General features: G+C 51.6%; 11 protein-coding genes across 11 annotated transcripts; 7 read left to right on the top strand and 4 right to left on the bottom strand.

Moving 5' to 3' along the window:
- Nucleotides 1-35,337: 35,337 nt before the first annotated feature.
- On the top strand, nt 35,338-35,994 carry LOC309564729 (histone H1B-like; the record flags this gene model as incomplete). The annotated part of the gene is made up of 1 exon (XM_082269412.1): nt 35,338-35,994. The coding sequence occupies one exon, from the start codon at nt 35,338-35,340 to the stop codon at nt 35,992-35,994; it is 657 nt and encodes a 218-aa protein (XP_082125538.1).
- A 1,149-nt stretch (nt 35,995-37,143) lies between these two features.
- Nucleotides 37,144-37,554, bottom strand: LOC309564764 (histone H3.2; the record flags this gene model as incomplete). The annotated part of the gene is made up of 1 exon (XM_082269446.1): nt 37,144-37,554. The coding sequence occupies one exon, from the start codon at nt 37,552-37,554 to the stop codon at nt 37,144-37,146; it is 411 nt and encodes a 136-aa protein (XP_082125572.1).
- A 3,032-nt stretch (nt 37,555-40,586) lies between these two features.
- On the bottom strand, nt 40,587-40,967 carry LOC309564803 (histone H2B 1.1; the record flags this gene model as incomplete). Its single annotated transcript, XM_082269485.1, has 1 exon — nt 40,587-40,967. One exon carries the CDS (start codon nt 40,965-40,967, stop codon nt 40,587-40,589), a length of 381 nt encoding a protein of 126 aa, XP_082125611.1.
- Nucleotides 40,968-41,285: 318 nt separating this feature from the next.
- On the top strand, nt 41,286-41,678 carry LOC309564767 (histone H2A type 1-like; the record flags this gene model as incomplete). The annotated part of the gene is made up of 1 exon (XM_082269449.1): nt 41,286-41,678. One exon carries the CDS (start codon nt 41,286-41,288, stop codon nt 41,676-41,678), a length of 393 nt encoding a protein of 130 aa, XP_082125575.1.
- Nucleotides 41,679-43,731: 2,053 nt separating this feature from the next.
- On the top strand, nt 43,732-44,043 carry LOC309564826 (histone H4; the record flags this gene model as incomplete). Its single annotated transcript, XM_082269509.1, has 1 exon — nt 43,732-44,043. The coding sequence occupies one exon, from the start codon at nt 43,732-43,734 to the stop codon at nt 44,041-44,043; it is 312 nt and encodes a 103-aa protein (XP_082125635.1).
- A 1,546-nt stretch (nt 44,044-45,589) lies between these two features.
- Nucleotides 45,590-45,901, top strand: LOC309564842 (histone H4; the record flags this gene model as incomplete). The annotated part of the gene is made up of 1 exon (XM_082269527.1): nt 45,590-45,901. The coding sequence occupies one exon, from the start codon at nt 45,590-45,592 to the stop codon at nt 45,899-45,901; it is 312 nt and encodes a 103-aa protein (XP_082125653.1).
- Nucleotides 45,902-47,299: 1,398 nt separating this feature from the next.
- On the bottom strand, nt 47,300-47,692 carry LOC309564775 (histone H2A type 1-like; the record flags this gene model as incomplete). Its single annotated transcript, XM_082269457.1, has 1 exon — nt 47,300-47,692. One exon carries the CDS (start codon nt 47,690-47,692, stop codon nt 47,300-47,302), a length of 393 nt encoding a protein of 130 aa, XP_082125583.1.
- Nucleotides 47,693-48,016: 324 nt separating this feature from the next.
- Nucleotides 48,017-48,397, top strand: LOC309564802 (histone H2B 1.1; the record flags this gene model as incomplete). The annotated part of the gene is made up of 1 exon (XM_082269484.1): nt 48,017-48,397. The coding sequence occupies one exon, from the start codon at nt 48,017-48,019 to the stop codon at nt 48,395-48,397; it is 381 nt and encodes a 126-aa protein (XP_082125610.1).
- Nucleotides 48,398-61,250: 12,853 nt separating this feature from the next.
- Nucleotides 61,251-61,562, top strand: LOC309564822 (histone H4; the record flags this gene model as incomplete). Its single annotated transcript, XM_082269505.1, has 1 exon — nt 61,251-61,562. The coding sequence occupies one exon, from the start codon at nt 61,251-61,253 to the stop codon at nt 61,560-61,562; it is 312 nt and encodes a 103-aa protein (XP_082125631.1).
- Nucleotides 61,563-63,062: 1,500 nt separating this feature from the next.
- LOC309564784 (histone H2A type 1-like) lies at nt 63,063-63,455 on the bottom strand (the record flags this gene model as incomplete). Its single annotated transcript, XM_082269466.1, has 1 exon — nt 63,063-63,455. The coding sequence occupies one exon, from the start codon at nt 63,453-63,455 to the stop codon at nt 63,063-63,065; it is 393 nt and encodes a 130-aa protein (XP_082125592.1).
- A 324-nt stretch (nt 63,456-63,779) lies between these two features.
- LOC309564809 (histone H2B 1.1) lies at nt 63,780-64,160 on the top strand (the record flags this gene model as incomplete). The annotated part of the gene is made up of 1 exon (XM_082269491.1): nt 63,780-64,160. The coding sequence occupies one exon, from the start codon at nt 63,780-63,782 to the stop codon at nt 64,158-64,160; it is 381 nt and encodes a 126-aa protein (XP_082125617.1).
- Nucleotides 64,161-70,581: the final 6,421 nt, after the last annotated feature.

The following is a 70,581-nucleotide window of genomic DNA, read 5'->3' as shown; positions in this document are numbered from 1 at the left end:
TGAAAGGGCTGGGAGGGATCGGATCAGTGACAGGGCTGGGAGGGGAGGGATCGGATCAGTGACAGGGCTGGGAGGGATCGGATCAGGGACAGGGCTGGGGGGGATTGGATCAGTGACAGGGCTGGGAGGGATTGGATCAGTGACAGGGCTGGGGGGGAAATCAAATCAGTGACAGGGCTGGGAGGGAGGGATCAGATCAGTGACAGGGCTGGGAGGGGATTGGATCAGTGACAGGGCTGGGAGGGGATCGGATCAGTGACAGGGCTGGGAGGGGATCGGATCAGTGACAGGGCTGGGGTAGGGGGATCGGATCAGGGACAGGGCTGGGGGGGGAATCGGATCAGGGACAGGGCTGGGGGGATTGGATCAGGGACAGGGCTGTGGGGGGGTGGGGGATTGGATCAGGGACAGGGCTGGGGGTGGGGTCGGAACAGTGACAGGGCTGGGGAGGGGATCGGATCAGTGACAGGGCTGGGAGGGGATCGGATCAGTGACAGGGCTGGGGAGGGGGGTCGGATCAGTGACAGGGCTGGGGGGAATCGGATCAGTGACAGGGCTGGGGGGAATCGGATCAGTGACAGGGCTGGGGGGGGGGGTCAGATCAGTGACAGGGCTGGGGGGGGGGTCAGATCAGTGACAGGGCTGGGAGGGATCGGATCAGTGACAAGGCTGGGAGGGATCGGATCAGTGACAGGGCTGGGAGGGAGGGGATCGGATCAGTGACAGGGCTGGGAGGGAATCGGATCAGTGACTGGGCTGGGAGGGGATTGGATCAGTGACTGGGCTGGGAGGGGATTGGATCAGTGACAGGGCTGGGAGGGGATTGGATCAGTGACAGGGCTGGGAGGGGATTGGATCAGTGACAGGGCTGGGGGGGGAAATCAAATCAGTGACAGGTCTGGGAGGGAGGGGATCGGATCAGTGACAGGGCTGGGAGGGAATCGGATCAGTGACTGGGCTGGGAGGGGATTGGATCAGTGACAGGGCTGGGAGGGGATTGGATCAGTGACAGGGCTGGGAGGGGATTGGATCAGTGACAGGGCTGGGAGGGGATTGGATCAGTGACAGGGCTGGGAGGGATCAGATCAGTGACAGGGCTGGGGGGGGGGGAATCAAATCAGTGACAGGGCTGGGAGGGATCGGATCAGTGACAGGGCTGGGGGGGGGAATCAAATCAGTGACAGGGCTGGGAGGGATCGGATCAGTGACAGGGCTGGGAGGGGATTGGATCAGTGACAGGGCTGGGGGGGAAATCAAATCAGTGACAGGTCTGGGAGGGAGGGGATCGGATCAGTGACAGGGCTGGGAGGGAATCGGATCAGTGACTGGGCTGGGAGGGGATTGGATCAGTGACAGGGCTGGGAGGGGATTGGATCAGTGACAGGGCTGGGAGGGGATTGGATCAGTGACAGGGCTGGGAGGGGATCGGATCAGTGACAGGGCTGGGGGGGGGAATCAAATCAGTGACAGGGCTGGGAGGGATCGGATCAGTGACAGGGCTGGGGGGGGGAATCAAATCAGTGACTGGGCTGGGAGGGGATTGGATCAGTGACAGGGCTGGGAGGGGATTGGATCAGTGACAGGGCTGGGAGGGGATTGGATCAGTGACAGGGCTGGGAGGGATCAGATCAGTGACAGGGCTGGGGGGGGGAATCAAATCAGTGACAGGGCTGGGAGGGATCGGATCAGTGACAGGGCTGGGAGAGGGTTCGGATCAGTGACAGGGCTGGGGGGGGGAATCAAATCAGTGACAGGGCTGGGAGGGATCGGATCAGTGACAGGGCTGGGAGGGGAGGGATCGGATCAGTGACAGGGCTGGGAGGGGAGGGATCGGATCAGTGACAGGGCTGGGAGGGATCGGATCAGGGACAGGGCTGGGAGGGATTGGATCAGTGACAGGGCTGGGAGGGATTGGATCAGTGACAGGGCTGGGAGGGATCGGATCAGTGACAGGGCTGGGAGGGGATTGGATCAGTGACAGGGCTGGGAGGGGATCGGATCAGTGACAGGGCTGGGAGGGGATCGGATCAGTGACAGGGCTGGGAGGGGATCGGATCAGTGACAGGGCTGGGAGGGGATCGGATCAGTGACAGGGCTGGGAGGGGATCGGATCAGTGACAGGGCTGGGAGGGGATCGGATCAGTGACAGGGCTGGGGTAGGGGGATCGGATCAGGGACAGGGCTGGGGGGGGGAATCGGATCAGGGACAGGGCTGGGGGGATTGGATCAGGGACAGGGCTGTGGGGGGGGTGGGGGATTGGATCAGGGACAGGGCTGGGGGTGGGGTCGGAACAGTGACAGGGCTGGGGAGGGGATCGGATCAGTGACAGGGCTGGGAGGGGATCGGATCAGTGACAGGGCTGGGGAGGGGGGTCGGATCAGTGACAGGGCTGGGGGGAATCGGATCAGTGACAGGGCTGGGGGGAATCGGATCAGTGACAGGGCTGGGGGGGGGGTCAGATCAGTGACAAGGCTGGGAGGGATCGGATCAGTGACAGGGCTGGGAGGGAGGGGATCGGATCAGTGACAGGGCTGGGAGGGAATCGGATCAGTGACTGGGCTGGGAGGGGATTGGATCAGTGACTGGGCTGGGAGGGGATTGGATCAGTGACAGGGCTGGGAGGGGATTGGATCAGTGACAGGGCTGGGAGGGATCAGATCAGTGACAGGGCTGGGGGGGGGAATCAAATCAGTGACAGGGCTGGGAGGGATCGGATCAGTGACAGGGCTGGGAGAGGGTTCGGATCAGTGACAGGGCTGGGGGGGGGGGGGAATCAAATCAGTGACAGGGCTGGGAGGGATCGGATCAGTGACAGGGCTGGGAGGGGAGGGATCGGATCAGTGACAGGGCTGGGAGGGATCGGATCAGGGACAGGGCTGGGAGGGATCGGATCAGGGACAGGGCTGGGAGGGATCGGATCAGGGACAGGGCTGGGGGGGATTGGATCAGTGACAGGGCTGGGGGGGATTGGATCAGTGACAGGGCTGGGAGGGGATCGGATCAGTGACAGGGCTGGGGTAGGGGGATCGGATCAGGGACAGGGCTGGGGGGGGAATCGGATCAGGGACAGGGCTGTGGGGATTGGATCAGGGACAGGGCTGTGGGGGGGGGGGGTTCGGATCAGTGACAGGGCTGGGGGGGGGGGGGTCGGATCAGTGACAGGGCTGGGAGAGGGTTCGGATCAGTGACAGGGCTGGGGGGGGGAATCAAATCAGTGACAGGGCTGGGAGGGATCGGATCAGTGACAGGGCTGGGAGGGGAGGGGAGGGATCGGATCAGTGACAGGGCTGGGAGGGATCGGATCAGGGACAGGGCTGGGGGGGATTGGATCAGTGACAGGGCTGGGAGGGATTGGATCAGTGACAGGGCTGGGAGGGATTGGATCAGTGACAGGGCTGGGAGGGATTGGATCAGTGACAGGGCTGGGAGGGATTTGATCAGTGACAGGGCTGGGGGGGAAATCAAATCAGTGACAGGTCTGGGAGGGAGGGATCAGATCAGTGACAGGGCTGGGAGGGGATTGGATCAGTGACAGGGCTGGGAGGGGATTGGATCAGTGACAGGGCTGGGAGGGGATTGGATCAGTGACAGGGCTGGGAGGGATCGGATCAGTGACAGGGCTGGGAGGGGATCGGATCAGTGACAGGGCTGGGAGGGGATTGGATCAGTGACAGGGCTGGGAGGGGATTGGATCAGTGACAGGGCTGGGAGGGATCGGATCAGGGACATGGCTGGGAGGGATTGGATCAGTGACAGGGCTGGGGGGGAAATCAAATCAGTGACAGGTCTGGGAGGGAGGGATCAGATCAGTGACAGGGCTGGGAGGGGATTGGATCAGTGACAGGGCTGGGAGGGGATTGGATCAGTGACAGGGCTGGGAGGGGATCGGATCAGTGACAGGGCTGGGGTAGGGGGATCGGATCAGGGACAGGGCTGGGGGGATTGGATCAGGGACAGGGCTGTGGGGGGGGTTCGGATCAGTGACAGGGCTGGGGGGGGGGGGGTTCGGATCAGTGACAGGGCTGGGAGAGGGTTCGGATCAGTGACAGGGCTGGGGGGGGGGAATCAAATCAGTGACAGGGCTGGGAGGGATCGGATCAGTGACAGGGCTGGGAGGGGAGAGATCGGATCAGTGACAGGGCTGGGAGGGATCGGATCAGGGACAGGGCTGGGAGGGATCGGATCAGGGACAGGGCTGGGAGGGATCGGATCAGGGACAGGGCTGGGGGGGATTGGATCAGTGACAGGGCTGGGAGGGATTGGATCAGTGACAGGGCTGGGAGGGGATCGGATCAGTGACAGGGCTGGGGTAGGGGGATCGGATCAGGGACAGGGCTGGGGGGGGAATCGGATCAGGGACAGGGCTGTGGGGATTGGATCAGGGACAGGGCTGTGGGGGGGGGTCGGATCAGTGACAGGGCTGGGAGAGGGTTCGGATCAGTGACAGGGCTGGGAGGGATCGGATCAGTGACAGGGCTGGGAGGGATCGGATCAGTGACAGGGCTGGGAGGGGAGGGGAGGGATCGGATCAGTGACAGGGCTGGGAGGGATCGGATCAGGGACAGGGCTGGGGGGGATTGGATCAGTGACAGGGCTGGGAGGGATTGGATCAGTGACAGGGCTGGGAGGGATTGGATCAGTGACAGGGCTGGGAGGGGATTGGATCAGTGACAGGGCTGGGAGGGATCAGATCAGTGACAGGGCTGGGGGGGGGAATCAAATCAGTGACAGGGCTGGGAGGGATCGGATCAGTGACAGGGCTGGGAGAGGGTTCGGATCAGTGACAGGGCTGGGGGGGGGGAATCAAATCAGTGACAGGGCTGGGAGGGATCGGATCAGTGACAGGGCTGGGAGGGGATCGGATCAGTGACAGGGCTGGGAGGGGATCGGATCAGTGACAGGGCTGGGGTAGGGGGATCGGATCAGGGACAGGGCTGGGGGGGGAATCGGATCAGGGACAGGGCTGGGGGGATTGGATCAGGGACAGGGCTGTGGGGGGGGTTGGGGGATTGGATCAGGGACAGGGCTGGGGGTGGGGTCGGAACAGTGACAGGGCTGGGGAGGGGATCGGATCAGTGACAGGGCTGGGAGGGGATCGGATCAGTGACAGGGCTGGGGAGGGGGGTCGGATCAGTGACAGGGCTGGGGAGGGGGGTCGGATCAGTGACAGGGCTGGGGGGAATCGGATCAGTGACAGGGCTGGGGGGAATCGGATCAGTGACAGGGCTGGGGGGAATCGGATCAGTGACAGGGCTGGGGGGGGGGGTCAGATCAGTGACAGGGCTGGGGGGGGGGTCAGATCAGTGACAGGGCTGGGAGGGATCGGATCAGTGACAAGGCTGGGAGGGATCGGATCAGTGACAGGGCTGGGAGGGAGGGGATCGGATCAGTGACAGGGCTGGGAGGGAATCGGATCAGTGACTGGGCTGGGAGGGGATTGGATCAGTGACTGGGCTGGGAGGGGATTGGATCAGTGACAGGGCTGGGAGGGGATTGGATCAGTGACAGGGCTGGGAGGGGATTGGATCAGTGACAGGGCTGGGAGGGAATCGGATCAGTGACTGGGCTGGGAGGGGATTGGATCAGTGACAGGGCTGGGAGGGGATTGGATCAGTGACAGGGCTGGGAGGGGATTGGATCAGTGACAGGGCTGGGAGGGGATTGGATCAGTGACAGGGCTGGGAGGGATCAGATCAGTGACAGGGCTGGGAGGGATCAGATCAGTGACAGGGCTGGGGGGGGGGAATCAAATCAGTGACAGGGCTGGGAGGGATCGGATCAGTGACAGGGCTGGGGGGGGGAATCAAATCAGTGACAGGGCTGGGAGGGATCGGATCAGTGACAGGGCTGGGAGGGGATTGGATCAGTGACAGGGCTGGGGGGGGAAATCAAATCAGTGACAGGTCTGGGAGGGAGGGGATCGGATCAGTGACAGGGCTGGGAGGGAATCGGATCAGTGACTGGGCTGGGAGGGGATTGGATCAGTGACAGGGCTGGGAGGGGATTGGATTAGTGACAGGGCTGGGAGGGGATTGGATCAGTGACAGGGCTGGGAGGGGATTGGATCAGTGACAGGGCTGGGAGGGGATCGGATCAGTGACAGGGCTGGGGGGGGGAATCAAATCAGTGACAGGGCTGGGAGGGATCGGATCAGTGACAGGGCTGGGGGGGGGAATCAAATCAGTGACTGGGCTGGGAGGGGATTGGATCAGTGACAGGGCTGGGAGGGGATTGGATCAGTGACAGGGCTGGGAGGGGATTGGATCAGTGACAGGGCTGGGAGGGATCAGATCAGTGACAGGGCTGGGGGGGGGAATCAAATCAGTGACAGGGCTGGGAGGGATCGGATCAGTGACAGGGCTGGGAGAGGGTTCGGATCAGTGACAGGGCTGGGGGGGGGAATCAAATCAGTGACAGGGCTGGGAGGGATCGGATCAGTGACAGGGCTGGGAGGGGAGGGATCGGATCAGTGACAGGGCTGGGAGGGATCGGATCAGGGACAGGGCTGGGAGGGATTGGATCAGTGACAGGGCTGGGAGGGATTGGATCAGTGACAGGGCTGGGAGGGTTCGGATCAGTGACAGGGCTGGGAGGGGATCGGATCAGTGACAGGGCTGGGAGGGGATCGGATCAGTGACAGGGCTGGGAGGGGATCGGATCAGTGACAGGGCTGGGAGGGGATCGGATCAGTGACAGGGCTGGGGTAGGGGGATCGGATCAGGGACAGGGCTGGGGGGGGGAATCGGATCAGGGACAGGGCTGGGGGGATTGGATCAGGGACAGGGCTGTGGGGGGGGTGGGGGATTGGATCAGGGACAGGGCTGGGGGTGGGGTCGGAACAGTGACAGGGCTGGGGAGGGGATCGGATCAGTGACAGGGCTGGGAGGGGATCGGATCAGTGACAGGGCTGGGGAGGGGGGTCGGATCAGTGACAGGGCTGGGGGGAATCGGATCAGTGACAGGGCTGGGGGGAATCGGATCAGTGACAGGGCTGGGGGGGGGGGGTCAGATCAGTGACAGGGCTGGGGGGGGGGTCAGATCAGTGACAGGGCTGGGAGGGATCGGATCAGTGACAAGGCTGGGAGGGATCGGATCAGTGACAGGGCTGGGAGGGAGGGGATCGGATCAGTGACAGGGCTGGGAGGGAATCGGATCAGTGACTGGGCTGGGAGGGGATTGGATCAGTGACAGGGCTGGGAGGGGATTGGATCAGTGACAGGGCTGGGAGGGGATTGGATCAGTGACAGGGCTGGGGGGGAAATCAAATCAGTGACAGGTCTGGGAGGGAGGGGATCGGATCAGTGACAGGGCTGGGAGGGAATCGGATCAGTGACTGGGCTGGGAGGGGATTGGATCAGTGACAGGGCTGGGAGGGGATTGGATCAGTGACAGGGCTGGGAGGGGATTGGATCAGTGACAGGGCTGGGAGGGGATTGGATCAGTGACAGGGCTGGGGGGGGGGAATCAAATCAGTGACAGGGCTGGGAGGGATCGGATCAGTGACAGGGCTGGGGGGGGAATCAAATCAGTGACAGGGCTGGGAGGGATCGGATCAGTGACAGGGCTGGGAGGGGATTGGATCAGTGACAGGGCTGGGGGGGAAATCAAATCAGTGACAGGTCTGGGAGGGAGGGGATCGGATCAGTGACAGGGCTGGGAGGGAATCGGATCAGTGACTGGGCTGGGAGGGGATTGGATCAGTGACTGGGCTGGGAGGGGATTGGATCAGTGACAGGGCTGGGAGGGGATTGGATCAGTGACAGGGCTGGGAGGGATCAGATCAGTGACAGGGCTGGGGGGGGGAATCAAATCAGTGACAGGGCTGGGAGGGATCGGATCAGTGACAGGGCTGGGAGAGGGTTCGGATCAGTGACAGGGCTGGGGGGGGGAATCAAATCAGTGACAGGGCTGGGAGGGATCGGATCAGTGACAGGGCTGGGAGGGGAGGGATCGGATCAGTGACAGGGCTGGGAGGGATCGGATCAGGGACAGGGCTGGGAGGGATCGGATCAGGGACAGGGCTGGGAGGGATCGGATCAGGGACAGGGCTGGGGGGGATTGGATCAGTGACAGGGCTGGGAGGGGATCGGATCAGTGACAGGGCTGGGGTAGGGGGATCGGATCAGGGACAGGGCTGGGGGGGGAATCGGATCAGGGACAGGGCTGTGGGGATTGGATCAGGGACAGGGCTGGGGGGGATTGGATCAGTGACAGGGCTGGGAGGGATTGGATCAGTGACAGGGCTGGGAGGGATTGGATCAGTGACAGGGCTGGGAGGGATTTGATCAGTGACAGGGCTGGGGGGGAAATCAAATCAGTGACAGGTCTGGGAGGGAGGGATCAGATCAGTGACAGGGCTGGGAGGGGATTGGATCAGTGACAGGGCTGGGAGGGGATTGGATCAGTGACAGGGCTGGGAGGGATCGGATCAGTGACAGGGCTGGGAGGGGATCGGATCAGTGACAGGGCTGGGAGGGGATTGGATCAGTGACAGGGCTGGGAGGGGATTGGATCAGTGACAGGGCTGGGAGGGATCGGATCAGGGACATGGCTGGGAGGGATTGGATCAGTGACAGGGCTGGGGGGGAAATCAAATCAGTGACAGGTCTGGGAGGGAGGGATCAGATCAGTGACAGGGCTGGGAGGGGATTGGATCAGTGACAGGGCTGGGAGGGGATTGGATCAGTGACAGGGCTGGGAGGGGATCGGATCAGTGACAGGGCTGGGGTAGGGGGATCGGATCAGGGACAGGGCTGGGGGGATTGGATCAGGGACAGGGCTGTGGGGGGGGTTCGGATCAGTGACAGGGCTGGGGGGGGGGGGGGGTTCGGATCAGTGACAGGGCTGGGAGAGGGTTCGGATCAGTGACAGGGCTGGGGGGGGGGGGAATCAAATCAGTGACAGGGCTGGGAGGGATCGGATCAGTGACAGGGCTGGGAGAGGGTTCGGATCAGTGACAGGGCTGGGAGGGATCGGATCAGTGACAGGGCTGGGAGGGATCGGATCAGTGACAGGGCTGGGAGGGGAGGGGAGGGATCGGATCAGTGACAGGGCTGGGAGGGATCGGATCAGGGACAGGGCTGGGGGGGATTGGATAAGTGACAGGGCTGGGAGGGATTGGATTAGTGACAGGGCTGGGAGGGATTGGATCAGTGACAGGGCTGGGGGGGAATTCAAATCAGTGACAGGTCTGGGAGGGAGGGATCAGATCAGTGACAGGGCTGGGAGGGGATTGGATCAGTGACAGGGCTGGGAGGGGATTGGATCAGTGACAGGGCTGGGAGGGGATCGGATCAGTGACAGGGCTGGGAGGGGATCGGATCAGTGACAGGGCTGGGGTAGGGGGATCGGATCAGGGACAGGGCGGGGGGGGGGGGGAATCGGATCAGGGACAGGGCTGGGGGGATTGGATCAGGGACAGGGCTGGGGGGGGGGTCGGATCAGTGACAGGGCTGGGGGGGGGGGTCGGATCAGTGACAGGGCTGGGGGGGGGATCAGATCAGGGACAGGGCTGGGGTAGGGGGATTGGATCAGGGACAGGGCTGGGGTAGGGGGATTGGATCAGGGACAGGGCTGGGGGGGGGGGGGGTCGGATCAGTGACAGGGCTGGGAGGGGATCGGATCAGTGACAGGGCTGGGAGGGGATCGGATCAGTGACAGGGCTGGGGAGGGGGGTCGGATCAGTGACAGGGCTGGGGGGAATCGGATCAGTGACAGGGCTGGGGGGAATCGGATCAGTGACAGGGCTGGGGGGGGGGGGGGGGTTAGATCAGTGACAGGGCTGGGAGGGATCGGATCAGTGACAAGGCTGGGAGGGGATTGGATCAGTGACAGGGCTGGGAGGGAGGGGATCAGTGACTGGGTTTGGAGGGGATTGGATCAGTGACAGGGCTGGGAGGGAGGGGATCGGATCAGTGACAGGGCTGGGAGGTGATCGGATCAGTGACAGGGCTGGGAGGGATTCGGATCAGTGACTGGGCTGGGAGGGGATTGGATCAGTGACAGGGCTGGGAGGGGATTGGATCAGTGACAGGGCTGGGAGGGGATTGGATCAGTGACAGGGCTGGGAGGGATCGGATCAGTGACAGGGCTGGGGGGGGGAATCAAATCAGTGACAGGGCTGGGAGGGATCGGATCAGTGACAGGGCTGGGAGGGATCGGATCAGTGACAGGGCTGAGGTAGGGGGATTGGATCAGGGACAGGGCTGGGGGGGCATGGGGGGTCGGATCAGTGACAGGGCTGGGAGGGATCGGATCAGTGACAGGGCTGGGAGGGGATTGGATCAGTGACAGGGCTGGGAGGGGATTGGATCAGTGACAGGGCTGGGAGGGATCGGATCAGGGACAGGGCTGGGAGGGATTGGATCAGTGACAGGGCTGGGAGGGGATCGGATCAGTGACAGGGCTGGGAGGGGATCGGATCAGTGACAGGGCTGGGAGGGATCGGATCAGTGACAGGGCTGGGGTAGGGGGATCGGATCAGTGACAGGGCTGGGAGGGGATTGGATCAGTGACAGGGCTGGGAGGGGATCGGATCAGTGACAGGGCTGGGAGGGGATCGGATCAGTGACAGGGCTGGGAGGGGATCGGATCAGTGACAGGGCTGGGAGGGATCGGATCAGTGACAGGGCTGGGGTAGGGGGATCGGATCAGTGACAGGGCTGTGAGGGGATCGGATCAGTGACAGGGCTGGGAGGGGATCGGATCAGTGACAGGGCTGGGAGGGGATCGGATCAGTGACAGGGCTGGGGTAGGGGGATCGGATCAGGGACAGGGCTGGGGGGGGGAATCGGATCAGGGACAGGGCTGGGGGGATTGGATCAGGGACAGGGCTGTGGGGGGGGGTTCGGATCAGTGACAGGGCTGGGGGGGGGGGGGGTTCGGATCAGTGACAGGGCTGGGAGAGGGTTCGGATCAGTGACAGGGCTGGGGGGGGGAATCAAATCAGTGACAGGGCTGGGAGGGATCGGATCAGTGACAGGGCTGAGGTAGGGGGATTGGATCAGGGACAGGGCTGGGGGGGGGGGGGGGTCGGATCAGTGACAGGGCTGGGAGGGATCGGATCAGGGACAGGGCTGGGATCAGTGACAGGGCTGGGAGGGATTGGATCAGTGACAGGGCTGGGGGGGAAATCAAATCATTGATAGGTCTGGGAGGGAGGGATCAGATCAGTGACAGGGCTGGGAGGGGATTGGATCAGTGACAGGGCTGGGAGGGGATCGGATCAGTGACAGGGCTGGGAGGGGTTCGGATCAGTGACAGGGCTGGGGTAGGGGGATCGGATCAGGGACAGGGCTGGGGGGGGAATCGGATCAGGGACAGGGCTGGGGGGATTGGATCAGGGACAGGGCTGTGGGGGGGGGGGGGGGTTCGGATCAGTGACAGGGCTGGGAAGGGATCGGATCAGTGACAGGGCTGGGAGGGGATCGGATCAGTGACAGGGCTGGGGGGGGGGGGGGTCGGATCAGTGACAGGGCTGGGGGGGGGGGGGGGGTCGGATCAGTGACAGGGCTGGGGAGGGGGGTCGGATCAGTGACAGGGCTGGGGGGAATCGGATCAGTGACAGGGCTGGGGGGAATCGGATCAGTGACAGGGCTGGGGGGGGGGGGGTCAGATCAGTGACAGGGCTGGGAGGGATCGGATCAGTGACAGGGCTGGGAGGGAGGGGATCGGATCAGTGACAGGGCTCGGAGGGGATCGGATCAGTGACAGGGCTGGGAGGGGATCGGATCAGTGACAGGGCTGAGGTAGGGGGATCGGATCAGTGACAGGGCTGGGGGGGGGGGGATCAGATCAGTGACAGGGCTGGGAGGGATCGGATCAGTGACAGGGCTGGGAGGGATCGGATCAGTGACAGGGCTGGGGTAGGGGGATCGGATCAGGGACAGGGCTGGGGGGGGATCAGATCAGGGACAGGGCTGGGGGGGGATCAGATCAGGGACAGGGCTGGGGTAGGGGGATTGGATCAGGGACAGGGCTGTGGGGGGGGGGTTCGGATCAGTGACAGGACTGGGGGGGGGGTTCGGATCAGTGACAGGGCTGGGAGGGGATCGGATCAGTGACAGGGCTGGGGGGGGGGGGGGGTCAGATCAGTGACAGGGCTGGGAGGGATCGGATCAGTGACAAGGCTGGGAGGGATCGGATCAGTGACAAGGCTGGGAGGGATCGGATCAGTGACAAGGCTGGGAGGGAGGGGATCGGATCAGTGACAGGGCTCGGAGGGGATCGGATCAGTGACAGGGCTGGGAGGGGATCGGATCAGTGACAGGGCTGAGGTAGGGGGATTGGATCAGGGACAGGGCTTGGATCAGATCAGTGACAGGGCTGATAGGGGATCGGATCAGTGACAGGGCTGGGAGGGGATCGGATCAGTGACAGGGCTGGGAGGGGATCGGATCAGTGACAGGGCTGAGGTAGGGGGATTGGATCAGGGACAGGGCTGGGGAGGGGATCGGATCAGTGACAGGGCTGGGAGGGGATCGGATCAGTGACAGGGCTGGGGGGGGGTCGGATCAGTGACAGGGCTGGGGGGGGGGGGTCGGATCAGTGACAGGGCTGGGGAGGGGGGGAATCGGATCAGTGACTGGGCTGGGAGGGGATTGGATCAGTGACAGGGCTGGGAGGGGATTGGATCAGTGACAGGGCTGGGAGGGATCGGATCAGTGACAGGGCTGGGGGGGGGAATCAAATCAGTGACAGGGCTGGGAGGGATCGGATCAGTGACAGGGCTGGGAGGGATCGGATCAGTGACAGGGCTGAGGTAGGGGGATTGGATCAGGGACAGGGCTGGGGGGGCATGGGGGGTCGGATCAGTGACAGGGCTGGGAGGGATCGGATCAGTGACAGGGCTGGGAGGGATCGGATCAGTGACAGGGCTGGGAGGGGATCGGATCAGTGACAGGGCTGGGAGGGGATCGGATCAGTGACAGGGCTGGGAGGGGATTGGATCAGTGACAGGGCTGGGAGGGGATTGGATCAGTGACAGGGCTGGGAGGGATCGGATCAGGGACAGGGCTGGGAGGGATTGGATCAGTGACAGGGCTGGGGGGGAAATCAAATCAGTGACAGGTCTGGGAGGGAGGGATCAGATCAGTGACAGGGCTGGGAGGGGATTGGATCAGTGACAGGGCTGGGAGGGGATTGGATCAGTGACAGGGCTGGGAGGGGATCGGATCAGTGACAGGGCTGGGGTAGGGGGATCGGATCAGGGACAGGGCTGGGGGGATTGGATCAGGGACAGGGCTGTGGGGGGGGGGGGGGGGGGTTCGGATCAGTGACAGGGCTGGGGGGGGGGGGGGTTCGGATCAGTGACAGGGCTGGGAGAGGGTTCGGATCAGTGACAGGGCTGGGGGGGGGGAATCAAATCAGTGACAGGGCTGGGAGGGATCGGATCAGTGACAGGGCTGGGAGGGGAGGGATCGGATCAGTGACAGGGCTGGGAGGGATCGGATCAGGGACAGGGCTGGGAGGGATCGGATCAGGGACAGGGCTGGGGGGGATTGGATCAGTGACAGGGCTGGGAGGGATTGGATCAGTGACAGGGCTGGGGGGGAAATCAAATCAGTGACAGGTCTGGGAGGGAGGGATCAGATCAGTGACAGGGCTGGGAGGGGATCGGATCAGTGACAGGGCTGGGGTAGGGGGATCGGATCAGGGACAGGGCTGGGGGGGGGGAATCGGATCAGGGACAGGGCTGTGGGGGGGGGGTGTGGGGTTCGGATCAGTGACAGGGCTGGGGGGGGGGGGTTCGGATCAGTGACAGGGCTGGGGGGGGGAATCGGATCAGGGACAGGGCTGGGGGGATTGGATCAGGGTGAGGGCTGTGGGGGGGGGAGGGTTCGGATCAGTGACAGGGCTGGGGGGGGGGGGTTCGGATCAGTGAAAGGGCTGGGGGGGGAATCAAATCAGTGACAGGGCTGGGAGGGATCGGATCAGTGACAGGGCTGGGAGGGGAGGGATCGGATCAGTGACAGGGCTGGGAGGGGAGGGATCGGATCAGTGACAGGGCTGAGGTAGGGGGATTGGATCAGGGACAGGGCTGGGGGGGGGGTCGGATCAGTGACAGGGCTGGGAGGGATCGGATCAGGGACAGGGCTGGGGGGGATTGGATCAGTGACAGGGCTGGGAGGGATTGGATCAGTGACAGGGCTGGGGGGGAAATCAAATCATTGACAGGTCTGGGAGGGAGGGATCAGATCAGTGACAGGGCTGGGAGGGGATCGGATCAGTGACAGGGCTGGGAGGGGATCGGATCAGTGACAGGGCTGGGAGGGGATCGGATCAGTGACAGGGCTGGGAGGGGATCGGATCAGTGACAGGGCTGGGGTAGGGGGATGGGATCAGGGACAGGGCTGGGGGGGGAATCGGATCAGGGACAGGGCTGGGGGGATTGGATCAGGGACAGGGCTGTGGGGGGGGTTCGGATCAGTGACAGGGCTGGGAGAGGGTTCGGATCAGTGACAGGGCTGGGAGGGGATCGGATCAGTGACAGGGCTGGGGTAGGGGGATCAGATCAGGGACAGGGCTGGGGTAGGGGGATCAGATCAGGGACAGGGCTGGGGGGGGGGGAATCGGATCAGGGACAGGGCTGGGGGGATTGGATCAGGGGACAGGGCTGTGGGGGGGGGGGGGGGTTCGGATCAGTGACAGGGTTGGGGGGGGGGGGGTTTGGATCAGTGACAGGGCTGGGAGGGGATCGGATCAGTGACAGGGCTGGGAGGGGGGGGTCGGATCAGTGACAGGGCTGGGGGGGTTCGGATCAGTGACAGGGCTGGGAGGGGATCGGATCAGTGACAGGGCTGGGAGGGGATCGGATCAGTGACAGGGCTGGGAGGGGATCGGATCAGTGACAGGGCTGGGGGGGGGGGTCGGATCAGTGACAGGGCTGGGGGGGGGGGGGTCGGATCAGTGACAGGGCTGGGGGGAATCGGATCAGTGACAGGGCTGGGGGGGGGGGGGGTTCGGATCAGTGACAGGGCTGGGAGGGGATCGGATCAGTGACAGGGCTGGGAGGGGATCGGATCAGTGACAGGGCTGGGGGGGGGGGGGGTCGGATCAGTGACAGGGCTGGGGGGGGGGGGTCGGATCAGTGACAGGGCTGGGGAGGGGGGTCGGATCAGTGACAGGGCTGGGGGGGGGGGGGACAGATCAGTGACAGGGCTGGGAGGGATCGGATCAGTGACAAGGCTGGGAGGGATCGGATCAGTGACAGGGCTGGGAGGGAGGGGATCGGATCAGTGACAGGGCTCGGAGGGGATCGGATCAGTGACAGGGCTGGGAGGGGATCGGATCAGTGACAGGGCTGAGGTAGGGGGATTGGATCAGGGACAGGGCTGGGGGGATCAGATCAGTGACGGGGCTGGGAGGGATCGGATCAGTGACAGGGCTGGGGTAGGGGGATCGGATCAGGGACAGGGCTGGGGGGGGAGGGATCGGATCAGTGACAGGGCTGGGAGGGATCGGATCAGTGACAGGGCTGGGAGGGGAGGGATCGGATCAGTGACAGGGCTGGGAGGGATCGGATCAGGGACAGGGCTGGGAGGGATCGGATCAGGGACAGGGCTGGGGGGGATTGGATCAGTGACAGGGCTGGGAGGGATTGGATCAGTGACAGGGCTGGGGGGGAAATCAAATCAGTGACAGGTCTGGGAGGGAGGGATCAGATCAGTGACAGGGCTGGGAGGGGATCGGATCAGTGACAGGGCTGGGGTAGGGGGATCGGATCAGGGACAGGGCTGGGGGGGGGGGAATCGGATCAGTGACAGGGCTGGGGGGGGGGAATCGGATCAGGGACAGGGCTGGGGGGATTGGATCAGGGACAGGGCTGTGGGGGGGGGAGGGTTCGGATCAGTGACAGGGCTGGGGGGGGGGGGGTTCGGATCAGTGAAAGGGCTGGGGGGGGGAATCAAATCAGTGACAGGGCTGGGAGGGATCGGATCAGTGACAGGGCTGGGAGGGGAGGGATCGGATCAGTGACAGGGCTGGGAGGGGAGGGATCGGATCAGTGACAGGGCTGGGGGGGATTGGATCAGTGACAGGGCTGGGAGGGATCGGATCAGGGACAGGGCTGGGGGGGATTGGATCAGTGACAGGGCTGGGAGGGATTGGATCAGTGACAGGGCTGGGAGGGAAATCAAATCATTGACAGGTCTGGGAGGGAGGGATCAGATCAGTGACAGGGCTGGGAGGGGATCGGATCAGTGACAGGGCTGGGAGGGGATCGGATCAGTGACAGGGCTGGGAGGGGATCGGATCAGTGACAGGGCTGGGGTAGGGGGATGGGATCAGGGACAGGGCTGGGGGGGGGGAATCGGATCAGGGACAGGGCTGGGGGGATTGGATCAGGGACAGGGCTGTGGGGGGGGGTTCGGATCAGTGACAGGGCTGGGGGGGGGGGGGTTCGGATCAGTGACAGGGCTGGGAGAGGGTTCGGATCAGTGACAGGGCTGGGGGGGGGAATCAAATCAGTGACAGGGCTGGGAGGGATCGGATCAGTGACAGGGCTGAGGTAGGGGGATTGGATCAGGGACAGGGCTGGGGAGGGGATCGGATCAGTGACAGGGCTGGGAGGGGATCGGATCAGTGACAGGGCTGGGAGGGATCGGATCAGTGACAGGGCTGGGGTAGGGGGATCGGATCAGGGACAGGGCTGGGGGGGGATCAGATCAGGGACAGGGCTGGGGGGGGATCAGATCAGGGACAGGGCTGGGGTAGGGGGATTGGATCAGGGACAGGGCTGTGGGGGGGGGTTCGGATCAGTGACAGGGCTGGGGGGGGGGGGTCGGATCAGTGACAGGGCTGGGGGGGGGGGGTCGGATCAGTGACAGGGCTGGGGAGAGGGGTCGGATCAGTGACAGGGCTGGGGGGAATCGGATCAGTGACAGGGCTGGGGGGAATCGGATCAGTGACAGGGCTGGGGGGGGGGGGGGGGGTCAGATCAGTGACAGGGCTGGGAGGGATCGGATCAGTGACAGGGCTGGGAGGGAGGGGATCGGATCAGTGACGGGGCTCGGAGGGGATCGGATCAGTGACAGGGCTGGGAGGGGATCGGATCAGTGACAGGGCTGAGGTAGGGGGATCGGATCAGTGACAGGGCTGGGGGGGGGGGGGGATCAGATCAGTGACAGGGCTGGGAGGGATCGGATCAGTGACAGGGCTGGGAGGGATCGGATCAGTGACAGGGCTGGGGTAGGGGGATCGGATCAGGGACAGGGCTGGGGGGGGATCAGATCAGGGACAGGGCTGGGGTAGGGGGATTGGATCAGGGACAGGGCTGTGGGGGGGGGGGTTCGGATCAGTGACAGGACTGGGGGGGGGGTTCGGATCAGTGACAGGGCTGGGAGGGGATCGGATCAGTGACAGGGCTGGGGGGGGGGGGTCAGATCAGTGACAGGGCTGGGAGGGATCGGATCAGTGACAAGGCTGGGAGGGATCGGATCAGTGACAAGGCTGGGAGGGATCGGATCAGTGACAAGGCTGGGAGGGAGGGGATCGGATCAGTGACAGGGCTCGGAGGGGATCGGATCAGTGACAGGGCTGGGAGGGGATCGGATCAGTGACAGGGCTGAGGTAGGGGGATTGGATCAGGGACAGGGCTTGGATCAGATCAGTGACAGGGCTGGGAGGGGATCGGATCAGTGACAGGGCTGGGAGGGGATCGGATCAGTGACAGGGCTGGGAGGGGATCGGATCAGTGACAGGGCTGAGGTAGGGGGATTGGATCAGGGACAGGGCTGGGGAGGGGATCGGATCAGTGACAGGGCTGGGAGGGGATCGGATCAGTGACAGGGCTGGGGGGGGGGGGGGTCGGATCAGTGACAGGGCTGGGGGGGGGGGTCGGATCAGTGACAGGGCTGGGGAGGGGGGGAATCGGATCAGTGACTGGGCTGGGAGGGGATTGGATCAGTGACAGGGCTGGGAGGGGATTGGATCAGTGACAGGGCTGGGAGGGATCGGATCAGTGACAGGGCTGGGGGGGGGAATCAAATCAGTGACAGGGCTGGGAGGGATCGGATCAGTGACAGGGCTGGGAGGGATCGGATCAGTGACAGGGCTGAGGTAGGGGGATTGGATCAGGGACAGGGCTGGGGGGGCATGGGGGGTCGGATCAGTGACAGGGCTGGGAGGGATCGGATCAGTGACAGGGCTGGGAGGGATCGGATCAGTGACAGGGCTGGGAGGGATCGGATCAGTGACAGGGCTGGGAGGGGATCGGATCAGTGACAGGGCTGGGAGGGGATCGGATCAGTGACAGGGCTGGGAGGGGATTGGATCAGTGACAGGGCTGGGAGGGGATTGGATCAGTGACAGGGCTGGGAGGGATCGGATCAGGGACAGGGCTGGGAGGGATTGGATCAGTGACAGGGCTGGGGGGGAAATCAAATCAGTGACAGGTCTGGGAGGGAGGGATCAGATCAGTGACAGGGCTGGGAGGGGATTGGATCAGTGACAGGGCTGGGAGGGGATCGGATCAGTGACAGGGCTGGGGTAGGGGGATCGGATCAGGGACAGGGCTGGGGGGATTGGATCAGGGACAGGGCTGGGAGGGTTCGGATCAGTGACAGGGCTGGGGGGGGGGGGGTTCGGATCAGTGACAGGGCTGGGAGAGGGTTCGGATCAGTGACAGGGCTGGGGGGGGGGAATCAAATCAGTGACAGGGCTGGGAGGGATCGGATCAGTGACAGGGCTGGGAGGGGAGGGATCGGATCAGTGACAGGGCTGGGAGGGATCGGATCAGGGACAGGGCTGGGAGGGATCGGATCAGGGACAGGGCTGGGAGGGATCGGATCAGGGAAAGGGCTGGGAGGGATCGGATCAGGGACAGGGCTGGGGGGGATTGGATCAGTGACAGGGCTGGGAGGGATTGGATCAGTGACAGGGCTGGGGGGGAAATCAAATCAGTGACAGGTCTGGGAGGGAGGGATCAGATCAGTGACAGGGCTGGGAGGGGATCGGATCAGTGACAGGGCTGGGGTAGGGGGATCGGATCAGGGACAGGGCTGGGGGGGGGAATCGGATCAGGGACAGGGCTGTGGGGGGGGGTGTGGGGTTCGGATCAGTGACAGGGCTGGGGGGGGGGGGGGGTTCGGATCAGTGACAGGGCTGGGGGGGGGGAATCGGATCAGGGACAGGGCTGGGGGGATTGGATCAGGGACAGGGCTGTGGGGGGGGGAGGGTTCGGATCAGTGACAGGGCTGGGGGGGGGGGGGTTCGGATCAGTGAAAGGGCTGGGGGGGGGAATCAAATCAGTGACAGGGCTGGGAGGGATCGGATCAGTGACAGGGCTGGGAGGGGAGGGATCGGATCAGTGACAGGGCTGGGAGGGGAGGGATCGGATCAGTGACAGGGCTGAGGTAGGGGGATTGGATCAGGGACAGGGCTGGGGGGGGGGGGGGTCGGATCAGTGACAGGGCTGGGAGGGATCGGATCAGGGACAGGGCTGGGGGGGATTGGATCAGTGACAGGGCTGGGAGGGATTGGATCAGTGACAGGGCTGGGGGGGAAATCAAATCATTGACAGGTCTGGGAGGGAGGGATCAGATCAGTGACAGGGCTGGGAGGGAGGGATCAGATCAGTGACAGGGCTGGGAGGGGATCGGATCAGTGACAGGGCTGGGAGGGGATCGGATCAGTGACAGGGCTGGGGTAGGGGGATGGGATCAGGGACAGGGCTGGGGGGGGAATCGGATCAGGAACAGGGCTGGGGGGATTGGATCAGGGACAGGGCTGTGGGGGGGGGGGGGGGTTCGGATCAGTGACAGGGCTGGGAGAGGGTTCGGATCAGTGACAGGGCTGGGAGGGGATCGGATCAGTGACAGGGCTGGGGTAGGGGGATCAGATCAGGGACAGGGCTGGGGTAGGGGGATCAGATCAGGGACAGGGCTGGGGGGGGGGGGGAATCGGATCAGGGACAGGGCTGGGGGGATTGGATCAGGGGACAGGGCTGTGGGGGGGGGGGTTCGGATCAGTGACAGGGTTGGGGGGGGGGTTTGGATCAGTGACAGGGCTGGGAGGGGATCGGATCAGTGACAGGGCTGGGGGGGGGGGGGTCGGATCAGTGACAGGGCTGGGGGGGGGGGTTCGGATCAGTGACAGGGCTGGGAGGGGATCGGATCAGTGACAGGGCTGGGAGGGGATCGGATCAGTGACAGGGCTGGGGGGGGGGGGGTCGGATCAGTGACAGGGCTGAGGTAGGGGGATTGGATCAGGGACAGGGCTGGGGGGATCAGATCAGTGACGGGGCTGGGAGGGATCGGATCAGTGACAGGGCTGGGGTAGGGGGATCGGATCAGGGACAGGGCTGGGGGGGGAGGGATCGGATCAGTGACAGGGCTGGGAGGGATCGGATCAGTGACAGGGCTGGGAGGGGAGGGATCGGATCAGTGACAGGGCTGGGAGGGATCGGATCAGGGACAGGGCTGGGAGGGATCGGATCAGGGACAGGGCTGGGGGGGATTGGATCAGTGACAGGGCTGGGAGGGATTGGATCAGTGACAGGGCTGGGGGGGAAATCAAATCAGTGACAGGTCTGGGAGGGAGGGATCAGATCAGTGACAGGGCTGGGAGGGGATCGGATCAGTGACAGGGCTGGGGTAGGGGGATCGGATCAGGGACAGGGCTGGGGGGGGGGGAATCGGATCAGGGACAGGGCTGTGGGGGGGGGTGTGGGGTTCGGATCAGTGACAGGGCTGGGGGGGGGGGGGTTGGGATCAGTGACAGGGCTGGGGGGGGGGAATCGGATCAGGGACAGGGCTGGGGGGATTGGATCAGGGACAGGGCTGTGGGGGGGGAGGGTTCGGATCAGTGACAGGGCTGGGGGGGGGGGGTTCGGATCAGTGAAAGGGCTGGGGGGGGGAATCAAATCAGTGACAGGGCTGGGAGGGATCGGATCAGTGACAGGGCTGGGAGGGGAGGGATCGGATCAGTGACAGGGCTGAGGTAGGGGGAATGGATCAGGGACAGGGCTGGGGGGGGGGGGTCGGATCAGGGACAGGGCTGGGAGGGATCGGATCAGGGACAGGGCTGGGGGGGATTGGATCAGTGACAGGGCTGGGAGGGATTGGATCAGTGACAGGGCTGGGAGGGAAATCAAATCATTGACAGGTCTGGGAGGGGATCGGATCAGTGACAGGGCTGGGAGGGGATCGGATCAGTGACAGGGCTGGGAGGGGATCGGATCAGTGACAGGGCTGGGGTAGGGGGATGGGATCAGGGACAGGGCTGGGGGGGGAATCGGATCAGGGACAGGGCTGGGGGGATTGGATCAGGGACAGGGCTGTGGGGGGGGGGGGGTTCGGATCAGTGACAGGGCTGGGAGAGGGTTCGGATCAGTGACAGGGCTGGGAGGGGATCGGATCAGTGACAGGGCTGGGGTAGGGGGATCAGATCAGGGACAGGGCTGGGGGGGGAATCGGATCAGGGACAGGGCTGGGGGGATTGGATCAGGGGACAGGGCTGTGGGGGGGGGGGGGTTCGGATCAGTGACAGGGTTGGGGGGGGGGGTTCGGATCAGTGACAGGGCTGGGAGAGGGTTCGGATCAGTGACAGGGCTGGGAGGGGATCGGATCAGTGACAGGGCTGGGAGGGGATCGGATCAGTGACAGGGCTGGGAGGGGATCGGATCAGTGACAGGGCTGGGGGGGGGGTCGGATCAGTGACAGGGCTGGGGGGGGGGGGTCGGATCAGTGACAGGGCTGGGGAGGGGGGTCGGATCAGTGACAGGGCTGGGGGGAATCGGATCAGTGACAGGGCTGGGGGGGGGGGGGGGTCAGATCAGTGACAGGGCTGGGAGGGATCGGATCAGTGACAAGGCTGGGAGGGATCGGATCAGTGACAGGGCTGGGAGGGAGGGGATCGGATCAGTGACAGGGCTCGGAGGGGATCGGATCAGTGACAGGGCTCGGAGGGGATCGGATCAGTGACAGGGCTGAGGTAGGGGGATTGGATCAGGGACAGGGCTGGGGGGATCAGATCAGTGACGGGGCTGGGAGGGATCGGATCAGTGACAGGGCTGGGGTAGGGGGATCGGATCAGGGACAGGGCTGGGGGGGGATCAGATCAGTGACAGGGCTGGGGGGAATCGGATCAGTGACAGGGCTGGGGGGAATCGGATCAGTGACAGGGCTGGGGGGGGAATCGGATCAGTGACAGGGCTGGGGGGAATCGGATCAGTGACAGGGCTGGGGGGAATCGGATCAGTGACAGGGCTGGGGGGAATCGGATCAGTGACAGGGCTGGGGGGGGGGGGGTCAGATCAGTGACAGGGCTGGGGGGGGTCAGATCAGTGACAGGGCTGGGAGGGATCGGATCAGTGACAGGGCTGGGAGGGATCGGATCAGTGACAGGGCTGGGAGGGATCGGATCAGTGACAGGGCTGGGAGGGATCGGATCAGTGACAGGGCTGGGAGGGATCGGATCAGTGACAGGGCTGGGAGGGATCGGATCAGTGACAGGGCTGGGAGGGGATCGGATCAGTGACAGGGCTGGGAGGGGATCGGATCAGTGACAGGGCTGAGGTAGGGGGATCGGATCAGGGATAGGGCTGGGGGGGGGATCAGATCAGTGACAGGGCTGGGAGGGATCGGATCAGTGACAGGGCTGGGGTAGGGGGATCGGATCAGGGACAGGGCTGGGGGGGATCAGATCAGGGACAGGGCTGGGGGGGATCAGATCAGGGACAGGGCTGGGGTAGGGGGGATCAGATCAGTGACAGGGCTGAGGTAGGGGGATTGGATCAGGGACAGGGCTGGGGGGGGGGGGATCAGATCAGAGACAGGGCTGGGAGGGGATCGGATCAGTGACAGGGCTGGGAGGGGATCGGATCAGTGACAGGGCTGGGAGGGGATCGGATCAGTGACAGGGCTGGGAGGGGATCGGATCAGGGACAGGGCTGGGAGGGATCGGATCAGGGACAGGGCTGGGGGGGATTGGATCAGTGACAGGGCTGGGAGGGATTGGATCAGTGACAGGGCTGGGGGGGAAATCAAATCAGTGACAGGTCTGGGAGGGAGGGATCAGATCAGTGACAGGGCTGGGAGGGGATCGGATCAGTGACAGGGCTGGGGTAGGGGGATCGGATCAGGGACAGGGCTGGGGGGGGGGAATCGGATCAGGGACAGGGCTGTGGGGGGGGGGTGTGGGGTTCGGATCAGTGACAGGGCTGGGGGGGGGGGGGGTTCGGATCAGTGACAGGGCTGGGGGGGGGGGAATCGGATCAGGGACAGGGCTGGGGGGATTGGATCAGGGACAGGGCTGTGGGGGGGGGGGGGGGGGAGGGTTCGGATCAGTGACAGGGCTGGGGGGGGGGGGGGTTCGGATCAGTGAAAGGGCTGGGGGGGGGAATCAAATCAGTGACAGGGCTGGGAGGGATCGGATCAGTGACAGGGCTGGGAGGGGAGGGATCGGATCAGTGACAGGGCTGGGAGGGGAGGGATCGGATCAGTGACAGGGCTGAGGTAGGGGGATTGGATCAGGGACAGGGCTGAGGTAGGGGGATTGGATCAGGGACAGGGCTGGGGGGGGGGGGTCGGATCAGTGACAGGGCTGGGAGGGATCGGATCAGGGACAGGGCTGGGGGGGATTGGATCAGTGACAGGGCTGGGAGGGATTGGATCAGTGACAGGGCTGGGGGGGAAATCAAATCATTGTCAGGTCTGGGAGGGAGGGATCAGATCAGTGACAGGGCTGGGAGGGGATCGGATCAGTGACAGGGCTGGGAGGGGATCGGATCAGTGACAGGGCTGGGAGGGGATCGGATCAGTGACAGGGCTGGGGTAGGGGGATGGGATCAGGGACAGGGCTGGGGGGGGAATCGGATCAGGGACAGGGCTGGGGGGATTGGATCAGGGACAGGGCTGTGGGGGGGGGGTTCGGATCAGTGACAGGGCTGGGAGAGGGTTCGGATCAGTGACAGGGCTGGGAGGGGATCGGATCAGTGACAGGGCTGGGGTAGGGGGATCAGATCAGGGACAGGGCTGGGGTAGGGGGATCAGATCAGGGACAGGGCTGGGGGGGGGGAATCGGATCAGGGACAGGGCTGGGGGGATTGGATCAGGGGACAGGGCTGTGGGGGGGGGGGGGGGGGTTCGGATCAGTGACAGGGTTGGGGGGGGGGGTTCGGATCAGTGACAGGGCTGGGAGAGGGTTCGGATCAGTGACAGGGCTGGGAGGGGATCGGATCAGTGACAGGGCTGGGAGGGGATCGGATCAGTGACAGGGCTGGGGGGGGGGGGGTCGGATCAGTGACAGGGCTGGGGGGGGGGGTCGGATCAGTGACAGGGCTGGGGAGGGGGGTCGGATCAGTGACAGGGCTGGGGGGAATCGGATCAGTGACAGGGCTGGGGGGGGGTCAGATCAGTGACAGGGCTGGGAGGGATCGGATCAGTGACAAGGCTGGGAGGGATCGGATCAGTGACAGGGCTGGGAGGGAGGGGATCGGATCAGTGACAGGGCTCGGAGGGGATCGGATCAGTGACAGGGCTCGGAGGGGATCGGATCAGTGACAGGGCTGAGGTAGGGGGATTGGATCAGGGACAGGGCTGGGGGGATCAGATCAGTGACGGGGCTGGGAGGGATCGGATCAGTGACAGGGCTGGGGTAGGGGGATCGGATCAGGGACAGGGCTGGGGGGGGATCAGATCAGTGACAGGGCTGGGGGGAATCGGATCAGTGACAGGGCTGGGGGGGGATCGGATCAGTGACAGGGCTGGGGGGAATCGGATCAGGGACAGGGCTGGGAGGGGATCGGATCAGTGACAGGGCTGGGGGGGGTCGGATCAATGACAGGGCTGGGGGGGGGGGTCGGATCAGTGACAGGGCTGGGGAGGGGGGTCGGATCAGTGACAGGGCTGGGCTGGGGGGAATCGGATCAGTGACAGGGCTGGGGGGAATCGGATCAGTGACAGGGCTGGGGGGAATCGGATCAGTGACAGGGCTGGGGGGAATCGGATCAGTGACAGGGCTGGGGGGAATCGGATCAGTGACAGGGCTGGGGGGGGGGGGTCAGATCAGTGACAGGGCTGGGGGGGGGGGGTCAGATCAGTGACAGGGCTGGGAGGGATCGGATCAGTGACAGGGCTGGGAGGGATCGGATCAGTGACAGGGCTGGGAGGGATCGGATCAGTGACAGGGCTGGGAGGGATCGGATCAGTGACAGGGCTGGGAGGGGATCGGATCAGTGACAGGGCTGAGGTAGGGGGATCGGATCAGGGATAGGGCTGGGGGGGGGGATCAGATCAGTGACAGGGCTGGGGGGGGGATCAGATCAGTGACAGGGCTGGGGTAGGGGGATCGGATCAGGGACAGGGCTGGGGGGGATCAGATCAGGGACAGGGCTGGGGGGGGATCAGATCAGGGACAGGGCTGGGGTAGGGGGGATCAGATCAGTGACAGGGCTGAGGTAGGGGGATTGGATCAGGGACAGGGCTGGGGGGGGGGGGATCAGATCAGAGACAGGGCTGGGAGGGGATCGGATCAGTGACAGGGCTGGGAGGGGATCGGATCAGTGACAGGGCTGGGAGGGGATCGGATCAGTGACAGGGCTGGGAGGGGATCGGATCAGTGACAGGGCTGGGAGGGGATCGGATCAGTGACAGGGCTGGGGTAGGGGGATCGGATCAGGGACAGGGCTGGGGGGGGGAATCGGATCAGGGACAGGGCTGGGGGGATTGGATCAGGGGACAGGGCTGTGGGGGGGGGGGTTCGGATCAGTGACAGGGTTGGGGGGGGGGGGGGTCGGATCAGTGACAGGGCTGGGGAGGGGGGTCGGATCAGTGACAGGGCTGGGCTGGGGGGAATCGGATCAGTGACAGGGCTGGGGGGAATCGGATCAGTGACAGGGCTGGGGGGGGGGGGGTCAGATCAGTGACAGGGCTGGGAGGGATCAGATCAGTGACAGGGCTGGGGGGGAAATCAAATCAGTGACAGGTCTGGGAGGGATCAGATCAGTGACAGGGCTGGGAGGGGATTGGATCAGTGACAGGGCTGGGGTAGGGGGATCGGATCAGGGACAGGGCTGTGGGGGGGGGGGGGGTTCGGATCAGTGACAGGGCTGGGAGAGGGTTCGGATCAGTGACAGGGCTGGGGGGGGGGGAATGAAATCAGTGACAGGGCTGGGAGGGATCGGATCAGTGACAGGGCTGGGAGGGATCGGATCAGGGACAGGGCTGGGAGGGATCGGATCAGGGACAGGGCTGGGGGGGATTGGATCAGTGACAGGGCTGGGGGGGAAATCAAATCAGTGACAGGTCTGGGAGGGAGGGATCAGATCAGTGACAGGGCTGTGGGGGGGGGGGGGGTGTGGGGTTCGGATCAGTGACAGGGCTGGGGGGGGGGGGGGTTCGGATCAGTGACAGGGCTGGGGGGGGGGAAATCGGATCAGGGACAGGGCTGGGGGGATTGGATCAGGGACAGGGCTGTGGGGGGGGGGGGGTTCGGATCAGTGAAAGGGCTGGGGGGGGGAATCAAATCAGTGACAGGGCTGGGAGGGGATTGGATCAGTGACAGGGCTGGGAGGGGATTGGATCAGTGACAGGGCTGGGGTAGGGGGATCGCATCTGTGACAGGGCCCAGGGGGGAATCGGTTCAGTGTCAGTTCTGAGGGGGGGGGGGGGGGTTAGTGGCAGTGCTCAGGGGGGGGGTCAGTGGCAGTGCTGAGGGGGGGGTCAGTGGCAGTGCTGAGGGGGGGTCAGTGGCAGTGCTGAGGGGGGGGGGGTCAGTGGCAGTGCTGAGGGGGGGGGGGTAAGTGGCAGTGCTGAGGGGAGGGGTAGTGGCAGTGCTAAAGGGTGGTAACTTCACTTACCTTGCAGGGCAGGCCTTGGGTAGTGCGGCACATGTGCTGCAGGCAGTCACTGTTCCTTCCCGCTTCCTGACAAAGCAGAACTCAGAAGGGGTCCTCTCTAGCTCCACCCCCTTTAGTCACGAGTCACCTGACCCCTGGTTTCCAATTGCACGGACGGTCCACCCCTCCTGAGCTAGCTGGATGGCCATTGGCTGTGGACTCGGAGCCGGCCGCAGTGAGCCCGGCTGCTCAGTGGGGACTGGCCTGGGACATACATACCCGATTGACCGGCCGGCCAGAAGAGGAATATGCGGCCGCGGCCCTCTCAGCGGAATCGGCCGCGGAGAGGCCAGCGGCAAGCGAGCAGATGTCTCGGGACTCAGAGGGAGTCGGGATGGTCGCGGAAGTGACATGCGCTGTTCGGCCCACCGGCAAATGCCCGATCTGCCCTATGGCCAGTCCGGCCCTGAGATAGATGGAGTAGGAGAGGAGATTTCAGTGGATGCCCCACCCCCAGACCTCTAAAAGTGCACGATGGCAAGGCTTTACCTCCATAGACAGCATGACTGCTAGCCTGAAACCCTGAGCTGTGCAAATCTGTGTATTTCTGAGAGGTCTCTGACTGTCTCCTGTGCTGACTGTGTCCCCCATCCCTGACTGCGTCCACCATCTCTGACTGTGTCCTCCATCCCTCACTGTGTCCTGTGTCCCCCATCCCTGACTGTGTCCCCCATCCCTGACTGTGTCCCCCATCCCTGACTGTGTCCACCATCTCTGACTGTGTCCCCCATCCCTGACTGTGTCCACCATCTCTGACTGTGTCCCCCATCCCTCACTGTGTCCTGTGCTGTGTCCCCCATCCCTCACTGTGTCCCCCATCTCTGACTGTGTCCCCCATCCCTCACTGTGTCCTGTGCTGTGTCCCCCATCTCTGACTGTGTCCCCCATCTCTGACTGTGTCCACCATCCCTGACTGTGTCCCCCATCTCTGACTGTGTCCCCCATCCCTGACTGTGTCCCCCATCTCTGACTGTGTCCACCATCCCTGACTGTGTCCCCCATCTCTGACTGTGTCCACCATCCCTGACTGTGTCCCCCATCTCTGACTGTGTCCCCCATCTCTGACTGTGTCCCCCATCCCTGACTGTGTCCCCCATCCATGACTGTGTCCACCATCCCTGACTGTGTCCCCCATCCCTGACTGTGTCCCCCATCCCTGACTGTGTCCCCCATCTCTGACTGTGTCCCCCACCCCTGACTGTGTCCTGTGCTGTGTCCCCCATCCCTGACTGTGTCCCCCACCCCTGACTGTGTCCACCACCCCTGACTGTGTCCACCACCCCTGACTGTGTCCACCATCCCTGACTGTGTCCCCCATCTCTGACTGTGTCCCCCATCTCTGACTGTGTCCCCCATCTCTGACTGTGTCCCCCACCCCTGACTGTGTCCTGTGCTGTGTCCCCCATCCCTGACTGTGTCCCCCATCTCTGACTGTGTCCACCATCACTGACTGTGTCCACCATCCCTGACTGTGTCCACCATCCCTGACTGTGTCCCCCATCTCTGACTGTGTCCCCCACCCCTGACTGTGTCCTGTGCTGTGTCCCCCATCCCTGACTGTGTCCCCCATCTCTGACTGTGTCCACCATCACTGACTGTGTCCACCATCCCTGACTGTGTCCACCATCCCTGACTGTGTCCCCCATCCCTGACTGTGTCCCCCATCTCTGACTGTGTCCCCCACCCCTGACTGTGTCCTGTGCTGTGTCCCCCATCCCTGACTGTGTCCCCCATCCCTGACTGTGTCCCCCACCCCTGACTGTGTCCACCACCCCTGACTGTGTCCACCACCCCTGACTGTGTCCACCACCCCTGACTGTGTCCACCATCCCTGACTGTGTCCCCCATCTCTGACTGTGTCCCCCATCTCTGACTGTGTCCCCCATCTCTGACTGTGTCCCCCACCCCTGACTGTGTCCTGTGCTGTGTCCCCCATCCCTGACTGTGTCCCCCATCTCTGACTGTGTCCACCATCACTGACTGTGTCCACCATCCCTGACTGTGTCCACCATCCCTGACTGTGTCCCCCATCTCTGACTGTGTCCCCCATCCCTGACTGTGTCCCCCACCCCTGACTGTGTCCTGTGCTGTGTCCCCCATCTCTGACTGTGTCCCCCATCTCTGACTGTGTCCCCCATCTCTGACTGTGTCCCCCACCCCTGACTGTGTCCTGTGCTGTGTCCCCCCATCCCTGACTGTGTCCCCCATCCCTGACTATGTCCCCCATCCCTGACTGTGTCCCCCATCTCTGACTGTGTCCCCCATCCCTGACTGTGTCCTGTGCTGTGTCCCCCATCCCTGACTGTGTCCCCCATCCCTGACTGTGTCCCCCATCCCTGACTGTGTCCCCCATCTCTGATTTTGTCCCCCATCACCATCTCTGACTGTGTCCCCCATCTCTGACCGTGTCCTGTGCTCTGTCCCCCATCCCTGACTGTGTCCCCCATCCCTGACTGTGTCCCCCATCTCTGACTGTGTCCCCCATCTCTGACCGCCTCCTGTGCTGTGTCCCCCATCTCTGACCGCCTCCTGTGCTGTCTCCCCCATCTCTGACAGAGTCCTGTGCTGTGTCCCCCATCTCTGAAAGTGTCCTGTGCTGTGTCCCCCATCCCTGACTGTGTCCCTCATCCCTGTGCCCCCCATCTCTGACTGTGTCCCCCATCTCTGACCGCCTGCTGTGCTGTGTCCCCCATCTCTGACCGCCTCCTGTGCTGTGTCTCCCATCTCTGACAGTGTCCTGCGCTGTGTCCCCCATCTCTGACAGTGTCCTGTGCTGTGTCCCCCATCCTGACAGTGTCCCCAAACTCTGACTGTGTCCCCCATCTCTGACCGCCTCCTGTGCTGTGTCCCCCATCTCTGACCGCCTCCTGTGCTGTGTCCCCCATCTCTGACCGCGTCCTGTACTGTGTCCCCATCTCTGACCGCGTCCTGTTCTGTGTCCCCCATCTCTGACAGAGTCCTGTGCTGTGTCCCCCATCTCTGACAGTGTCCTGTGCTGTGTCCCCCATCTCTGACCGTGTCCTGTGCTGTGTCCCCCATCTCTGACCGTGTCCTCTGCTGTGTCCCCCCATCTCTGACCGTGTCCTCTGCTGTGTATCCCATCTCTGACCGTCTCCTGTACCATGTCTGGAGTCTCTGACAGTCTCCTGTAGGGTGTCCAATCTCTGACCATTACTGTACTATGTCTGCAGTCTCTGACTGTCTCCTGTAGTACTGTATGTCAACAGCCTCTGACCGTCTCCTGTACTATGTCTGCAGTCTCTGATCATCTCCTGTGATCATCTCCTGTAGTATGTATATTAATGTGCCGCTTTACTTGCTAAATTATTTGGGATTGCTCCATTGCTCAGTGAGCGGTAATAATGTGCTGTAACCTCTAGCAACCAATCAGCAAGCACTTATGATGTGCTGTAACCTCTAGCAACCAATCAGCATGCAGATATTAGGTGTTGTAACCTCTAGCAACCAGTGAGTGAGCGGTAATGGCAGACTGTGACATTTGACAACCAATTGCAATCGCTGTGTGATCTGCTGCAGTAAACTGATTTTAAATCTACCTTCTTTTTATTTTGTATGCCTCAAAATAGGGGGGGGGGGGCTAAAAAATGTTTGCCCAGGGTCCAATCACTATTATGGATGGCCCTGCCTCCCCCACCTCACCGTGGCAAAACCAATGAAGGAAGGCTGTAGGGTCATGAGTCCTGGATGGAGAGGTGTGCTGCAGCCGTTCTACAGCAACACAGTTCTACATTCAGTTCTGTAAGCAAAACTTTATTTTCTAGCAGTGCCCCTCCCGAGATTAGACTCTGGATCCGCCCCTGATGACAAGTACATGCAATTTCAAATTTGTATAGAATTTTTAGCAGCATGGCCTGTTCCTGTGCCCAGCAAGAGTAACTGCAAGGTGTTGCAGTGTTTAGGCAACCAACAACAGTCAAGGCCCAATTTTTCTGCACCTGTAGACAAGTACATGCAATTTCAAATTTGTATGTATATTTGTATATGACATTTTTAAATGAGAAATGTCAGTATTGCTGCAGCAGGCTATATGCATCATACAGATATGCTGCAGGAACAGTAAGGGGACCCCCAGGCACGATGTTTGAAGACATTTTTGATTTTTATAGTTTCACTTTAAGCCTCATTAAAATCAGTAAATCACTGCTCTTTTAAAAACAATTGTTTTTTTTAATACATAAAATTTGCATTGCCCCAGGTCAATACCTGGGCCTCCATACATTTTTTTTGGGCAATAACTTGCATTTAAGCCTTCAAAATGAGGCTTTGACGTTCGAGTCCCATAGACTTTAATGGAGTTTGTTTGTTCAAACAGGGGGCTGTTCGGCTCATCACTAGATAAGAAGACAAAGTGCTTGCCTGTAGAGTTCACTTTACCTGACATTATTAACATAATTTATCACATTAAAAACATATAACTTAATTGGAGAAGCTGAATCAAAACCAGGTATGTGCGGCTCCTGGGAAAAATACAAAAACAAAAACGAATAATAATGATATTTAGTAGAGAAGTACTGTAAATCGATCAGACTAGGAGGGGAATGGATCGAACCTTCCTTCTATTCCCATCTTGATTCTAGATTTATTGCGGAGATCATCTCCACTTTCTGCCTCTATACATTCCCTATTCATCGCCTTGTACTGCACACATACCCAACTGTTCTACCACGAATCACCACAAGGTGGCAGAGCTGAATAAACATCTATATGCCGCACTCACATTCTTACAATAAAACATCCTCCACAATCTCCCGCCTTACATTGTTACTTTATCTCAAATCACACGTTGGGAAGATCGCGGAGCTTTTATCCCACAACAACACAATGGAGAATAGAAGCAAGAATAACGAGACACTGTATCTATTCAATCAGCCCAGCCAAATCTTTGTCTATTTGTATCTATTTCCATCACCAACAGCAGATCGATGTCCATAGATAAAGCCATAAGCTGCCTGATAGGTAAATGACACAAAATATGTACAAAGTATCAGCTACATACAAATCTGATCACAATATCACCTCGGACAGCACACAGTCCTTTATAGAAGTTAGAAGTAGGAAATTGTTCCTACATCATTGGACATGTTTAACACAATTACTAATATCTACACATTTATAGGGGAATTTACACATGATCTCCAATCCTGGAAACCATTTTTTCTCATTATTCCCAGGGTCTGAAAGCTTTTATACTTTTATTTTAATCTTTAGGGAAATACTATTATATAAATAATATTATATATATATATATATATATATATATATATATATATATATATATATATATATATATATATATATATATATATATATATATATATAAATAATATATTATATTATATATTATATTATATTAAAATTATATAATTATATAAATAAATATTTAATCTTTAGGGTAATTAGTATTAACTACTATTTCTGACATTTTTGCTTACAAGTTTTTTTTTTTTTTTGCTAGAAAACCACTTAGAACCCCCAAACAACTTTTTTTTTTTTTTTTTTTTTTTAGCAGAGACCCGAGTATAAAATGAAGATTGTTGCAAACTGTAAGCGCAACAATCTTACAAACACGTTTTTGTTTTTGGGAAAAAAATACACTTTTTTTTTAAATAAAAAAACAGTAGAGTTAGAACAATTTTTTTGTAGAACGTGAAAGATGTTATGACTGAACAAATATCTAACATCATACCTTGATGCCTTACTTGTAGCCCCAACACCTAAACATTTCCCGTTAGATACAATAACAGCCTCCCAGAGAGTTTGGACAGCGATCCCTCAGATGTTGAAGGGATTACCTCATACTATCCTGCCCTACTTGCCAATCAAAATCAATGCACTTATACTTCCAGATCTACAGCTACAGCTCACGATAGAAGCCGGTATCCACACTATATGAAATCTCTTACCTTCATCAAACGTAATGACTTTTGCAAACTTCCAAGCCAAATACGGCCTTTCTTCCAGAACATTCAATGTTTACTTCAGGATCAGATCGTTGCTTACTAAAACACATTGGGTTACACAGGAAAAGATCCTTTACCTTCTGTTAAATTTCCTATAAATTGGACGATAAACTACTCTAAGGCATCTCATACATCTATGATCTCTTCTCTCAATCATTAGGGGAATCTATCCAGAACCAAATATCGTAACGGTCTACGCATGTACCCTCTGCCCCACCACCGTGCCAATGGTACAAGGCATTATTGTTACCTGAACTGCTCTCCCATTGTACCACACATTGGGAATCCCTACAAACACTCTTTCAGCAGTGGTACTATACCCCTACCAGACTTGTTATTATTAGCCCAACACCTTTAATTTGTGCTAGAGAAAGTGTGATCTCCCAGGAACTCGTTTCCACATATGGGGGGAATGCCCAGTCATTCTCATTGCTGCACAAATGGCAATAGCTAGATAATGAAAATGTCTGCAGCCTCCGTCCCTCCAAGACGTGACCATAATAATAATCAACCATCTTAAAATTGAATATGTTTTCTCCAAACCTAAACTTATCATAGATAAATTCTACAAAGACTGGGATCTGTGTCTCAAAGACCCCAGAAATACAAATCTAGACTGACCCCCTATAGACTCTAAACCTTATAGCACTTTTTGTTCCTCTACACCAGGGTTTCCCAACAAGGGCTTCTCAATCAGGGTTCAGTGGAACTCTAGGGTTCCTCCAGAGATTGCTAGGGGTTCCTTAAGAAATGGGCAATTTCTGCCTCTCCGATATGTTCCCAATGACACCATTATTCCTTTTAGCTATCTGTAAGCGGGAAATTCTTCCCACTGACTGTCACACTAATGTGTCATGAGTTGTAGATTTTTAATTTTTAGCAGGGGTTCTCCGAGACCAGAACTTTATTTCAAGGGTTCCTCTGTGTATAAAAGGTTGAGAAAAGCTACTCTACACACCCTTCAGTATTTTGCCGGTAACACACATCTATCAGCACTATGCACCTAGTAATACTGTATAATAGATCTACATGTCTGATTGCCCGCTGGTTCCAATTATTATTTGAACTTAAAACAATAATTAATATAGGTTCTGCATTGCTTTGCCTAATAGCCATCATATATACAGACCAATAGGTTACATACCTGTACTTTTTGAATGGTATATTTGTTTGCTCTTTGATCAATCCAATTTGTATACATGCTACACTATAAGAATGCATTTTCTCATTTCCTTTATGTCTTTAAAAAAATCAAATACAGAATTAAAGTAATAATAATAATAAAATCACTACAGACACATATTTTTTCTTTGTTTTTGGATGGAGTGGAGAGGGATAGGACCCCCTGACAGGTTTTTATTGCTGCTTGTGTCCCCATTGGGGATATTCATCCTTTCTATCTGTCCTGTTTACCATTTTCACTGAGCTTGAAAGTAAAAGAAAATCTAAATTTTTGGTTATCACCTGAACAGCAGTAGAGTGGAATTCTTTCACTGTGGACACTAGTTCTGGTGTGAATCAGGGATCTCCTCACTTTGGAGGGATTTCTTCTCACTCCCCGTTTGGTTATGGAAACCAACGATGGTAAAAATACATTTTACAGGGGTTTATTATAACCCTCCCTTATCTTAAATATTTAAAAATGGAAAAAAAAAATAGAATAATAAAAAAAGATGATTGACACCAACCTCTGCCTTACTGACATCCTCTTTTTGCCCTGTGTGAAGGAATGTGTAGATTTTACCTCTGATTCTAGATACAAGGAAACATTCTACCTGAGTAGTCTATATAGCTGTGTAGTAATATGTGGCAATAAAATTACTCAGAATATTCAGATGACAATATATGTGTGATGATGAGCAGAATGTGATACAAAGTATATTAAATATGACATGTTCCCATCATCTGACACCTTTGTATCTCTAACAATCTCTCCCATCACATCACACAAGGATCTGATGTCCCCGGCTGATGTTTTTGTTCCAGGCTCCTTCTACTCAGCTATAGACGAGCAGATTTGTGTATTGGAGGGAAATGTTTCCTGATCTTCACTCTTCACTCATGTTATGTGAAGATGATTGTAGTTGGAGATGTGAGAAGATTGTTTTCTGATGGGAATGTGTGTAGAAAAGCAGGTAGGAGGAGGAATGGGACACACACTCAGGAGGTTGGAGGTGTTTGCAGCCTCTGTGTTCAGCCTCCTGAGCAGATCATGAGAGCGGTAAGTGAGAGATCGATAAGTGACAGTCCAGTGAGCAGATCGGGTCCCCGATAAAGATCGGCCATCCTTCCATTTCATATTAAAATCGTTTTTCTCTCTGCCAGGAAAACACAAGAAGAGAGAGAAGATTCTCCAACAGTGGAATGACAGTCAGTGGGCGTGTCTAAAGTGTAACCAATAGCAGTGCAGAAGGCAAGTTCTATATCAGCCAATAGCGGCGCAGAACGTCTGTATATAAGGCAGAGCGCCATTTGAGCATTATATTTCTATTATCTCATTTAGAAACTCGCTGAGAATAATGACCGAGACTGAGAGCGCCCCAGCCGCCGCTCCTCCAGCGGAGCCCGCCGCCAAGAAGAAGCCGGCTAAGAAGGCTGCAGCCGGAGGAGGGAAGAAAGGCAGCAAGAAGCCGTCCGGTCCCAGCGTGTCCGATCTCATCGTCACAGCCGTGGCCGCTTCCAAGGAGCGCAGCGGGGTCTCCCTGGCCGCCCTCAAGAAGCTCCTGGCCGCCGGAGGATACGATGTGGAGAAGAACAACAGCCGTCTGAAGAGCGCCGTCAGGGCGCTGGTGACCAAGGGGAACCTCGTCCAGGTGAAAGGACATGGAGCCTCCGGATCCTTCAAGATCAACAAGAAGCAGCAAGAGGGCGACAAGGCCAAGAAAACCGCCAAGAAGCCATTGGCTGCTGCTAAGAAACCGACCAAGTCCCCCAAGAAACCGGCGGCCAAATCACCCAAGAAGCCGGCTAAGTCCCCTAAGAAGAAGGCGGCCAGCAAAGCGGCCAAGAGCCCCAAAAAACCGGCAAAGGCTGCCGCTGCCAAGAAGGCGACAAAGAGCCCCAAGAAGCCCAAAGCTGCAGCCAAACCGAAAAAAGCCGCCAAGAGTCCGGCTAAGAAGGCGGCCAAAGCCAAGACAGCAGCCAAGCCCAAGAAGGCCGCTCCGAAGAAGAAATAAACCCAAGCAGTCAAAGATCTCCTTCATCTACACCCCCCAAAGGCTCTTCTCAGAGCCACCCACCTCCTCCTAACAGAGCTACACATACCTACCTACACCCACCTCCTCCTAACAGAAGTACACCTATCTACCTACACGCATCTCATCCTAACAGAGCCACACCTACCTACACCCACCTCCTCCTAACAGAAGTACACCTATCTACCTACACCCACCTCCTCCTAACAGAGCTACACATACCTACCTACACCCACCTCCTCCTAACAGAGCTACACATACCTACCTACACCCACCTCCTCCTAACAGAAGTACACCTACCTACCTACACCCACCTCCTCCTAACAGAGCCACACATGATATTTCAGTATGTAATGCGGCCATTATGAACGTTCTAAGAAGAATCATTGTAATGATCGTGAGATCTCATCCTCCTCTATGGGCTGATCGATCCTCAGATCTCTAAGCACTATTCCTAGCGATTCTGTTTGGAATAAGAAATGACGTTTCTAGAAAATACAAGAATGTGTCTCCTGAGAGAATCCAAACATTGTTCAATCTGTTCCTAGGAAGTGATTTGTTTTACCGTTAAATATTGTCCCAATGTATCTCTTAGGGAAGATATTGAGGAAGTGTGAATTGTTACTCTGTAATTGTTAGTAATGTTATGCCCCATACACACGTGCAGATTATCTGCAGACTTACCAAAACCATATAATATGAGGTCAAACCTAAACACTTTCAATTTGTATGCAATCCGGCAGGCCCTTGCACTACATAGAAAAGGTAAGTCTGCAGACAAAAGTCTGCAGATAATCTGCACGTGTGTACGGGGCATTACAGATGAGTTCCATTGTATTTAGGGGACAATAAATCGGTAAAAGGATCTCCTTTATAGATGAGAAATGTGAATTTCTCTGGGATCGGTTTAGAAATGTTACAGATGAGATTTACTTCCACACTGAGGAGCGGAGAGAAAAGAGAAATGCAGTGAAGCTGATGGCCGGGAAAGTGTAGAAATGTAGTAGCGGGGATTGGCAGCATGTAGTAGGAGTGATGAGGTAGTATGGAGCTCTTTGTGAAGAGGATGTGGTGGCTCTGAAAAGAGCCTTTGTGCTTTGTAGAGATAGTATGGTGGAGATAAGAATGTATTTAGGCCCTCTCTCCGCGGATGCGGCGTGCCAGCTGTATGTCTTTGGGCATGATGGTGACCCTCTTGGCGTGGATGGCGCAGAGGTTGGTGTCCTCGAAGAGTCCTACGAGATAAGCCTCGGAGGCTTCCTGCAGAGCCATGACGGCGGAGCTCTGGAAGCGCAGGTCGGTCTTGAAGTCCTGGGCGATCTCTCGGACGAGGCGCTGGAAGGGCAGCTTGCGGATGAGCAGCTCGGTGGATTTCTGGTAGCGGCGGATCTCCCGGAGAGCCACGGTGCCGGGCCTGTAGCGGTGAGGCTTCTTAACTCCGCCGGTGGCCGGGGCGCTCTTGCGGGCGGCTTTGGTGGCCAGCTGCTTGCGGGGAGCTTTCCCTCCGGTGGACTTACGAGCGGTCTGCTTGGTTCTTGCCATGGCTGAGAAACGCTTCTAATCTCCGGACGGAACAGAAGTGTGAGAACACGGGCTGTGCGGCGTCTATTTATACAGACCGCGCTCCGCGTTTATTGGTTATTGCTGACCACGCCTTCTTAGGTTTAATAGGACTATTTCTTAGAGCTCTAATCAGCCAATGACTGAGTTGTGAGATTCAGCATTCAGTAGGGCGGGGCTTTCCCAGCCAGAGGTCACATGGGACAGATTAACCCGAACCTGCCCGGAAAGCTGTGCGCGCCATTGTTGAAATAGGAGACATTAGAAATATTGTGAAGATGAAATGCTTTGTGAGATCCACCAAAGGACAATTTTACTATAAACTGCCCAGGAAGGATCAACGGGAAATGTTTTATTGAATCGGAAATAATTTCTGGCTTTATAAATACGTTTTTTCTTAGTGATCAGTAAGGTGTCAGAGTTTAGATTTGATTTTCAGGAACAATCTCTAATGAATGTTTCTATGAAACGTGTAATACTTCCTATCCCATCATATAGAAAGGTAGAGATCTATGAGAAGTCATCTCACTATTATGTTCTGTATGTAGCAATGGGGGAGGGGATTCTGCATTCTGAGGACTTGGAATAAAAGAGAAGATATGGAAATGTTTTACATTATTCAATCATCTTCACATTCCATTTCTATTCATCTTCTTGATAATAAAGCATTGATAAGATTTCTCGGATAAATGTCTCATCTGATGATCTCAGGTTTCAGTGTCGGATTTGGCGGTATAATAGGGCTGATTATTTCTCTGTAACGTTCTTTACAATTCAGGCGTCAAATTTAAAAAGGAGCAATTTGAAATCTGAGCCAATCACAGCTGTGGGCGTTTTCTTCTTCAGCCAATAATGTCTTTCCTATGAGGATCTTAAAGAAATGCATTCTGAAATCTTTCTTCGTTTTCAGCCCAGAAAATACTTGTTCAGAAGACTTTTCTTTGATCTCTATAGGAAACATTCTCTAGCAGGGCGGATTCTGTATAGTGAAGTAAAAGAAAAGACTGGAAGAAATGTGACATTTATATTTCTAACGTATTTATTATTCTTGGTTAGATAAACTGCCCGACAATTCAGAGGACGGTTGATCGATGTTCCCGAAGGAAGAGATGTCAGATTTTAGTGTCGGATTATTCTATCTGAGATAATTGCAACGTTCCATAGAATTATGGCGGGAAATTTGAATTATATAAATGTGAAAATTTCACCAATCACAGTTCTCTGTCTCTAATTCTGCTGAATATCTTCTGGAGATCAAAGGATGGAGGGAAATGTCAGCCAGTCCCTGTAAGGAGATCACATCCTTCCTTCACATTAAATACGATATAAACAAATATAATAACTAAATAAATATATAGCACATTGTCCCCTCAGCCGGGTCACAATCTTAGGTGAGGAAATCTACAATCAGATCTCCTAAACATGTATATGCCGCACTCACACATTCTTACAATAAAACATCCTCCACAATCTCCCGCCTTACATTGTTACTTTATCTCAAATCACACGTTGGGAAGATCGCGGAGCTTTTATCCCACAACACAATGGAGGAGAGAAGCAAGAGAAACGATACATTGTATCTATTCAATCAGCCAAATTTTTGTCTATTTGTATCTATTTCCATCACCAACAGCAGATCGATGTCCATAGATAAAGCCATAAGCTGCCTGATAGGTAAATGACACAAAATATGTACAAAGTATCAGCTACATACAAATCTGATCACAATATCACCTCGGACAGCACACAGTCCTTTATAAAAGTTAGAAATAGAAAAATGTTCCTACGTCATTCCACATGTTTAACACAATTACTAATATCTACACATTTATAGATGAATCATCATTAGCAGATTAAAAACTTAAAGTGTTAGTAATAAAGGAGCTAGGGAATAAAGGCCTCCTCTCAGGGTGGTGCTGTGAATGCGAGCATAAAAAAGGTGCCACATCCCAAATGTAATAGTAAAATTGATCAGTGAACTCTTATGGACTTTTTAGGCACCAAACTACACAAAATGTCTTAAAAATTATACCTGTTGTTACATTTTGTTCTTAAAACTAGTGATCGACCGTTATAGTTTTTTTTTTTTTTATTGCCGATACCGATAGTTTGGTCATCGCATATCGGTAAATATCAACCGATATTTTCGTACATTAAAAAAAAAAATAAAAAAAAAATATATATATCTATATATATATATATATATAGATATATATATTTTACAGGTACTCTTGTGGAGGGATCTGGGGGGTCTAAAACCCCTCATCTGCGCTTGGAAACATTCAAAACGCCACGTTTGGCTGTTTTATATGCTGTAATTTATTTTGAATTTTGCGCAGAATGTGGGGAAGTCCCCTCCCCCTCCTTGTAATGGCAGGCTGTCCAATGACTTCATTGGAGAATTGTCTACTTCTATAAAGGACTGTGTGCTATCCGAGGTGATATTGTGATCAGATTTTTATGTAGCTGATACTTTGTACATATTTTGTGTCTTTTACCTATCAGGCAGCTTATGGCTTTATCTATGGACATCGATGATGGAAATAGATACAAATAGACAAAGATTTGGCTGGGCTGATGGAATAGATACAATGTTTCGTTTTTCTTGCTTGTTTTATTGTAAGAATGTGTGAGTTCGGCATAAATGTTTATTCAGCTCTGCCGCCTTGTGGTGATTCGTGGTAGAACAGTTAGGTGTGTGCAGTACGAGGCGATGAATAGGGAATGTATAGAGGCGAGTATATAGTATAGAGTGGAGATAGATCTCCGCAATAAATCTAGAATCAGGATGGGAATAGAAGGAAGGTTCGATCCATTCCCCTCCCAGTCTAGGCGATCTACAGTACTTATCTAAAGATAATTTAAAGAGAAAAAATTTCTATAATCTAAAAATTAATTAAACTTCCTAAATGACAAAACACATGAAGATCGGAGTAGAGCTCTGCTGTGATGTCTGTGGGTGGCTCTTAGAAGAGCCTTTGTGTGTTGTTGGGGTGATGGGTGGGGGAGGGGTATTACTTGGCGCTGGTGTACTTGGTGACAGCCTTGGTGCCCTCGGAGACGGCGTGCTTGGCCAGCTCTCCAGGCAGGAGGAGGCGGACAGCCGTCTGTATCTCCCGGGAGGTGATGGTGGAGCGCTTGTTGTAATGAGCCAGGCGGGAAGCTTCGCCGGCGATGCGCTCGAAGATGTCATTGACGAAGGAGTTCATGATGCTCATGGCCTTGGAGGAGATGCCGGTGTCGGGGTGGACCTGCTTGAGCACCTTGTAGACGTAGATGGCATAACTCTCCTTCCTGCTCTTCCTCCGCTTCTTGCCGTCCTTCTTCTGGCTCTTGGTCACGGCTTTCTTGGAGCCCTTCTTGGGCGCCGGGGCGGACTTGGCTGGTTCAGGCATGATAAGGGTTAATGTGTTCTCTCCGCTGTGTGCAGTGACTGTGAGCTGGATCCGCCCTCATGTGCTGCTTTTATAGGCGTCCTATGCAAATCACTGCTCCTCCTCCTCACTCTTCTATTGGAGGATTCAGTCATGTGATGGGGAGGGGTGAAATGATTTCCTTCCTCGTTTACCGATTGGTCTAAAAACAATTCAGATAACTATTGGGTGGCTTCAATTGTAACCAATCACAGAATGTGACGTCAGAGCAGTGACTGTATAAATATAAGGAAGGGGGCAGGAATTTGGTATCTTGTTTGACGACTCTCTCATCTCACAATGTCTGGCCGCGGTAAACAAGGAGGAAAGGTTCGGGCTAAGGCCAAGACCCGATCATCCCGGGCTGGTCTGCAGTTCCCAGTCGGTCGTGTTCACCGTCTGCTCAGGAAGGGTAACTATGCCGAGCGGGTCGGGGCCGGAGCTCCCGTCTATCTCGCCGCTGTCCTCGAGTATCTCACCGCAGAAATCCTCGAGCTTGCCGGCAACGCCGCCCGCGACAACAAGAAGACCCGCATCATCCCCCGACACCTCCAGCTGGCTGTCCGCAACGACGAGGAGCTCAACAAGCTGCTCGGGGGCGTCACCATCGCCCAGGGAGGAGTCCTGCCCAACATCCAGGCCGTGCTGCTGCCCAAGAAGACTGAGAGCCACAAGGCCGCCAAGACCAAGTAATCCCCAACAACTCCCCCATCCCCCTCCTCATCAAACACAAAGGCTCTTCTAAGAGCCACCCACATCTACACACAAAGAGCCTCATTCTGTGCCTCTAACAATCACAGCAGAGCTGTACTCTCATTTCTATGTGAAACTTTTTTTATTTGGGCTAGGTGCAGATGTATCAAATACTATGAACCCAAATATGTTTTAGTGCGATTTTTTGGTCTAAATAAGTTTGTCTGTAAATGTATTCTGAGTGGCGCCAGATCATAAATCTAGATGTCCGCCTTTACATTCTCTCTCATCCTTATACTGCAGCACAAAAGCTTTTCTCAGTCTCCCACATCTCTATAGAGAGCACAGAGATCCCCGATTGTCTACAGCGAGCAGCCAATTATTTATTGGTTTAAATGCCCCAAACCGCAGATTGTTTATTCACACTTCTAATACAGGGAAATTGTACTGAGAACATTTCCTAACTATAAATATGCGGACATTCATTGGGAGATCTGATTGGACACTTGGATATCTAAAGATTTCACCTTGGTGTGATTGGTTAATCTTTCAAATTCCTCCCATAGAATCCTCTTCTTCTGGAAAACAATCACCGGTCCCTTTAGCGGTAGTTTAGGAATAAAAAAAAAAAAAAAATCGTTACATTTTATTGTTTTAGGGTTTGATTTTACCCATCAGAATGCAGAATCCGACCCGCTAGAGCATGTTTCCTATAGAGATCAATGAAAACTACAGAATAAGTATTTTCTGGGGGGGCGCGGAGAAAGATCTCAGAACACTTTTCCTTTTGGACGCCTCAGCAGACATTACTGGCTGATTAATGAAACGCCCACAGCTCTGATTGGCTCAGATTTCAAATTGTTACTTTCAAATTTGCCCGCCTGAAATGTAGAGAACGTTACAAATAATCAGCCCTATTATACCGCCAAATCCGACACTGAGACCTGAGATCATCAGATGAGACATTTATCCGAGAAAAATAATCAATGCTTTATTATCAAGTAGATGAATAGAAATGGAATGTGAAGATGATTGAATAATGTAAAACATTTCCATATCTTCTCTTTTATTCCAAGTCCTCAGAATGCAGAATCCCCTCCCCCACTGCTACATACAGAACATGATACTGAGATTACTTCTCTCATAGATCTCTACCTTTCTATATGATGGGATAAGAAGTATTTCAGGTTTCATCATCACATCTGTATATCATCGTGGAACTGGCCGATAATTAATGTTCCCTCATGTCAGAGATGTAACAGTTACATATTTCCCCCTTATTAAAACTAAAATAACAAAAATTAAAGGAATAGTTGAAATATGTAGCACTGATGCCAGATACATATGTACAATGAAACAAATGTTTCCTGTCTGATCGGCCCCCTCTTTGTCACTAGAAATCATCAACCTGTTAACCATGTTTCTGAGTATATTAAGAAAAAAAAAACTATGTATGTGTATATATAATCAAGACATGTTAGAAAAAAACGGGCAATGAATCAATAAAGAAACGATTGCGCTTCTGATGAATTACATCCGTTTCCATTCAGGAAAATATTTAAAAGCTTCTAAATAAAAGAAATGCTCTGCAGTGTAATAAATGACTGAACCCCGCCCCCTTTTCAGCATGTCTCCCATCAGGTCCGCTCAGCCTGTGAAATGTCTGAAGATGTGTCTTTGTTTCCTTTTCACAATAATGCTTTATAAATATGAAATTACTATTAACAATTGAAACTGGTTACTTTGTTTCTGGTATAATGTGTAAAGTTTCCTGTTCTCCATGTAATCTCCAGGAATAAAAAGAAAATATAAGAGAAAGAAGAAGAGAAGAAATAAATTAATCTTCTGGAAATGTATTGTTGTTGCATTAATGTATCGGAATATAATATAATATTTAGGAGCCTTATAAATGAATAAAATTATCTTTATTCTGTAATGAATGGTGTGACTCCGCCTCTTTCCCAGAAAGGTTTCCATCTGGTCCGCTCAGGCTGTATATAATGAGGGCGGGCAGACAGCTGAGCTCAGTCTGTCTTTGTAGCAGAGAATCATCATGTCTGGGCGCGGTAAAGGAGGAAAGGGTCTGGGGAAAGGAGGCGCTAAGCGGCACAGGAAGGTGCTCCGGGACAACATCCAGGGCATCACCAAACCCGCCATCCGACGTTTGGCCCGCAGAGGGGGTGTCAAGCGCATCTCCGGACTCATCTATGAGGAGACCCGCGGAGTGCTTAAGGTTTTCCTGGAGAATGTCATCCGCGATGCTGTCACCTACACCGAGCACGCCAAGAGGAAGACCGTCACCGCCATGGATGTCGTCTATGCTCTCAAACGCCAGGGGCGCACTCTCTACGGATTTGGAGGATAAACCCCTCCCCCCAACACCCACCGCCTACCCACCTCATCACAACAAAGGTCCTTCTCAGGGCCACCCACCTTCTCACACAAAGGGCTGATCAACTCCCAACACTCATTTCTACACATTTATAGATAGATAGATTTTCGGTCTATCTATCTATCTATCTATCTATCTATCTATCTATCTATCTATCTATCTCTATCATCTTATGTGGATCTAAGATCGATCTGTAATGAATGATCAATTTGTCTATACAGTGGTACACCTCTAATTAAACAAGTAGGCTAAAAGATCTGATTGCTGAGAATGGGGCATGTTTGATCCAGGGTGTATTGCTGCAGAATAACACATTAACTGATACAGTGCAATGATGTGGTGAGATTGGTTGGTGTATGAGCACTGAGGGATGGAATTGGTTTGTACCCCTCTGGTTATGTGCAGCAGCTGTGCAGGGTCCTATCCCATTCTAATAGAAGATGATGAGAGATCCGGGATTCTGGAGACATAATACATTGTGTGACATCTCATCTGTTCCAGGACTCTGGGGGAACATGACTTGTGAGAGATCAGCAAAGGGTTCTAGATGTCACAATCTATCCGTGCAGTGTATGACCGGAAGGAACCCAGAGCCGAGCGTTCATTGTGGGGACTTTATATAGTAATCTGGATAGGAAGGTCACCAGTGGAAGGTGTTAGAACATCTGTTATAAACAGGAGGATGGATTGAGGGGAGAACTTTATATGCAGGAAGCGTTAATGGTCTATGAAGTCTTCTCTGGTCAAAATATGTAATAAAAAGTCGGCTAAACGATTGTGATAATTATTGGGAAGGAAATGGATTTCTAGAAAATATTGGAAAACTGATAATTCTTCATAAGACTATTGTCTAAATGTTGGGGTGGCTAGAAGAATTTTAGTTTCCATATTGATGGAAAAAAAAGGGGGAGGGCAGTTGTATGGACATTTGAGTGCGCTCACATCTCTGGTATTCTTCTTTCTTTTTTCCGGTTGGGGTCATTTATCTAGGAGATCTGCACTCTACTAAAAGCTGGGAGGTATTATGTCTCGTTTTGGGTGGGGTGGGGGTGTTACAAATGCTGCATTTTATGGTATTTTTGCGATTTCTATGTACTTCATAATATATTATTTTATATATTCTTTTTTTATATTAGGATACTATTATATTTTATTCACTGAATGTGAATATTCCGATGTCTGAGTATGTAGTGAGGACATTTATTTGGAGGATCCTGGGTGACGTCAGAGACATGACCTCACCAGTAATGATGATCAGGTAACATCCAATGGTCACCCAAAAGGAGTGAAATGTTGTTCTTTCTATTGAACAAAGAGCATCATCGAGCGGGAAATTCAAATCACAGAACTGCTGAGGATTGGATGATTGAGAGCACAGAGAGGCGGACTTATTGTGACGTCTGGACGCGCCCTCCTCCAACCCCTCCCCCTTATTCTCCATCAGGTCCGCATATGCTGCATATAAAGCGAGGCTGGGTGCTTTTACTTCACATTCGTCTGATACACGAAGAGCTTGGAGATGTCTGGTCGCGGTAAAGGAGGAAAGGGTCTGGGGAAAGGAGGCGCTAAGCGCCACAGGAAGGTGCTCCGGGACAACATCCAGGGCATCACCAAACCCGCCATCCGACGTTTGGCCCGCAGAGGGGGTGTCAAGCGCATCTCCGGTCTCATCTATGAGGAGACCCGCGGAGTGCTCAAAGTCTTCCTAGAGAATGTCATCCGCGATGCCGTCACCTACACCGAGCACGCCAAGAGGAAGACCGTCACCGCCATGGATGTCGTCTATGCGCTCAAACGCCAGGGCCGCACTCTCTACGGATTCGGAGGCTAAACCCCAACATCCACCGAACCACTTCACCCCAACAAAGGTCCTTCTCAGGGCCACCCACCTTCTCCTACAAAGACCTGTAACCATTTATTTCTCTTAGATCAACTTTTATCACGTCGGAATGAAAGCTTTTTAGCTAAACACATATTAATCCGATTGTACAACTTTATTTTACTTGGAATACAACAGATCGAAGCGATCTAGTGTTTATATTCTCTCCGCTTACAATATCGTTAGATCACTTTATTATTTTTCAGCTAGCTTGTTGAGACACCGATAAACCCCTTTCTTAGGCATTATTTCCAGTCACCTCACATTTCTTTATAGAAAAATTCGGGGTGTGATAAGGGGACAATAAATATCGCTCAGTGACATTTCTAGATGATCATTACTCTATTTTCTCATCATAAAGAAAGGTAGAAGTCATGTGACTGTCGTGTTCTGTGTATAGCGGTGGATTCCGAGCACTTGCAATAAAGGACATTTTTTGGTCAGTAATAATCCGGTCACCCCTCTCTAATCTGATTGAAATTAAAGTGTTGATGTTTTTCCAATCAAAGTTGATCTCAGTATTCAGGGTCGGATTTGGCGGTATAAAAGAAATGGATTTTTGTGTAACGATTTACACAATTCAGGCGGGTGAAATTTGAAATATTGGCCAATCAGAGTTGTGGGAGATCCCACAGCCAGCCACTAATGTCTTTCCTATGAGTACAAAGAAAGTGTGCGCTCCCTCTCCTTTCTCAGAGTAGAGGTCACGTGTTCAGTGACTTTCTAATCATCTCTACAGCAGGGCGGACTCTGAAGTATCAAACAACAAAACGGACGTTTATCAATGTATGGATTATCGTTGTGAAATAAAGGGACCGTTGATGAATGTTCCACAATAGAAGCTGCTGTATTATCGTGATGGTAGATGGGAAGTGTAAAGAGAATTGTGGCGGGAAACATGAAGTTTGCAGCAATCAGAACTGTGAGATTCCATGAGAGATGACATGACAATGTATATTTGTGTTGCGGTGAGAGTGAAGGAGGGGGGGGGGGGGATTGTTATTTCTAGAATGATTTAAAGTAAAGGATGGAGGAGAATGAAGAGGAGTCCCTGTAATGAGAGGACATTGCTCTATAAAAAGGGACACTGAAAGCGTTCCAATATAAACATCTATCATCATTTCTTATTACTGCCACGTGTCATCCTAAGACATTGTTCCCCCCCATGGGGAATCACACCTTCTAGTCATAGTAAGTATTTTATTTCCTACCTGGAAAATAAATGCAATCTTTCATTGTTACAATTAGATCTCCGAATAACAATGTAGATGTATGCAGCTCTATGTATGGATGGGTGGGTGGCTCTGAAAAGAGCCGTTGTGTTGGGTGACGTGGATGAACCGGTGGTGATTACTTGGTCTTGGCGGCCTTGTGGCTCTCGGTCTTCTTGGGCAGCAGCACGGCCTGGATGTTGGGTAGGACTCCTCCCTGGGCGATGGTGACGCCCCCGAGCAGCTTGTTGAGCTCCTCGTCGTTGCGGACTGCCAGCTGGAGGTGTCGGGGGATGATGCGGGTCTTCTTGTTGTCGCGGGCGGCGTTACCGGCCAGCTCGAGGATCTCAGCGGTGAGATACTCGAGGACGGCGGCCAGATAAACGGGAGCTCCGGCCCCAACCCGCTCGGCATAGTTACCCTTCCTGAGCAGACGGTGAACACGACCGACTGGGAACTGCAGACCAGCCCGGGATGATCGGGTCTTGGCCTTAGCCCGAACCTTTCCTCCTTGTTTGCCGCGGCCAGACATGTCTCTGTGATATTGGAGTTCTCAAAGAGATGTGAATGGCTGCAGCCGCTCCCTTTCCTGTTATACTTTGAATGATATGACGTCTCGCTCTATGATTGGCCACGTTTGAAGCCAGCCAATGCTCTCTAGGTTTGCATCTAGACCAATCGGTAAACGAGGAAGGAAAGCATGACGTCACTCCCCATCACATGACCATGTCTTCCAATAGAAGAGTGAGGAGGAAGGAAGCTCATTTGCATAGGACAGCCTATATAAGCAGCACATGAGGGCGGCGCCAGTACACTTTATCTTCTCAGAGCGGAGAAAACATTCTTATCCCTTATCATGCCTGAACCAGCCAAGTCCGCCCCGGCGCCCAAGAAGGGCTCCAAGAAAGCCGTGACCAAGAGCCAGAAGAAGGACGGCAAGAAGCGGAGGAAGAGCAGGAAGGAGAGTTATGCCATCTACGTCTACAAGGTGCTCAAGCAGGTCCACCCCGACACCGGCATCTCCTCCAAGGCCATGAGCATCATGAACTCCTTCGTCAATGACATCTTCGAGCGCATCGCCGGCGAAGCTTCCCGCCTGGCTCATTACAACAAGCGCTCCACCATCACCTCCCGGGAGATACAGACCGCTGTCCGCCTCCTCCTGCCCGGAGAGCTGGCCAAGCACGCCGTCTCCGAGGGCACCAAGGCCGTCACCAAGTACACCAGCGCCAAGTAATACCCCTCCCCCATCCATCACCCCAACAACACACAAAGGCTCTTCTAAGAGCCACCCACATACTACACAACCGAGCTGTCATACAATTTTTATGTATCGTACAATTTATTACTTTTACAAGTTTTAGCTCTTCGGATAATTTAAAATGAACTCAAAATAGCATCATTAATAATCTTGAGATGAGAAGTAGGTCGGTCAGACTGGAAGGGGAATGAATAAAACCTTCTAATCTCATCCTTCTTTATTGCGGAGATCGTCTCCCCTTTCTGGCTGTATACATTTCCTATTCCTCGCCTTGTACTGCACACACCCAACTGCTCTAATCACCTCTGCTGCATTGTTACAATGAGAGATTCTCCGCAATCTCCCGCCTTACATTGTTCCTTTATCTGGGAAGATCGTGAAGCTTTTATTCCGCAACACAATGGGGGATAGAAGCAAGAAAAGTGAAACATTATATCTGCTCAGTCATCTCAGATCGGCTAATCCGACACTGACAATTATTCATAGAAAATATCACTCTTTCCCGGACAGTCCCTTCAATTCCAGGAAATATATATGTAGAAATATTATTGTTCTGTTTTAAGGTTTGATTTTGCACATCAGAATACAGAAGTTGCTCTGTTATTGGATGTTTGTTATAGAGAACTATGAGAAGTCTACGGAACAAATATTTTCTAGGCTGAAAACGGAGATAAATCTCCTAATAAAATTCTTTGGATTCCTCATAAAGACATCGCTGCCTAAATAAGACTGATAATGAAACCGCTCACAGTTCTGATTGGCTCAGATCTGAAATAGCTATTTTCAAATTTCCCGCCTGAATTGTGAAAACGTTACAGAGAAATAATCAACCCCATTATAACACCAAATCCCACACTGAGATCATCAGAGGAGATATTTATCCGATAAATATCTTTAACACTTTATTTTCAGGCAGATTCGATTAATATGGAATAAACAGAAATAGAAATGAAAGATTATTGAATAATGTAAAACATTTCCATATGTTCAAAATGCAGAATCCCTACCCCCCCCCCCCCACACACACACACACACACACACTGCTACATACAGAACATGATAGTGAGATTACTTCTCTCATAGATCTCTACCTTTCTATGTGATTGGAAATAAAGTATTACATGTTTCATTATCAGATCTGTATATGATCGGGGAACTGGCCGATAATTAATGTTTCATTTTTCAGACATGACATGTAGCCGTTACGGATTTCCCCCCTACATCCTAAAATAAAGGAAAAGTGAAAGGGCTGGTAAAAATCTGTAGTAATCACAACACTGCCAGATAAATATATACAAATAATCAATAAACACAGTTTTTGTAACTAGATATCAGAAAAATGTTAACAATGTGTCTAAGTAAGTGAAATTCTCTGCAGAGTATTGAATGGCTGTGACCCCGCCCCTTCCATCAGTCTTCCATCAGGTCAGCTTTTTCTTATAAGCAAGAATGCAGGCCTTTTTTTTTTTTTTTTTTTTTTTTTTTTTACAGTAATATTGTATAAATATGAAATTGTTATGATGTGTGACAGATGAATGTTTTCTGTGTAATCTCCAAGGAAGAACGAGGAAACCGCAGTAAAGGAAGAATAGCGCCAAATATGAACAGGGAATGGATGAAGAGAGGATTTCTGTACATTTCACTGTTTCCTTCATTTCTATTACTTGTGCAAGTAAAGTCTTCTATTTATTGTTGTAGTCCCACCCCCTCCCCCATATAATGTGAAAAATAGAATTAGGGTAATGCGAATTTTCCTGACCCTACAACAGCTCCAGAATAGGTGGAAGGAAAATCAATCAATGTTGTCTCTATTAGATCATCACAAATATGTTTAAAAACAGCAAAATGTATTGCAGTTAGTGCTGAGCTCCGACTATGTCACCCCGTTGTCATCTACTGATCCATCAAACGGTTCTCTGCACCTTATCATTGGATTATGGGTCCCATATCCCAACAATGTGTCTAATCTAAAGGATGGAGGGCAATGGACACCAAGGAGATCACCTGCTTATCTAAACTCACATCAATTCAATGTGTTATATTAGACTTTAAAATCATATAAAAAAAAAAACTTAATTGCTGTTAGGACGGACAGGTGTCATTATAGCACATTGTCCCCCCACCCGGATCACAATTTTCGGTGTCTAATTATACAATCAGATCTCCCACACATGTATGTCCGGCTCCTTCTTAGATAGAAGTGGGTGACTCTGAGAAGATCCGTTGGGTTTGGTAATTAAAAAAAAAAAAAAAAAAAAAAAAAAAAAGATTGGGTTTACTTGGCGGGCTTGTGGCAGTAATCTTCGAGGATTTTACCGCTTTGGAGAAAATATTTGAAAGCTGAAAACCGACACAAGTGACGTCATTTTGGAGGAAGATGAACAGATCTATGAATAGAACTTCTACAATGTCGGCTTTAGCGGTATAATGCGGCTGAATCTTCCTAACGGCCAGTAGAATTATGGTGGGAGATTTAAATATAGCAACTCGGAGCCATCATAGGCGTGGTCTATTAATAGCAAATTGGGGAAATAATTTCTGGAAATATGGAGTACAATGTGTTCTGACATTGGAGCTCTATGTAGGTGTGCATGGTTTTGGTTGGAGGAGTTTAGCGGTGAGTAGACGATCAGCATAGAAAAGATTGGAAGTAAAAGAGATGAGAGAATGATGTCCTGTGATCACATTTCCCCTCATTACTATTCACCTGTATTACAAGTCTGAGTGCGATAAGAAGACAAAGTGTTTGCCTTTAGAGTGCACTTCATCTGACAGTAATAATACAATTTATCACATTAATAAAATATATCCTTATTTAAGAATAGGAATAAATGCTGCGTATGTCCTGCTCTTTGTACAGAGATGTGGGTGACATGTTTGTGAGGCTTCAATAAATATATAATAGTCATAATAATTTATTTCTATATATTCTATATTTTTTTGCGGAGATCATCTCCACTTTCTAGCCATTTCCTATTCATATCCTTGTACTGCACACACCGAGGTGTTGTACCTGGAATGACCACAAGGTGGCAGAGGTTACTAAACTTTTATGCCTCACTCAAACATTGTTACAATAACAGATTCTCAACAATCTCCCGCCATAAATTTGTTACTTTGTATTTGGGAAGATCGTGGAGCTTTTAACTCGCAACACAATGGGGAATAGAAGCAAGAAAAACGAAACATTGTATCTACTCGGTCAGCCCAGTCAAATCTTTGTCTATCTGTATCTATTTAATGAATAAGCAACAGATCATTGTACATAGCTAAATCAATGAGCTGCCTGATATGTAAATGACAAAAATATGTACAAAGTATCAGCTACATACAAATCTGATTACAATAATATCACCTCGGATAACAGTCCTTTATATAAGTTAGAAGTAGAAAATTGTTTCACTGAAATGTTTAGCTCATTTATTGGTGAAGTTACATATAATCTCCAATCCTGGACCCCCCCATCGTTCCATAACTTCCGAACATCACATAACTTCGGAGCTGAACAACGAACGTCATTAAAGTCTCTGGGAACAAGGCTGGGAAAATAAAAAAAAAAAAGTGCTCTTTTTTAAATGTATTATAATTTATGTTTTTTTTTTTTTGTTTTTTTTTTAGTTAGGGTTTTAAGTGCTACAGAGTAAATATGGACATTTGAATTTAGTCAACTAGAGCAATAAAACCCCTGAAAAGCACAAGAAAAGAGATTAATGACCTGAAAATTATACAAAAATCACCCCCCCACACACACACACACACACACACACACACACACAAATGTGTCCAAAGATCAAGTTTGCCCCTTTCGAGAAGGTTCACCCACCAAGCAATGAAATCTTCAACAAGTGGTGTTTGCTGCTCAAATATTGTCTATAAACTAACACATTATTGGTTCAAACAGTATATTGCTGCTAACATTAACCACTTAATAGAGATGGCCTTGCGGTTCGCCCGGCGGTCGGTTCACGGCAAATTTTGCTTGGTTGCTACCCGACAAATTTGCAAACACATGGCGTAGTTTGCGACGGCCATATTAGTTTACATTGGGGAGAACTTTGACCCATGACACAGCCGTCAGGTGGAACAGGACAGCCAATTGAAACATTTCAGCACATGGACAGTCCCCCTACCCTATAAATAGACCTGACCTGGCGGCCATTTCACGTTCCTCTTTTTGCCAGTGTAGGGAGAGGTCTGCTGTGCTCATCAGTGAGAGTTTGCTAGACACATATAGCACTGTGAAGATCCACAAAAGTCCTTTTCAGGGCTGGTATTTCCGTATAGGCCTTCTACAGTCTCTTTTCAGGTTAGGGACAGGTATCCAGGGGTTGCTTTAGGGGTAGTTAGAGATTGGCTGCAGTCACACAAATTGCTATGTTAATGTCCACAATAGTCCTTTTCAGGGCTGGTATATCGGTATAGGTCCAGTCTTTCTTCAGTATAGGGACATGTTATCCAGTCTGTGCTGTAGGGGCAGTTAGAGATCGTCATCTGCAGTGACACAAATCGCTCTGTTAATGTCCACAAAAGTCATTTAAAGTGCTGCAATGTCGGTATAGGGTCTATTACAGTCTCTTTAGTATTGGGGGCAGGTATCCAGTCTGTGCTGTAGGGGCAGTTAGAGATCGTCAGCAGTGACACAAATTGCTCTGTTAATGTCCACAACAGTCATTTAAAGGGCTGCAATTTTTTTGGTATTGCTGTGCAGTGCACTAAAAAGGGGGTGGGGGAGGGGGTTAATCTACAGTATAATATACTTTGTAGAAAGCATATTATAGTGGATTAGTAGTAGTATTGTGCACTGTGCAGCATTGTGACAGGTGTGCTGACTGAGCATTGCTGCAGCAATACTACACACAGTGACAAACTCCCTAGCCAATTATTTGTAGAACTGGTGTGATAGACCAGTGGCCCCCCAATACCACATATTGAAGTGGGGTGTTATCTGAGTATACTTTTACAAGTGCATTTGTGTCCTGCAACAATATTGCCTCTTTTGCTGAGTTAAGTCTGATACACACAGCGATAAACTCCCTGGCCATTTTTTTCAACAACTGGTGTGATAGACCAGTGGCCCCACAATACCACATATTGAAGTGGGGTGTTTTTTAACAGTATACTTTTCTAAGAGTGTACTTTAGTCCTGCAAAAAATTGTCCTCTCTTGCTGTGTTGACTGTGCTACACAAAGTGACAACAGTTACTGGCCAATTATTTGTAGAACTGGTGTGATAGATACCCCAATACCACATATTGAAGTGGGGTGTTATCTACCTTTTTCCAGATATAATGCAATTCTCTAGAGACTTTTGTCACACGGTAATTAAAAAACATGACAGGCAGAGGAAGAGACAGAGACGTATGCAGGGGTGGTAGTGGTAGGGCAGGAGCAATAGGCCGGAGCCTAACTGTGAAGTTTCAAAAGGCGCGTGCAATTACGGCAAAGGACACACCAGACTTGGTTGAGTGGGTCACTCAGCCTTCCTCTTCTGCACCCTCCTCATCCTCTCTATCTGCACCCTCTTCACGCTCTGCTGTGTGCACCCCCAAAGACACCACCACCACATACCCTCCATTTGAGTCACTGGAATTATTTTCCAATCCATCACAAGACGTTTGCGATGCACAGCCATTGTTGGCATTGGATCAGGAAGAGGAGGTAGCAACAGCCGCCACTCAGCAGTCTGACGACAGTACCCAGATCAGCCCAAGGAGGTTGGTCCCCGCTGTTGCTGCCTACTCAGAGATCTTGAATGTTAGTAGTGGGGAAGGTGACGTGGATGATGACGAGCCTATGGACATCACGTGGGAGTCCACAAGAGAGAAAGAGGAAGGGAGTTCAGAGGGGGAGACGGGCCGGCAGATAGGGAGGAGAGGCAGGCAGAATTTGCATTGCACAAGAGGTAGAAAGCAGACTGCAAATGTATCAGGAGTGAGCCATCAACCATGTACAGTCACATCTGGCATTAGCAGGACGCCGGCACATGGCTCCGCAGTGTGGGTTTTTTTTAATGTGTCCGTTGCTGACAACAGTGTTGTCATCTGCAGCCTTTGTAGTCCATGCATAAGTCGCGGTAAGCCCAACACTCACCTAGGGACCACCGCCTTAAGAAGGCACCTGAACTCCCATAACCGAGCCCAGTGGGAGCAACACCATCAGAACCCACAAAGCAACACTCCAGGCTCTCATCGTCCAGCCCCTTCTCCTTCTCATCTCTCCTCACATTTGCCCTCCACTCCCCCTTCCATGATGCCGTCATCACGTTGTTCTGGAAAAAGGCAGGCTTCTGTGGTCCAAATGTTGGAGCGGAAATAAATAATGATGCCGGATAACCCTCTTGCCCAACGTTTGACTGCTGGCTTGTCGGAACTGATAGCCCGCAAACTACTGCCATATCAACTGTGGGACTCGGAGGCCTTTTGTAAATTTGTGGCCATTGGAACAACACAATGGGAGGTCCCAAGCAGGAAATATTTCTCGCAAAAGGGCATTCCAGAGCTGTATGGCCATGTTCAGCGGCAAGTGAATATATCTCTGGCACACAGTGTTGGTGCCAAGATACATCTGACCACAGACACATGGTCTAACAATGGTCTGTCAGTTAAACCCATGTGAGCTAATTTTTGGAGCCTATACAGGCCAACACTTACTTCTGTATACTGTGCATGCCTACTGTACCTCTAGCCATCAAATACTAAGTTATTTGCTGTCAGTTCAAACCATGTGAGCTAATTTTTGGGGCCTTTTATGGCCGACACTTACTTCTTTTTTTTCCCCAAACAGATTTTTATTGGTTTTAAACAGCAGATACAAGAAATGCATTCAAGGTGTCAAAAGACACAACAGAAAAAATAAATTTACATAAACAACAAGTAATACAAGGTATTGTTATTCGAGAGATATAGTCAGAAACAATTAACACTCATTTATCATTCCAAGTGATCCATGGTTCCCAGTGTTTGGTATGTGTCCTAAGAGAATGGGACTGTAATGCTAGTGATTTCTTAAATTCAAACGTGAGTGTCACTGAGGCTACAACCTCCAATAGGTTTGGTGCTTCTTTTTTTTTTTCCATCTCCTAGTAATGGTGGCCCTAGCGGCCAGCAAAATGTGTGAAACAACCCATCTGACCTTACTAGGAAGCAGATCGATGGCCAGGGTATTGAGTGCCAAAGCCGGATTTAGCTTAATGGGCGATTGTGTTACAGAGGAGATGAGGCCAAAGACCTGGTTCCAGAAGCTTGTAAGGTTTTTACATGTCCACAAGATGTGGTATAAGTTGCCAACCTGGCCACACTCTCGCCAGCAGAGCGGGGAGTGTGCTGGGTAGAATTGAGACAGCCTATATGGTGTAAGGTACCAGCGGGAGAGAATTTTCTACGACAGTTCCCAGTGGTTGGTGCATTTCGACACCCCGTACGAGTGCCGGAAGGTGTGGGTCCACTGTTGTGGTGAGAAAGGTCGTTGGAGGTCGCCCTCCCACTTAATCATGGGATTTCATTTTTGAAAAGTTTTTTTTTTTGGCATGGAATATGTTATAGAAGAAGGTGATGCCTTTTATCGACCCAGGAGGGGTTGTGAGGAACTGGTATACTGGGTATGGAATAGTGATGGGTGCTGGTGGGTTTTTAGTCAGGAACGTGGAGATACGAGTGTAAGTCTATAGTTCCGAACGAGGGATTTGGTATTGTTGAGTGAGGGAAGTAAATGGTTTCAGTCGATGTCGCTAAAGAGGTCGTCAATCCAGTGGATGTCACTGTCCTTCCATTTTAGGGTAGATAGACATGGGATCAAGATGTCTAGTAGTCGGATAGGTAGTCTTTGTTTACAATGGGCATCTCCTACATTTGTGTGTTTATGTAGTTCCCTCCAGGCTGCGATGGCGATTCTCATTGTAATCAACAAGTCTGGCATGTTTTGAGGTTTCCAATTGTCTGCTAGTAGTAAATGGTGCTCACCATTTGCTTTGTAATGGGCTCACCACACGCTGGCGGCCTGGACCCCGGAGTGAGGGGGCGGGTAGTGGCAGCCCGCTTTGTCCAGTAAGCGACGCTGGGGACTACCTGTTCACAGTGTGTTCCCATTGGGGGGGACAGGTACTCCTCTTTTCATCTTCCCACTCCGTTCGGGTTCTAGGTCCGCCCTCGCCCATGGTTTATTGAGGTACTACTCTTACTGGTATGCCTATAATGCAATTATGGTTGGGGGTTCCCTATGTTAGGGGCTCTCAACATGCCTTTTTTTGCTCATTGACAATTTTTCCTGTATTTGCACATTTGAAGCTGATGTTAATGCTTCTGTTTATGTAATCACGGCCTTACCCAATACTTTGTTATTACTGTATTATCTGAAAAACTTTCAATAAAAATGTATGTTTAAAAAAAAAAGAAGGCCCTTGAGCACCAGTGCAAATGAAACGCCCACAAAATTACCCCATTTAGCAAAGTAAACACCCAAACGTATATTCTGTTAAGCATAATGAGTCTTTTGAACATGTAATTTCTTTTCAAGTTTTTGGAAAATATGAAAAGAAAATTAAAGTGCATTTTTTTTACACAAAGTTGTTCATTTATAACAGGGATCCTCAAACGATGGCCCTCCAGCTGTTGCGGAACTACATGTCCCATGAAGCATTGTAAAACTCTGATATTCACAGACATGACTAGGCATGATGGGAATTGTAGTTCCTAAACAACTGGATGGCCATAGTTTGAAGACCCCTGATTTATAAGATATTTCAAACACATAGTATGCACATAGCAAAAATGACACCCCAAAATACATTGTGCTAATCCTCCTGAGTCTCGGCTCTCCCTCTATCTGTCTATTATATATTTTTTTCCCCTAAATTGGTGGATAGTCTGTGTTGGTACGTGTGAGATCCACCTTTCCAAGTTTTTGGGGTTCATCTCATACTTCTGAAGATTTGAGGGTGCTGCCTGTTCCATACTCCCCCTACTCCTCATCCAGCGTTTTAGGGGTACAAACAATAGTAATTGGGGCCTAGTGTGGTTGTGTACGTGTGAGATACATACACTTTTTTGGATCATATTTTCTATTCCGCTATTTAATCAAAAACCTTTGGAGATCAGTTAAATTGGGGGATAGTCTGTTTTGGTACGTGTGAGATCCACCTTTCCAAGTTTTTGGGGTTCATCTCATACTTCTGAAGATTTGAGGGTGCTGCCTGTTCCATACTCCCCCTACTCCTCATCCAGCCTTTTAGGGGTACAAACAATAGTAATCGGGGCCTAGTGTGGTTGTGTACGTGTGAGATACATACAATTTTTTGGATCATATTTTCTATTCCGCTATTTAATCAAAAACCTTTTGGGATCAGTTAAATTGGGGGATAGTCTGTGTTGGTACGTGTGAGATCCACCTTTCCAAGTTTTTGGGGTTCATCTCATACTTCTGAAGATTTGAGGGTGCTGCACAGGACTGGGAGGTGAGTTGAATGCCCAAATATGTCATGGAAGAACTGGGTGCCCAGGAGAAGGGGGGCATGTTTTTGCTGAAAAAAAACTTTTTTGAAAAGGAGCTTTTATTCCACAACACAATGGAGGATAGAAGCAAGAAAAGTGAAACATTGTATCTGCTCAATCATCTCAGATCGGCTAATCCGACACTGAAAATTATTCATAGAAAATATCACTCTTTCCGGGACTGTCCCTTCACTTCCAGGAAATATATATGTTGAAATATTATTGTTCTGTTTTAAGGTTTGATTTTGCACATCAGAATACAGAATTTGCTCTGTTATAGAGATAGTTTGTTATAGAGATCTATAAAAAGTCTATGGAACAAATCTTTTCTGGGCTGAAAATGGAGAAAAATCTCCGAATACAATTCTTTGGATTCCTCATAAAGACATCGCTGACCAATGAAGGCTGATAATGAAACCGCTCACAGTTCTGATTGGCTCAGATCTGAATTAGCCATTTTCAAATCTTCCCGCTTGAATTGTGAAAAACGTTACAGACAAATAACCAGTCCCATTATAACACCAAATCCCACACTGAGAACTGAGATAATCAGATGAGATATGTATCCAATAAATATCTGTAACACTTTATTTTCAGGCAGATTAATTGATTAGTACGGAATAAACAGAAATAAAATTGGAAGATTATTGAATAGTGTAAAGCATTTCCATATGATCTCAGAATGCAGAAACCCCCCCCCCCCCCTTCCACTGCTACATACAGAACATGATAGTGAGATGACTCCTCTCATAGATCTCTACCTTTCTATATGATGGGAAATAAAGTATTACATGTTTCATTATCAGATCTGTATATGATCGTGGAACTGACCGATAATTAATGTTTCATCTTTCAGACATGACATGTAGCCGTTACGGATTCCCCCCTACATCCTAAAATAAACAAAAAGTGAAAGGGCTGGTAGAAATCTGTAGTAATCATGACACTGCCAGATAAATATATATACAACGAATCAATAAACACAGTTGTTTCATTTCAGTCTCTTATTTGTAAATAGAAATCGGAAACATTTTAACAATGTGTCTAAGTAAATTAAATTCTCTGCAGATCATTGAATGGCTGTGACCCCGCCCCTTCCATCAGTCTTCCATCAGGTCAGTTTTTTCTTATAAGCAAGAATGCAGGCCTTTTTTTTCTCCTCAATATATTTTATTGTGAATAAAAAGGTAATTCAAAATAACAAGAACAGAGAAAAATAAAGCAGTAGTGGGACCGCGAGACTATCTCACTGCAGGAGAAGTGACATTTTATCCAAAACAAGAAATGCATGTAGATGCAGATATGTAGATGTTAGTAAACATGTCAAATGACTTTATTGGACAATTTCCTACTTCTAACTTCTATAAAGGACTGTGTGCTGTCCGAGGTGATATTGTGATCAGATTTGTATGTAGCTGATACTTTGTACATATTTTGTGTCATTTACCTATCAGGCAGCTTATGCCTTTATCTATGGTGTGATTTGAGATAAAGTAACAATGTAAGGCGGGAGATTGTGGAGGATGTTTTATTGTAAGAATGTGTGAGTGCGGCATATACATGTTTAGGAGATCTGATTGTAGGTTTCCTATTGTGATCCGGGTGAGGGAACAACGTGCTATATATTTATTTATTTATATTTGTTTATATTGTATTTATGTGTGAAGGAAGGATGTGGTCTCCTTACAGGGACTGGCTGTCATTTTCCTCCATCCTTTGATCTCCAGAAGATATTCAACAGCATTAGAGATCATTGAATATTAAATACCAAACAAACATCCCCCATCTGAAAAGGAACACAGATCTCAGATCCCCCTTCACACTCCTTGGAAGGAAAAATACATTTTATTATCGGAAGAAAACGCCCAGAACTGTGATTGGTGCAATGTTCGCATTTTATAACTCATATTTCCCGCCGGAATTCTATGGAACGTTCCAATTATCTCAGATAGAATAATCCCACACTAAAATCTCATATCTCTTCCTCCGGGAACATCGATCAACCGTCCTCTGAATTGTCGGGCAGTTTATCTAACCATGAATAATAAATACGTTAGAAATATAAATGTCACATTTCTTCCAGTCTTTTTTCTTTTACTTCACAATACAGAATCCGCCCTGCTAGAGAATGTTTCCTATAGAGATCAAAGAAAAGTCTACTGAACAAGTATTTTCTGGGGGGGGAACGGAGAAAGATCTCAGAATACATTTCTTTGAAATCCTTATAAGAAAGACATTACTGGCTAAAGAAGGAAACGCCCACATCTCTGATTGGCTCAGATTTTATATTGCTCTGTTTTGAATTTGCCGCCTGAATTGTGAAGAACGTTACAGAGAAATAATCAGCTCTATTGTACCGCCAAATCCGACACTGAGATCATCAGATGAGACATATATCCGAGAAAATTAACATATACACTTCTGTATATGATCGTGGAACTGGTCGATAATTAGTGTTCTGTCTTTCAGAGATGAAGTAGTTACAGATTTCCCTCATATTAAAACCAGAATAAAAAAGTGAAAGTGTTGGTAGAAATATGTAGTAATAATGACACTGCCAGATACATATGTACAATGAATTAATAAAACAAATGTTTCTATTTTATCGGTCCCGTTTTGTAAATAGAAATAGCAAAATATTGACAATGTTTCTAAGTAAGGGAAATAAATAAATAAATATACATATATATATATATATATATATATATATATATATATATATATATATATATATATATATATATATCATCATGATATGTCAGAAAAAAATGTACAGTGGATCAATAAAGGAAACATTGCGCTTCTGATAAATTACACCCGTTTCTATTCAGTAAAACATTTAAAAGCTTCTAAATAAATTAACTTCTCTGCAGTGTAATAAATGACTGAACCCCGCCCCCTTCTCAGCATGTCTCCCATCAGGTCCGCTCAGCCTGTGAAATGTCTGAAGATGTGTGTCTTTGTTTCCTTTTCACAATATTTATAAATTTAAATTATATGAAATTACTATGAACAATTTCATGAAACTGGTTACTTTGTTTCTGGTAATAAAGTGTTAAGTTTCCTGTTCGTGTAATCTCCAGGAATAAATCGAAAATAAATGAGAAGAAGGAATACATGAATCTTCTGGAAATGTATTGCTGTGTATGTAATGCAACATTAATGTATCTGAATATAATATAATGATTAGGAGCCTTATAAATGAATAAGATTATCTTTATTTTGTATGAATGGTGTGACTCCGCCTCTTTCGCAGGAAGGTTTCCATCTGGTCCGCTCAGGCTGTATATAAGGAGGGCGGGCAGACAGCTGATCTCAGTCTGTCTTTGTAGCAGAGAATCATCATGTCTGGGCGCGGTAAAGGAGGAAAGGGTCTGGGGAAAGGAGGCGCTAAGCGCCACAGGAAGGTGCTCCGGGACAACATCCAGGGCATCACCAAACCCGCCATCCGACGTTTGGCCCGCAGAGGGGGTGTCAAGCGCATCTCCGGACTCATCTATGAGGAGACCCGCGGAGTGCTCAAAGTCTTCCTGGAGAATGTCATCCGCGATGCCGTCACCTACACCGAGCACGCCAAGAGGAAGACCGTCACCGCCATGGATGTCGTCTATGCCCTAAAACGCCAGGGCCGCACTCTCTACGGATTCGGAGGCTAAACCCTGACACCCACCGCTTACCCCACTTCACCCCAACAAAGGTCCTTCTCAGGGCCACCCACCTTCTCACACAAAGGGCTGATGATGATTCATAACTCAGAAATGTAATTTCTATATATTTATCGTGTAACAATAAGAACTTCCGCTAATTGTTTCAGTAAGAAATTGAATGGAGCGATGTCTGGCTGCCCATACACTCTGCTAAACATAAAGCAGATTGAACAATAGATGTTAGAACAGGACAATATTATATGTGGAATCTTATTGGGCGGTCAGTAGATCTATAGGAGATTGTACAGTCAGCACTCAGGGTGGTGGAGCCGATTGCTGAGTCAGGAGAATAGATCATAGTTTATCCTGGAACTGAACCTAAAATTGTATATTTCATTATGAAAAGAATGGAGATCACTAATACTGAGATGATTCTAGAAATAGAATGTTTCAAAGATGGAATTTTTGTGAACATTCCGATTGTAATACAGGAAGAAGAAATCTGTGCATCTGCTATATGTACAAATTGTATATCAGGCAGAGGGGAGATATAGTTCTACACAGATCTGATAATGAAACATGCAATCCTTTATTTCCCATCATATAGAAAGGTAGAGATCTATGAGAGAAGTCCTCATGTTGTGTGTGGGGGATTCTGAGGACTTTAAATAATGTAAAACATTTTCATATGTTCTCTTTTCTTTCATCTTCAGATTCCATTTGTAGTCATTCCTCACTAAGCGGTGAAAATAAAACTATGAAGTGTTGATATTTCTCGGATAAATGTCGGATTTGGCGGTATAATAGGGCTGATTATTTCTCTGTAACGTTCTCCACAATTCAGGCGGGCAAATTTAAAATCTGAGCCAATCAGAGCTGTGGGCGTTCCTTTCATCCGCCAGTAATGGCTGAGGATTCTGTAGTAAAATCAAACCCTAAAACAATGTAACATTTCAATGCTTATAAAACTGCCTGGAAGCAGAGGCTGACCGTTGATGAATTTTCCCCGGAAGGGAGATTTTATGTCAGATCAGCCAATCAGAGAGGATTGTAACTTTCCATGCTATTCCTGCGGGAAATTTGAGCCAATCACAGTTCTGAACGTTTTTTCTTCCTTTACAGGAGAATCCTGACTTGGATGATATCGGAGATCCTTGGGAAGATGTTTTGTTTGGTAATTGCTGATTTGTAGAATCCATTCAGCAGGAATAAAGGATGGGGAATGACGAGGAGTTCCTGGAGGGAGATGAGAACTTTAGAAAGGAGATTCTCCAATAATGAGTGGAAGGCTCTCTTTAGATGTAGGAAATGTTCTCACTACAAGTCCCCGGTATTAGAAGGGTTAATAAGCAAGTTGTTTGCTTTTTAGAGGTATTTGTAAGAATGAAAAACTTTTCCTACTGAGTGATAGATGTGATTTGTTGTAAGACACAGAATGAGGTATGAGGCTCTTTGTATGTAGTTGTGGGTGGCTCTGAGAAGAGCCTTTGTGTTTGGTGAGGAAGAGGATTACTTGGTCTTGGCAGCCTTGTGGCTCTCGGTCTTCTTGGGCAGCAGCACGGCCTGGATGTTGGGCAGGACTCCTCCCTGGGCGATGGTGACGCCCCCGAGCAGCTTGTTGAGCTCCTCGTCGTTGCGGACGGCGAGCTGGAGGTGTCGGGGGATGATGCGGGTCTTCTTGTTGTCGCGGGCGGCGTTGCCGGCCAGCTCGAGGATTTCAGCGGTGAGATACTCGAGAACAGCGGCGAGATAGACGGGAGCTCCGGCCCCGACCCGCTCGGCATAGTTACCCTTCCTGAGCAGGCGGTGAACACGACCGACTGGGAACTGCAGACCAGCCCGGGATGATCGGGTCTTGGCCTTAGCCCGAACCTTTCCTCCTTGTTTACCGCGGCCAGACATGATTCTGTGATAATGGAGTTCTCAAAGAGATGTGAATGGCTGGAGCCGCTCCCTTTCCTGTTATACTCTGAATGATATGACGTCTCGCCCTGTGATTGGCCACGTTTGAAGCCAGCCAATAACCTCTAGGTTTGTATCTAGACCAATCGGTAAAAGAGGTAGGAAAGCATGACGTCACTCCCCATCACATGGCTGAGTCCTCCAATAGAAGAGTGAGGAGGGAGGAGGCTCATTTGCATAGGACCGCCTATATAAGCAGCACATGAGGGCGGCGCCAGTACACTTTCTCTTCTCAGAGCGGAGAAAACATTCTTATCCTTGATCATGCCTGAACCAGCCAAGTCCGCCCCGGCGCCCAAGAAGGGCTCCAAGAAAGCCGTGACCAAGAGCCAGAAGAAGGACGGCAAGAAGCGGAGGAAGAGCAGGAAGGAGAGTTATGCCATCTACGTCTACAAGGTACTCAAGCAGGTCCACCCCGACACCGGCATCTCCTCCAAGGCCATGAGCATCATGAACTCCTTCGTCAATGACATCTTCGAGCGCATCGCCGGCGAAGCTTCCCGCCTGGCTCATTACAACAAGCGCTCCACCATCACCTCCCGGGAGATACAGACCGCTGTCCGCCTCCTCCTGCCCGGAGAGCTGGCCAAGCACGCCGTCTCCGAGGGCACCAAGGCCGTCACCAAGTACACCAGCGCCAAGTAATACCCCTCCCCCACCCATCACCCCAACAATACACAAAGGCTCTTCTAAGAGCCACCCACAGACATCACAGCAGAGCTCTACTCCGATCTTTGTGTTTTGTCATTTAGGAAGTTAATTAATTTTTAGAAAATAGAAAACTTTTCTCTTTAAATTATCTTTAGATAAGTACTGTAGATCGCCTAGACTGGGAGGGGAGTGGATCGAACCTTCCTTCTATTCCCATCCTGATTCTAGATTTATTGCGGAGATCTATCTCCACTCTATACTATATACTCGCCTCTATACATTCCCTATTCATCGCCTCGTAATGCACACACACCCGACTGTTCTACCAGGAATCACCACAAGGCGGCAGAGCTGAATAAACATGTATATGCCGAACTCACACATTCTTACAATAAAACATCCTCCGCCTTACATTGTTACTTTATCTCAAATCACACGTTGGGAAGATCGCGGAGCTTTTATCCCACAACACAATGGGGGAGAGAAACAAGAAAAATGAAACATTTATCTATTCAATCAGCCCAGCCAAATCTTTGTCTATTTGTATATATTTCCATCACCAACAGCAAATCGATGTCCATAGATAAAGCCATAAGCTACCTGATAGGTAAATGACACAAAATATGTACAAAGTATCAGCTACACAAAAATCTGATCACAATATCACCTCGGACAGCACACAGTCCTTTATAGAAGAAGACAATTCTCCAATGAAGTCATTGGACAGCCTGCCATTACAAGGAGGGGGAGGGGACTTCCCCACATTCTGCGCAAAATTCTAATAAATTACAGCATATAAAACAGCCAAACGTGGCGTTTTGAATGTTTCCAAGCGCAGAGGAGGGGTTTGGGGTCTTTTAGACCCCCAGATCCCTCCACAAGAGTACCTGTAAAAAAAATAATAATAAAACATATATGTATATATATATATTATTTTTTTTTAATTTATTTTAATTTTAGAAAATATCGGTTGATATTTACCGATATGCGATGACCAAACTATCGGTATCGGCAATAAAAAAAAAAAAAAAAAAAAAACTATAACGGTCGATCACTAGTTTTAAGAACAAAATGTAACAACAGGTATAATTTTTAAAACATTTTGTGTAGTTTGGTGCCTAAAAAGTCCATAAGAGTTCACTGATCAATTTACTATTATATTTGGGATGTGGCACCTTTTTATGCTCGCATTCACAGCACCACCCTGTGAGGAGGCCTTTATTCCTTAGCTCCTTTATTACTAACACTTTAGGTTTTTAATCTGCTAATGATGATTCATCTATAAATGTGTAGATATTAGTAATTGTGTTAAACATGTGGAATGACGTAGGAACATTTTTCTATTTCTAACTTTTATAAAGGACTGTGTGCTGTCTGAGGTGATATTGTGATCAGATTTGTATGTAGCTGATACTTTGTACATATTTTGTGTCATTTACCTATCAGGCAGCTTATGGCTTTATCTATGGACATCGATCTGCTGTTGGTGATGGAAATAGATACAAATAGACAAAGATTTGGCTGGGCTGATTGAATAGATACAATGTATCGTTTCTCTTGCTTCTCCCCCCCATTGTGTTGTGGAATAAAAGCTACTCGGTCTTCTCAACGTGTGATTTGAGATAAAGTAACAATGTAAGGCGGGAGATTGTGGAGGATGTTTTATTGTAAGAATGTGTGAGTGCGGCATATAGATGTTTAGGAGATCTGATTGTAGATTTCCTCACCTAAGATTGTGACCCGCTGAGGGAACAACGTGCTATATATTTATTTAGTTATTATATTTGTTTATATCGTATTTAATGTGAAGGAAGGATGTGATCTCCTTACAGGGACTGGCTGACATTTCCCTCCATCCTTTGATCTCCAGAAGATATTCAGCAGAATTAGAGACAGAGAACTGTGATTGGTGAAATTTTTACATTATATAATTCAAATTTCCCGCCGTAATTCTATGGAACGTTGCAATTATCTCAAATAGAATAATCCGACACTAAAATTTGACATCTCTTCCTTCGGGAACATCGATCAACCGTCCTCTGAATTGTCGGGCAGTTTATCTAACCAAGAATAATAAATACGTTAGAAATATAAATGTTCATTTCTTGCAGTCTTTTCTTTTACTTCACAATCCAGAATTCGCCCTGCTAGAGAAGGTTTCCTATAGAAATTAATGAAAAGTCTACTGAACAAGTATTTTTTTTGGGGGGGGGGGGGGGGGAACGATTAAAGATTTCAGAATGCATTTCTTTAAAATCCTTATAAGAAAGACATTATTGACTGAAGAAGGAAACGCCCACAGCTGTGATTGGCTCAGATTTCAAATTGCTCCTTTTTAAATTTGCCGCCTGAATTGTAAAGAACGTTACAGAGAAATAATCAGCCCTATTATACCGCCAAATCCGACACTGAAACCTGAGATCATCAGATGAGACATTTAACCGAGAAATCTCATCAATTCTTTATTATCAAGAAGATGAATAGAAATGGAATGTGAAGATGATTGAATAATGTAAAACATTTCCATATCTTCTCTTTTATTCCAAGTCCTCAGAATGCAGAATCCCCTCCCCCATTGCTACATACAGAACATGATAGTGAGATGACTTTTCTCATAGATCTCTACCTTTCTATATGATAGGATAGGAAGTATTACACGTTTCATAGAAACCTTCATTAGAGATTTTACCTGAAAATCAAATCTAAACTCTGACACCTTACTGATCACTAAGAAAAAAACGACTTTATAAAGCCAGAAATTATTTCCGATTCAATAAAACATTTCCCGATGATCCTTCCTGGGCAGTTTATAGTAAAATTGTCCTTTAGTGGATTTCACAAAGCATTTCATCTTCACAATATTTCTAATGTCTCCTATTTCAGGAATGGCGCGCACAGCTTTCCGGGCAGGTTCGGGTTAATCTGTCCCATGTGACCTCTAGCTGGGAAAGCCCCGCCCTACTGAAGGCTGAATCACACAACTCAGTCATTGGCTGATTAGAGCTCTAAGAAATAGTCCAATTAAACCTAAGAAGGCGTGGTCAGCACTAACCAATAAACGCGGAGCGCGGTCTGTATAAATAGACGCCGCACAGCCCGTGTTCTCACACTTCTGTTCCGTCTGGAGATTAGAAGAGTTTCTCCGCCATGGCAAGAACCAAGCAGACCGCTCGTAAGTCCACCGGAGGGAAAGCTCCCCGCAAGCAGCTGGCCACCAAAGCCGCCCGCAAGAGCGCCCCGGCTACCGGCGGAGTCAAGAAGCCTCACCGCTACAGGCCCGGCACCGTGGCTCTCCGGGAGATCCGCCGCTACCAGAAATCCACCGAGCTGCTCATCCGCAAGCTGCCCTTCCAGCGCCTAGTCCGAGAGATCGCCCAGGACTTCAAGACCGACCTGCGCTTCCAGAGCTCCGCCGTCATGGCTCTGCAGGAAGCCTCCGAGGCTTATCTCGTAGGACTCTTCGAGGACACCAACCCAGACGGCCTTCCTTCAGAGTACTTTAAAACATATCTCCCCGTTCTGTCCCCCCAACTCCTTGCTGTTTTCCTATCCTCGGCTGCCAAGGGTTCCTTTCCAGAGGAGATGCTGCTGGCCCATGTGGTGACCATCCCGAAACCGGGGAAAACACCAGATACCCCCTCAAATTTCCGCCCAATATCCCTTCTTAATGTGGATGTAAAGATCTACGCCAAACTCCTGGCAAATAGACTCCATCATGTCCTCCCCTCCCTCATTGCCCTAGATCAGTCCGGCTTTATGTTAGGACGCCAACCCTCGGATGCCACACGTCGGATGATCAATCTTTTTTTTTTTTTTTTCCAAACGTTTTATTGAATAATAAAGATACAATACAGCAAAAATGACAACCATATGCAAGTAAATATACATATACAGTATATATCAAAACAATTGAGTTCCCCACCCACAGTTGCAGACATAAAAAGGCCAATAAGACCCAGGACCAACGTAAGGCGTCGCAAGCTCAAAGCTATGCGCATCGGTCCAGGAACATCTGTCAAATCTGGCATAGAATGTGTAACCTGTAATGATATACCGAACCCCGAGAGGGGAAGATTCAGATCCAGAATCCCCATATCCAACAATGTGAGGGGGTACAGAAAACCAGTAACAAACCCGTACAGCTTAGGAACACAAAAGAAAAGGAGAACCACTGTGAGGCACTCTAAGCCAAAAGGGTCATGACCTTGCACATGAGCGCGCTCCGGGCCCAACCGGCCCAGGCACAGCAACGGTAGGGAGGGGGGAATCAAAAAGAGGGAGAAAATAAAAGAAAGAACAAAAAATGGTCATCAGGAAGGGCTGAGGAAAGGTGCGAGCCGTGTGGACCAGCCAGACAGGTCAGAGCACCTAAAGGAGGTCGGGGGCAGGGAGGAAGAAGGAGGGAGGCAGGGCAAGGAGGGGGAAGGGGAAGGCGGGGAAAGGAAGGGGGAGACAGGAGGAAGAGAGGAGAGAGAGAGAGAAAAAAAAAAAAAAAGGGGGGGGGGAGCTAATGCCAATTCGTATGTAATGATAGCCAACAATAATAGAAACATTGGGAAAGAGGGTGTCGATTCGGAAAACCAATGTACCATCTAAGTAGCCCCAAAATATGATACCAAACCAAGGTGTATCACCAAAGAAATAAGCGTAGCTTAAGCGTTAAGTGTAGCAAATTCCGGTGTGGTTGTGAAGTGAGCCCAGCATGCCCATTTCTTGTGATGTTTAGTGGGGGTGTCATTGGCAACATGGATGAGCTCCTCCATCTCCGCGATAACAGCAATTCTACGCAGCCACTGTTTAATCGTAGGTGCCTGCATTGAATTCCACAGAACAGGAACGCATTGGCGCGCCGCGTTGATCATCTGGACAGTAAGCGATTTTGTGTAGGAAGCATGTGAGGAGGGGGAGTGGTGCAGTAGGAATTGAGCCGGTGAGAAGTCCAGATCATCCGTAGTCACCTGTTTGATGATTCGGTGGACCTCCGCCAGAAAGGCCGTCAATCGAGGGCAAGACCACAGAATATGGAGGAGAGAGCCAGTGTCCGCCAGACACCTCCAGCAAGTGGAGGGTATGGAAGGTGTAATCTTGTGAAGGAGCGTCGGGGTGCGGTACCACCGAGAAACAATTTTATAACCGTTTTCTTGGGTCGTAACGTTCCGCGAACATTTATGGTTTTTCAAGAAGATCTGCTCCCATTCGTCTTCAGAGAACGAACAGGCCAGTTCCCTCTCCCAGGCAGCACAGCGGGTCCGAACAAGCTGACCCGTGTCCTCAAACAGGAGAGAGTGCGTGACGGAGATAAGCCTACGGAGGGGGCCTTCCTGCTGACAGAGCCCGTCAAACGTGGTCGGGGAATCCCGACAGGGGAACTTTCTAATGAATGTTCGCACATAGTGGGCCAGCAAAAGATAGGACCAAGGTGGAACAAGGGGTTTCTTTGCTTTCTGAGCAATAGAAGAGGCCGAAAAGACCTCCTCTCCGTCGCTGACATGGTGAATGCGCAGTCGTGCCTGCGGCCAGTGGTCAAGTAAGTAATGTTGGTGCATGCCGGGGGGAAAGTCAGGATTGAGTTTGAGCGGGGTCATCGGACCCTGAGCCCTCGAAACACCATGCGTTTTGCACGTTGTGCGGAAAGATAGGAGAGTAGGGCCGATCAAAGGGTGAAGCCGAAGAGAGGGCGGCAAGTGAGTGGGACTCAACCACGGGGACGTAGCCAAATCAAGTGTAGTGAAGCCACCTTCCAGGGACACCCAGTCCTTATACGGCTCATGAACGTTCCAATCAATGATTCTAGTTAAGTGACACGCCATGTGATAATTCCGAGCGTCAGGAAGACCAATACCTCCTTTGTGTTTGGGCAAGCAGAGGAGGTTGTAATGTATACGGGGATGTTTATTATTCCATAAGAACGCGGACACAAGACGTTTATAGTCCCCAAAGAAGGACCGCGGAATTGCCACGGGAACTGTTTGGAGAACATATAGCAGCCTGGGTAGAACATTCATTTTTAAGACCGCAGCTCGCCCAAACCAAGATAGAGGCAAACGAGTCCAAGCGAGGAGATCCTGTTTAATTTTGGAGAGAATCGGGGGAAAGTTCCGAAGGAACAAATTACGCAGATCAGCCGGAATCTGTATGCCCAAATATGTCAAGGAGTCTTGCTTCCAAACAAAGCGGAAGTTGGTCTTGCACATTTGCACCTCTTGAGGGGATAAGGAGACATTCAGTGCAAAAGATTTGGCAAAATTGATTTTCATGTTAGACAAAGAGGAAAATTGACGAAACTCCCGCATGACCGAAGGCAGAGTAGTAACAGGTTCAGTCAAAAACAGCAAGAGATCGTCTGCGTAAGCGGCCACCTTGTATTCCTTGGAAGCAGACTTGACCCCGCGAATAGATGGATTACTTCTAATAC

This window comes from Pelophylax lessonae, assembly GCF_965119305.1.
Source record: "Pelophylax lessonae genome assembly, chromosome: 9".
NCBI classification, from domain to species: domain Eukaryota; kingdom Metazoa; phylum Chordata; class Amphibia; order Anura; family Ranidae; genus Pelophylax; species Pelophylax lessonae.
The sequence above is the reverse complement of the archived record's forward strand: the minus strand, read 5'-3'. Positions and strand labels throughout refer to the sequence as shown.